This window comes from Elaeis guineensis, chromosome 1, assembly GCF_000442705.2.
Source record: "Elaeis guineensis isolate ETL-2024a chromosome 1, EG11, whole genome shotgun sequence".
Classification (NCBI taxonomy): Eukaryota; Viridiplantae; Streptophyta; class Magnoliopsida; order Arecales; family Arecaceae; genus Elaeis; species Elaeis guineensis.
This window is the reverse complement of record NC_025993.2, coordinates 98,698,913-98,771,001: the sequence shown is the minus strand read 5'-3', so window position 1 is coordinate 98,771,001 and position 72,089 is coordinate 98,698,913. Positions and strand designations below refer to the sequence as shown.

The following is a 72,089-nucleotide window of genomic DNA, read 5'->3' as shown; positions in this document are numbered from 1 at the left end:
TTTGAGGAGCTTGAGAAGCTCGGGCTTATTATGCAGAGGGAGTTAAAGATAGATTTAATCCTCCAATCCCTGACTAGTTTGTTGGGATAATTTATTGTAAACTATCATATGAACAAATTGGAATGTAACTTACCTGAGTTGGTCAATATACTGGTCACTACTGAGGATACCTTGAAAAGTTTAAGGGGCTCTATTCTTACTGTTGAGCAGGCACCTTTCCAGAAAAAATCTCAAGAGAAGAAAAAGAATAAGCCTGCAAAGAAGCAGAACAAGGAGAGCAAACTTAAGAAGGAAATTTCAAAGAAAGCTATGGAGAAGAGAAAGTATTTCCACTGCAACTCTGACGGCCATTGAAGGAGAAACTGTCCGTCTTACCTGAAGAGCCTAAAGATAAAAAAGAGTGAACAATCTTCTGAAGGTACACTCATAATAGAATCTAACCTAATAGTTTCTTTTACTTCTAGTTAGATATTGGATCATGGCTCTAGTGCTCATATATGTACTTCAATACAGGGTCTAATAGGAAGTAAGAGGTTAAGACAAGGTGACATGATTCTTTGGGTTGATAATGGAGCAAAAGTTACTGTAAAAGCTATTGAAACCTATCCTCTTCAATTACCATCAGGCTTTAGGTTAAATTTAAAAGACTGTTATTTTATTCCTGTAGCTAGTCGAAATTTGATTTCGATTTCTATACTAGCACAGGATGGATTTATTTTTTTATTTAATAAAGATTATTATTTTATTTATTTATAAAATAAATTGATTACATTTGATCTTTTGATTGATAGTTTTTATCACTTGCATGTTGATGCTAATGTGAACTTAAATGAGCAAGTAGTGAGTGCCATAGACCAAAAAAGACTCAAAGATGAGTTTAACCATAAGTACTTGTGGCACCATAGGTTTGACCATATTAGAGAGGATAGGATAAATAGACTGAAAAAGGATGGGATCCTAGACTTGGTAAAATCTAAGTTAATTCTGGCCTGTGAATTATGCCTTCGAAGAAAAATGGCTAGGTTATCCTTTATGGGACAAGAGAAAAGGGCCAGTGAGTTTTTAACTTCGATATACACTAACGTGTGTGGCCCATTTGATGTGCAGGTCAGAGATGTTTATAGCTACTTTATTATTTTTACTAATAATTTATCATAGTACATATATGTATTTCTCATGAAATATAAGTCTGAAGCTTTTGAAAGATTTAGAGAATTTAGGCATGAGGTAGAGAAGCAAATAGGTAAACCCATCAAAGTCCTTCAATCTAATCGAGGAGAAAAATATCTAAGTGCTGAATTTTTAAAATTTCTTAAGGAGAATGGCATAGTCTCTCAATGGACTCCTCCTGACACACTTCAACTCAACGGGATATCCGAAAGGAGACATAGGATCCTATTAGATATGGTTCAATCTATGATGAGCTTCACTGATTTATCCGTATTTCTTTGGAAACACGCCTTACTTACTGTGATGCATACTTTAAATAGAGTTTCTTCAAAATTCATTCCTACCACATCATATGAGAAATGACACGGTAAGAGGTCAAGTTCGAGTTACCTTAAGACTTGGAGATATCCAGCCTTTGTCAAGAGACAGAAAGCTGATAAGTTGGAGGATAGATCTATTGTAGCTTGATTTATAGGATATCCCAAAAAATCTATGAGGTACTACTTTTACTTTTCATATGATCATAATGTGATTGTGAGTCATAATGTTATGTTCCTAGAAAAATAGTTTATCCAGAATGGTGGTAGTGGGAGGTTAGTTGAGCTCGATGAGAATGTCTCTAAAGATCAACGAGCTATAGATCCTTAAGAATCCATCCATAATGAGCCACTAATTAATGTTCCACCTCCATCTCGTAGATCAGGTAGAATCTTCCATCCTCCTGAAAAATATATGGATATGCTGAAAGAGAATGTAGAGGAAATATTTCTTATAAAAGATGGGGATCATGGTGATGATGCTAGTACTTTTGACGAGATAATATCTGACATCGATTCTGAGAAATAATTATGTGCAATAAAGTCAGAAATTGACTCAACGCACTCAATTCAGGTATGGACTTTAGTGGATCCACCTGAAGGAATAGTTTTCATTGGATGTAAATGGATCTATAAAAGAAAAATAGATATCGATAATAAGATAGAAACCTATAAGACAAGACTGGTGGTGAAAGATTATAGTCAGCGCGAAAGTATTGACTATCATGATAACTTTTCACCTGTAGCCATGCTGAAATCCATCCGCACATTGCTTGCTATTGTAGCTTACTATAATTATGAAATATGACAGATGGATGTGAACACTACTTTTCTGAATGAATATTTTGAGGAAGATATACACACTACAAGGAAAGAGATTTTTAACGATGGATAGAATTTTCATCGCCAATAACAATGTCAATGATGGTAAAAAATTTTCATCAATAATAAAAAATATTTATGATGAATAAGATTTTTCATCGCTAATAAAAATAATTAGCGATGAAAATATTGCTTGCATCGTAATAAACAGAATATTTGTGATGAAAATTTTTATCGTAAATAAAAAATATTTTTTAAATAAAAAATATAGAGATATTGTCGATGAAATTATTTTCATCAAAAATACTAAAATTTTTTTTGATGAAATCAAGTTTTGCATCGTCAATAACATTATTTACGATAAATTTTTTTCATCACTAATAAGTCAAGAAAAATTAAAAATTAGATATTTTCAATTATTTGTGACGTAAATTTTAGTCGCAAATAATTTAACTATTTATGATCAATAAAGATTTTTTGTCAAAAATTAAATATATTAATGATGGATAATTTTATCGTTAATAGTTTAAAAAGTTAGATAAATTAAAAATTTAAAACAGAATAATTAGTTACGACGAAAATATAACGTCATAGATAACAAAATATTTACGATGGAAAGTAAAATTTTTATCAAAAAATATAGGACATTTATGATGAAATATTTCATCACTAATAATTAAAAAATTAAAAAATATAAAATTTTAAAAAGTAAGTTATTTGTGATGCTAATAAGCTTTTTTTTGCGATAAATTTTTAGACAAAAATAATTTTTAAACAAAAAACTAGTCATTTTCTCAATGATGAAAATATTTTTATCGCTAATATAAATATTAGTGATGAAAAAATATTTTTCATCATAAATATTCAAATTTTAAAAATTTAAAAATAAAAAATAATTTGTGACAGAATATTTTTATCATAAATAATGAACTATTTACGATGATAAATCATATTATCATCACAAACCTTCGATTATTAACGATGAATTATTTTCTTCACTACTATTTAAAAAAAATAATTTTAAATTTAAAAAATTAAACTATTAGCGATGCAATAAGGTTTTTCTATCATTAGAATGAGTTTTAACGATGGAATATTTCGTTGCTAATGGTTAAAAAATTTTAAAAATTTAAAAAAACTTTCATATTGAAGGATATATATTATAATAAATATGACTACATTAATAAAAATTTATAAGATAGTTTTAAAAAATAATATATGCAAAATAAAATTACGTAGAATATCAAGATATGTGTATATAAAAGGCACGTGAAAAGTCATGACCTATGAAAATTATGTTGTCGCAAATGTTGGGACATGAGAGGGTCGAAGTGGATGGGGTTGATGAAGGCATGCTCGAGGAGATTGCTTTTATTTCTATTCCTACTTTTTATCATGATATTTTTTTTTTATGATTTTTATCATTCTAATATGCCTTTCTCGAGTCTCTAATTGTTTACATTCAAAAGTTATGTTTTCAACCTTTACTTTTGATCCAGAACTAAGATAGATAAATATCAATTTGGTTAGTGCAAGATATAAAATATTGTTCTATTTATATTATATAAAATAACATATAATTTTGTATATATAAATCAATATATAATATTGGTATAGAGTAAAATGAGTATGTCGATTAAAATCTTTTCTTCTCTTTGTTTTATTAGTCCATTTTGTGTTTTGAGGTTGCCCTCTCCAAAATACCCCTAGACCCCCAAAAGCAAAGGTAAAATTTGATCCCATTTCAGTTGATCCAAAAACCAAAGACTTTATCAACTTAATATGTGTGTGTGTACACACACACACACACATATATATATAGACACACATATACATACATACATACATACATACATACATACATACATACATACATACATATATATATATATATGTATGTATATATGTATGTATATATGTGTATATATATACATATATCACATATATCATTGCATTCTTCAAATTAAAAAAATTCTTTTTTGAATGATTATTAGCGACGGAATAAAATTTTCATCGCTAATTATATAAATAGCGATGAAACAACTTATTTTCATAGTAAATAATATTTTTTCGGGGTGTGAATTTTTTCAGCAAAAAAATTTTTTATAGCGGGAATTATTAGCGGCGGAAAAATTTTTCCATCGCTAATAACTTTATTAGAGACAAAAATAAATTTTTTATCGTAAATATTTTTTTGTTCAATTTATTTGTGATGAAAATTAATTATTGACGATGAAAAATTACATCGCTAATACCCCGCATCCCTTCACGTCCCATCAGAAACCCATTTTTCTTCCTCTTCCCCCCTACGGCATTCGGCCTCCCGCATTCTTCTCCCTACCTCCCGCGTTCTTCTCCCAGCCTCCCTGCCTCCGCATCCCCTCCGGCTTCCTCCGTCGTTCGGAGCTCTTTCGCCACCGCCGCCGTTGCCGTTGAGGTGAGTCGTGTTGAGCTTTTTTTTTTTGGTTGTGTTCGGGCCGGGGATGGGGATGGGGATGGGGAACGGCGCAGGGCCAGCATGCCGCGGCCGGCATGCCCGGGACGGCCACCTGGGCTGGGACGGCGGTTCGCGGCCGCATGGGGCCTGCGGGATGTGGCCACATGGCGGTCTGCATGCCGCGGCCGGCGTGCCGTTGACAGTCGCCTGGGCCGAGATGGTAGGCCTGCGTGGCGGGACCAGCATGCCGGGCACAGTGCCGGCATGTCGTGGATGGCCGCCTGGGCCGGGATGGCGGCCCTCGGCCGCATGGGGCCTGCGGGCTGCGGCCACACGGTGGTGGCGTTCTGCGGCTGGCGTGTCGGGGACGGCCACCTGGGCCGGGACGGCGGGCCTGCGTGCTTGCGTGCTGGGGCCTGCATGCTGGGATCGATGTGCCAGGCACGATGCCGGCGTGTCGTGGTCGGCATGCCGCGGCCGATGTGCGTGTCGAGGCCTAGGGCTGGGGCGGGGCGGGTCGGGTTGGATCGGGTCGGGTCGGGCTGGGGCTGGTCGGGTGGAGTTGGGTCGAGTCGGGTCGGGCTGGGCAGAGTCGGGCCGGGATGGGGCGAGTCGGGTGGAGCTAGGGCGGGTCGGGTCCGGTCCGTCTCGAGTCGGGGATGGTAGGGTCCGAGCTGGGTCGATTCTGGGTCGGGCCGGGTTGAGTCAGCCTGGGGCGAGTCGGGTGGTGCCGGGTCGGATCGGGTCGGAGCGGATCGAGTGGAGCCGGGGCAGGTCGGATCGGGTCCGATTCATGCCAGGTCGGGTCGGATCGGGTCCGGGGAGTGCTGGGCTGGGCTAGGGCACCCAAATTATTATAATTATTATATATTATTACAATTATTACATATTATTATAATTATTACATATTATTTTTTAGTGTTTCTACTAAAATTAGTTAATTATTTGACTAATTATTTTTTCACTAACACAATGCACATTGTTGTTACTTGTTATAATTAAATTATTTTATGTGTCATTTTGTATGCTACTGAAATTATAAATAAATAGATATTTTTATTTTTTAAAAAAATTATTAAAATTTTTGATCAAAAAATTTTAATATGAAGTTATTCTTTTTTGATAAATTAGAAATCCATCTTCGAATACACGTTCAAAGATGGTACTTAAATTACATTGAGCCGTAGATTCCCGTTCAAGTTTTGATTTTCATCGAGATCGAAACTTAGATGTCCCGTATTCAAACTTTTTAAAAAAATAATAATATTATTATTATTAATAGTTGATATTTTATTTCATTATATGGTATTCAGTAGTTATCTGTTCATTGTTCTCCGGGTATGTGGTGGATAGGGTGAGTGGGCACCGTATCCACATCATATACTTGGAGAACCATGAGAAGATACTGTCAAAATTTTCACAAAAATGAGATGAAATATTCACTAATAACAATAATAAGATTATTACTTTTATGAAAGGGATATGGCCATACCTGTTAGTAATAATTTGAAAAGGATAGGATCATGCATTTTTACTTCATAAAGAGATAGGGCCACATATTTTTTGTGTTAATGTTCAGTCTGCATATCCTTTTTAATATGTGTTATTTTGTATGAAGTGATCCGGATCTGGATCCGAGTCGGGATTTTGTCTGAAATTCGGAATGTGATTCAGTCCAAAATTCAGTTCGGGATCCTGAATACCATGAAACTTTTTTTGATTGTTAATGTTTTTATTTTTATTGTTAGATGAATATCAACAAAAGTTGGATGAATGCTAGAAGAATTTTTTTGTCTGAATATCGAAAAAGAGTTCAAGATTTCATTGACTTTGCATGACAAAAGGCTAACAGTGCTAGTCGGATAAAGTGTCCATGTAAGAGATGTGTCAATATGGTATATCGTCACATAACACTTGTTGAGGAACATTTGCTACAATATGGTATGGATAAGAAGTATACTTGTTGGACATGGCATGGAGAAGGTGATCCGAATGAGGTGGTGCACGACGATAATGATACTGAAGATAATAGTGATGCTGATAGATCTGTCGAACATAGTGGTATAGAAGAATTGTTAGATGATTTATATCAAAGTACTTGTTCGAATGTATGGATGAATACTGCTGCATCTGAAAGTAATTCTGATCATGAACATAATATCCAGTTTGAGGTAAAAGAGACCTCTGAACAGTTTGCAAAGCTTGTAAGGGATGCACGAGAGCTACTTTATCCAAATTTTTCAAAGTTTTCTAAGTTAGAGTTTTTGATAAAATTGCTTCATATTAAAATCATGAACTGATGGAGTCAGAAGTTATTTGACCAAATTTTAACATTGATTAAAGCAGCTCTGTCCGATGGAGAGAGACTGCCGAAATCATATTTTGAAGCAAAAATATACATGCAAAAAATTAGACTTGGCTATACTCCTATACATGCCTGTAAAAATGACTGCATATTATTTTATAAGGATAACGAACAAACAACTGAATGTCTGAATTGCGATGAGCCTAAATATAAAACCTATAATAGGAAAGAAAAGAAGATACCTCAAAAGATTTTGAGATATTTTCCAATGATTTCAAGACTTCAAAGGTTGTATATGTCCACAAAGACAGCTAAAGAAATAAGATGGTATTATGAGCAGCGAGTTTCGAGGAGAACATACTTAGCCACCCAGCCGACTCTTCAGTATGAAAAGACTTCGATTCGAAGGATCCGTACTTTGCGAGTGATCTGTGCAATATCAGGCTTGGTCTAGCGACAGATGGATTTAATCCCTTTGGTAATATGAGTACCTCTTATAGCATGTGACCTGTGATGCTAGTTGTATACAATGTGTCATCATGAAAGTGCATGAAAAAATCATTTATTTTTATATCACTATTGATTTTGGATCCAAAAGCATCAGATAATAAAATTGATGTATATCTACGATCTTTGATTGATGATCTGAAGGAGTTATGGAAAAATGGGGTTCAGACATATGATTCTGTGAGTCGAAGTAATTTTAAGTTGCATGCTTCAATTTTATGGACTATAAATAATTTTTTGATATATGAAAATTTATTTGGATGGAGCACCAAAGGATATCTGACGTGTCCAATATGGAATAGAGATGCATCCTCCTTACATTTAAAGCACAGACGAAAAATATGTTTCATGGATCATCGATAGTTTCTTCCTGCTAATCATTCTTGGAGGATCCATTATAATCAATTCTTTGATGGTAAGTTCGATCGACGTCTGCTACTCAAGGAGTTAAGTGGACTAAAAATTTTAGAATAACTTAAAATCATTGAAAATATCTGATTTGAAAAAATATCGGGTACTCGTAAGTGGAAGCGTACTGAAGCTGAGCTGAATTGGATGAAGCGAAGCATCTTTTTTGAACTACCGTATTGGAAGCAGCTACTACTTCGTCATAATTTAGATGTAATGCACATTGAAAAGAATATTTATGATAATATCATCGGTACTGTATTGAATATTTCAGAAAAAATAAAAGATGATATAAAAGCTCGTCTTGATCTGCAAGAAATAAAAATTCAGTCGGAGTTGCATTTAGTTCATCGAGGTGAGATTTTTTATGCCACCCATATGTTATTCGCTGTTTAGAGAGGAAAAGAAGAATTTCTGTGGATGGTTCAAAACTGTAAAATTTTCTGATGCATACACTTCAAATGTATCGTGGTGTGTTGGAAACAATGATGGTAATATCTCTGATATGAAAAATCATGACTCCCATATGATGATGCAATGTTTGCTTTCTGTGGTCATGCGTGGCTATTTGGGTGGTGATGTTCAAACTACATTGATTGAGCTGAGAGTGTTCTTTCGAGACTATGTTGTCGAAAATTAAAGATTAACTTATTTAAGAGTTCAGAAAAAGATATCGTACTCATTCTTTGTAAGTTAGAAAAAATTTTTCTACCATCATTTTTTGATGTTATGGTGCATCTGGCTGTACATCTTCCAAAGGAAGCTCTTTTGATCGGACCGGTACATTATCGATGGATGTATCCTATTGAACGATAAAGAAGTTATACGTATTTTATCATATCAATTATAAGATGTAAATATATTCATAAAATTTAAATTTATTTTTATTTGCAGATTCTTGTGCACTTTAAAAAAATATATGTGCAATAAAGTAAGGCCTGAAGGATCTATAGCGGAAGCATATGTAGCTACCGAGTCTGTCACATTCTGCTTGATATATCTTGATGATATCGAAACAAGATTCAATCATGCAGATCGTAATGCAGATTGTGAATGGGGTGACAATGAGCCAATATTATCTATATTTAAATAAATGGTTCGACCTATTGGTGCAAGAAAATTTGAATTTATGGACGTGAATGAGCTATCCAAGGCATATTTTTATGTTCTAAATAATTATGAAAAAATTAAAAATTTTATTAAGTAAGTATTATCTTACGATACCATTTAATGATCAAAAAATTTTTTCATGTCGGTGTAAAATTAAAAATTGTAACTTCTTGCAGTGAGCACAAGAGTATACTATGTAGAAAGAATAATACGGATGCCGATGATCGACATAGGAGAGAATTTACAAAATAATTTGGTGATCTTGTAAGTTGCATTAATGATACGTTATTTATTTACTTATAAATAATATTATTTCAATTAATATAATTTTTTATCTTATGATGCAGATGAAACATAAGTATTTCAATAAAGAAGTGGGTGCAACAGATGAGTTACATGATTTAGTATGTGGTCCCGATCGAAGGATTAATCATTACACATCCTTTATTATTAGAGGAATGAGATTTCATACAAGAGAGTTTGAGATGCAACGATGGATCCAGAATAGTGAAATTGTTACAACAGGATATGAAAGAGAAGAAAAGATTGATTATTATGGTGTACTGGTAGATATTATAGAACTGAAGTATGGATCCAGTAATTCTATATTTTTATTTCAGTGTGAATAGTGGGATATTAGTAATAAAAAGATCAAAAATCATGTCGATTCACTATTTATCAGTGTAAATCTTTAAAGAATATGGTACCAAAATGAGCCGTACATATTAGCAACTTAAGCGAAACAAGTAATATATTTGAAGGACCTAAAGTATCGAGGTAATTGGCATGTCGTACAAAAAATAACACCTAGAGGCATATATGACATACCAACTCAATTAGAGATGAATGAAATTTTGGATTTACATGAAGAGGAAGCTTTTCAGCAAGAAAAACAAACATCAACCAAGTTTTTGGTTGATGAAGAACTTGTAACGGCACCTTTGAATAGGGCAGATCTCCCATCCAACGAAGTTGAAGCTGATTTTGTATCTAATCTGGATGAGTCGGAGGACAACGATCAGTTCATAAATGACGATGAAATAGAAGATGATACATATATCGATTATTGTGATTCGAATGAGGATCTATACATCGAGGAAGATACAAATATTGATGAATAGATCTTTATTCTTCATTCAATTTTATGTTGAAATAATGGTATGCGATATAATTATATTCATTAGAATGTTATTTGATTATTATTATTATTATATAATATTATATTTATTTACATCTCAATTCTTGCAGATATGGCATCAGGAGATAGACGATGACGGTTGTGTTCACAATTACCTGCAGACAGCTCGGAGGTTGAGGCATCTTTACCGATCTCCATGGCCTCACCGGCTCCAATGTCAGAGGGTCCTGCACTGGTAGGTCCCAGTGAGGCGGGTCCCAGTGAGGTTGGTCCCAATGGTATTAATCATTACACTTTATATATAATCAAATTTAATTCTTTTATTTGGATCATACTAATGATTTATTTATTGTTGTTTCAGATCAATCTACATCGGTGGTCAGGCGAGGGAGAGGTCCATAGAAGAACCTCGCTTTAGAGTGTTGGAAACGTGAGCACCCAGAACAGCATCTCCAGATAGAGATACTGGCCGGCTACACCAGATCCATTAGGGGATGGTGTGAGCCATGGCAGACCGAGCTAGGCATCATATGTCATAGCTATGCCCCAGTGACGCTCTTCGATTGACGTCATGTTGTCCCGGCTCAGAGACAAATTTTCTACACCCACTTACAGGTAAAATAAATTGTATTACGAATATTTAATTTGCATAGTATTCTTCTAATATTTGTTATTGGTAGGGTGTATTTGACATCATCGATTTTAAGGATGATCGTGTGAGGCGAGCGATCGATACCCATCTATCCTTGCACTTCAAGGATTATCGCGGTCACATACATTAGCATTGGTATCGGGTGGTGCAGGCTGATGGGCAGGAAGCAGCACGGCTGCAGTACTACGACAGCATCGCTATCGACGATTAGACTACCATATGCCAGCATTACGAGGATCCGGCATATCAGGTTACACATCTAAACTTTTTTTTAGATTTTAATGACTTAATCATTTATTTTTAAATTATATTTATTATTTACTAATTTTACTGCTAATTTTACAGAGACGATGTGCCTAGAATGTGGCGAACCGGGCGAGACAGACCGTGCCGCATTGTGGGGGTTTGAGATCATTTGCTCGCCACATAGAACACATGGTATGTATTTTTTAAATTTCTAATTATGATATATTTTTCTAATTATTTATTTTTTTTAAATAATTTTTAAATTACAGAGAGATGCCAAGAGTGACGAGCTTCCTGATAGGATCGATATCTACCAGCGGACCCACCAGCGACAGTCGGGGGAGTGGACGACGGGGAGCCAAGAGCTCTTTATAAGTTTTTTTAATTAATTTTTTATTCATAATTTTATCTTTATTAAAAAATTAAAATAACTCTAATTTTTATTTTCAGGATCATATGACCGACATAAGATCCCAGTCTACCCCTGAGGGCTCGACCGCACCCACAGATGATGAGATCTGTGATCAGGTACTCGGTACGAGATCCTGTTATATTAGGGGTCTAGGATATGGGATCACTGCTCTTTCATCTTCACAATCATCTAGGACTGAGATCCATTCTACGTGCCAGACTCGGTTGATGGAGGTGCAGAGGCAGACTGTCGAGGATCGATAGCAGGCTGTCGAGGATCAACAGCAGGCTGAGCAGCGAGCTCAGGAGCTGACTGAACGTATCGATCAGTATCAGTAGTTTCAGATCTAGATGATGGATCGGGTAGCGCAGATAGAGCAAACGGTCCAGATGTTGAGGCAGTGGTAGACCGATCCGAGCTCCATCGTCGGTCTGAGCTCCATCGAGCATTCCCCATCCCCACCTCATTCTCCATATGCCGATATGTGATGGCTCTTTGATGTATTTTTTTTTAATTTTTATAATTTTAATTTGATATAATAAAATAATAAAATTTATTTATCATTTTATTGTGTAAATTTCTTATTCAAATTTCTTAATTTACAAAAAATATTATACATATAACTTAAAAAAATATATTCAAAATTTAAAAAAAATAATTAGTGATGGAATTATTACCAACAAAATTTTCATCACAAAAAATTTATAAAAATAATTTAATTTTTAAAAAAATATATAATTAACAGTGATGAAAAATTTTCATCCCAAATACTTATTAGCAACGTAAAGTTTCATCGAAAAAATATTTATTTATGATGTAAATATTAGTTGCTAAAGTTTTTTAATTATTATTTTTTTATTAAATAAAATTTTTTACGATAGAAAATTTTTATCTCTAAAAGTGAATAATAGCGACAAACATATTTTTGTCGCTATTAATTATTATTAGTGACTGTTATCTTCATTGTAAATTATTTTTTATGAATAATTTTTTTTATTTTTTATTTTTTATGACTAAAATATTTTGTCACAAATTAAGATTATTTGTGATGAAAATAGACTTTTTGTTGTAAAATATTATCAATGACGGTATTTTTTGCGATAAAATTTTAGTGATAAAATTTTCATTGCTAATTATTATTAGCGACGAATTTGGCTTATTAGCGATAAAAATTTTTCACAGCTAATAACTTATTTTCTTATAGTGATACATGGAGTAGCCTCTGGATTTCACATCTGATGATAGTGATCACCGAGTCTACAAGCTATAATGGTCCATCCATAAACTAAAGCAGGCTTCTCGGAGTTGGAATCTTTATTTCGATGATGGAGTAGCCTTTGGATTTCATATCTGATGATAGTGATCACCGAGTCTACAAGCTATAATGGTCCATCCATAAACTAAAGCAGACTTCTCGGAGTTGGAATCTTTATTTCGATGATGCGATCAAATCTTTTGGTTTCATCAAAAATGAAGAGAAACATTGTGTTTATAAAAAGATCAATAAGAGTGTGCTTATCTTCCTCGTACTGTACATGGATGATATCTTCCTCATTTAAAATAATATTTTCATATTGACCTCAGTCAAAGCTTGGTTGTCTAATAAATTTTCCATGAAAAAATTAGGGAAAGTATCTTATATCCTTGGGATAAAAGTCTATAAAGATAGATCTAAAATGATGCTAATTGTCCTATCACAAAAGCTGTATATAAAGAAAGTGCTGAAGTAGTTCAACATGAAAAACTCTAAAAAAGATTTATTATCTCTTAGGTATAGTATTCAGCTCTCCAAGATGATGTGTCCGACTACTTCTGAGGAGATCGAGCACATGAGCAGGATCCCTTATGCTTTAACGATAGGGAGCCTCATGTACACCATGACATATATTCGATTTGATATTGCCTTTGCTGTAAGTGTTACAAGCAGGTATCAGTCAAATTCAGACGAGGAGCATTGGATAGCTGTAAAGAACATCCTTAAGTACTTACGAAGGACTAAAGATTTGTTCTTTATCTTTGGAGGAGCACCTAAATTATGGATTAAGGGTTATATAGATTTGGATTTTATGTCGGATCTCGATGATAAAAGTTTACATCGAGGTATGTGTTCGTTTGCAATGATGGTGCAGTCAGTTGGAAATGTTCTAAGTAGAGTATCATCACAGATTCAACCATAGAGACTGAGTATGTCACCGCTTCGAATGCTGCAAAAAAAGGCTTTTGGTTTAAAAAATTTATCGCGAAACTTGATGCAATAACATCTAATGCTATATCACTATACTACGATAATAATAGAGCCATAGCATTTGCTAAGAAGCCCCAATCTCATCAGAAATCAAAGCATATTGAATGGCGATTCCATATCATATGCGACTATCTCGAGAAGAAATATGTCAAGGTGCGAAGAGTAGACTCCGTGGATAACATGGCAGATCTGCCGACAAAGTAGTTGAGCCAGCCCAAAATAAAAGTCCATCTTAAGAAAATGAAGCTTAGATTGATGGTCAATTGGTTTTAGTCCAAGCGGAGATTGTTAGACGTATGTCCTAAAAGTCAATTATTGACTGATACATTATTCATTCTATGACATAATTTTATACTTTAAACTATTGATTTAATCAATAAAGGATAAATTTTTTTTTCATTCAAGAGTTATGTATCCTTGAATCATCTTTGAAATTGATGTTACGATACATATTCTCAAGTGTTGAAAATTAGAACCATATATGATCGATTCCTAAATTACTTCCAATCATAGTGTAGTCATACGGATGGTGATCGATCTAGATAGACCAGCACACATTTTGCTTCCTTCAGGATAGATGAATCTCTAGTCTATAATGTAGAGACACTAAGCGGCAAGTACGGATAGTTGTTAGAGAACAACTAGTACTAAGCGTGACCATATGAGAGATCACATGGATTTCTATCTAATTATCAATGATCATCTCGATGCTGTAGTTGTGTGACTAGTCCTTTAACCTGCGGTGTCACAGTAAGACTGTTATAGTTTAACTACACATAAGCATTGACTCAATCATAAGTTTTTGTAATAGATGTTGGCTTCAGTTTATTGAGCTGTGCGAGAAGAGTATGCATCTAGATGGGATCTATCGATCTTGATAGAGAGGAGTAGTCCTATGAGATTTAAAAAGTTGAGTCTACAAGTTTATGACCATAGCAGTGTGATTAACAGAAAAAAATTTTTATTTGGAACCACTATTGGCTTGAACTGATCAGATCTATTATATGACTGATGATGAGATTTGATGATTTATCCAAGACTTGCCATCTAGTCGAGACTCACGATAGAGAGATTATATCATACATTAACTACATCTAGAGGTTCTATTTTGATTAGGCTGAGTTGCCACTACATATTGCTAAATATCACTGGTGGATTGTGAGAGCTCAATAGGACCATTTTGGATCAATGATCAATATCGAGTTAGAGTGAAATTATTCCGACCCGTTGAAAAGGATTTCAATAATAACTATGATAGAGATCATGGTATGTCTCATTACTAGACAGAATTGAATCTTTGAGATCATACATAAAAGGAGAAGACTTTGATTAGTTATAATTAGACTTACAAAGCACCAATTTATATGGATTTAGAGAAATTCTATTGGGTTCATGTTAACCTTGCTAGTACCTGGGTAAACCCAATTTTCTCTTGTAGTTGGTTTGTTTATATGATAAGCATTGATCAATTCTTATACTTGATTTGAATCTAATTGAATTTGATTCAATGACTTCTAATGATTGGATGCTTAATTTATGATTTAGATTAAATCAAAAAAGAGTTTTTTGATTTTATTCATCTTGATTTGATCAAGAATTCTTGAAGTAAATTTATGAAATCATGTAGGCTAATTTGTGAGTGTTTAATTGGGTCCCATATGATGAGATGCCTAGCACTGAGTGTGAGCATGGGTGAATTATGAGTGGCATCCCATTTATTTGGTCCAAATATATTATGGCTAAGACTTCTAATATGATTAGGAAGAGAGATCCTAATTTGATTAGGACACCCTTATGATGTCTATTTGAAGGACCATAGCCTTACTTTTCTTATTATCTCATGATCTCCCATCTTTGCCGTCACCTTTTACTATGCCCACACCCCTTCTCTTTTCTCTCTCTAGCCCATGTCCTCTCTCTCTAGGTGTCCCCTTTTTGGATCTTAGAAAGAAGTGGGCGGCATCTTTTCTTTGGTGTCAAGGGTTGGCGCCAAGATTAATTGGTTCCTTTTCCTTTCTCTCAAATTTGTTGAGAGTTAGTTACAATCACTTCTTATTTGTTGTTCTTCTTGATTAGTTAAGGGATCAAGAAAGGTTCTTAACTTTTTCAAGAATTAAGAAAAAAATATCAAAAGGGTTCACAAATTGATCCCTATCTAGGCTTAGTTCAAGTCTATTCAAGCTTTCGATTCAACCAAGCAGGATCCAAAAGAAAATAATTGAGATCGGCCCTATGGATATCCATAAAGGCAAGATACTTGTGCTACTGATTCAGAGCCAGATCAATCTTAGATCTAGAGATTAAATTGGATTCAACCCCAGTTATAGATTTGAGATAAAAGAAGAAGCGATTCAGGTATGTAAATTGATTACAGACTTTTCTTATTCATCCTAAAATCAGTTTATGTTAATTTTAGCATATGAATTAGATACATAGGTGCTTTCATATGATGAATACATGCTTAGATTAAAAGTATTTTAATCTAATTTTTTACTATATTTTAGATTTAAAAAAATTTTGAAATCTACATGCACAAGCATCTGTAGAAAATCCAACAGTGGTATCAGAGCCATATGTTTATATGTATAAAAGTAGCATAAAAATTTTAAAAATTATTTTTAAAATTTTGATTTTAGTTCATACACGCAATGTATATATTTATGTTTAAATCTAAAAAATATTTTGGTTCTAATTTTTATTCATATATGCGATATATGAAAGCATGCGTGAGTTAGAAATTAAATTTCTGCGATCTGAATTTTTCGTATATGTGATATATGATGATGTGTTTAGATCTGAAATTAATTTTTAAAAAATCTAAAATTTTATATATATATGATATATGATTGCATGTATATTCTAAAAATATTTTAAAAATCAAAAATTTACTTTTATGCAATAAATTTAAATCTAAAAATTATTTTTATGATATGAAATTAGTGTATGTATGAATCGTTGGGCATGGATAGTTTTGCATTAGGTCATGTAATTGGATTACATCTTAAGTTATGATTAAATCATATTGAGTCAAAATTGATGTAGCTATTGATTAAATCAAGTATTGATTTGGGTTAGATCAATTGAGTTTATGATTCTATAAGTGTTATAGATTTAGTCGATTGAACCCCATATGTAGAATCGAGTCAACCTAAGGGCCTAATTTGGCTTCATAATTCAAACTCGATTCACCTAAGTTGACTAATTGAAATCAATAAGCCATTTGGTGTCTAAAGCAAGTTTCGATCAGTGGTTTTTAATTGAGAGTCTACTCACCTAGACAATTAAGCTTACGGTGAGTTAATGATATACTCTCCCACCGATCTCACTTACTCGACCAATTAGATGATTGGATTTATTAGTTTTTGAGGTATTTTGGTTTAGCCCATGCCAGTTAGATCAGTCATGTGATGACTGATTAGATGAGATCTGACCTAAACCTCCCCAATCAATATTAAGCTTTATGGTCTTCCACTGTTGTAGAAGTACGACGTGGTACTAGCGTTGACTATTTTCAGCTGGTTACAGTGGTTCAGTTATATCGAGAACACACAACCAATTTACTAGCAAAGAGTTGCTCCAGGATGAAAATAGGGTTGGGCCCAATATGTGTTATCTGAAGGACTCAATGATGATTTTACATCTGCTCATGAACGATAGGTCCGGCTTAATTAAGAAGTGGGGCAATATGTGTTATCTGAGCTCTCATGACTTAGAGACCAAATTGCTGCAATATGCTTAGAGAAGCATCTGGATAAAGAGTTGCCTATGCTTCAGTATGCATGTCATTAATAATTGTTAGGTGAGGTGCACAGCATCGGTGAGACCGCAGCATCTACTAGAAATCTTGCATTAGTCCGTCAGAATTTCACTTTCCACCCTAAGAGTGTCGGAATCTAAAAAAAATAGTGGGAGTCTATTTACATCTAAAAGTTCTTAGATCAAATATAAATTTAAGTACAAATATCAAACTAAAATTTTTACTCTCATAGATAAACAATGTCGGCCTCTAACCCACTAATCTGGATCTTTGAAACCAACCATTTGACTTGTACAAATTTTAAAGACTGACTCAGAAATATCAGAATAGTCTTGACATCCGAGAAGATTAGATATATACTCGATCAAGATGTCCTAGCTTTACCAGCCCGTCCTACGACAGAGCAAAGAGCTGCTCTGGATAAGTAGATGGATGATGACCTTAGGGTGAAGTGCTATGTGCTGGCTATCATGTCAAACAAATTGCAAAGCCAGCATGAGCACATGCCCACTGTCCATACCATGATTACTCACCTACAAGAGTTGTATGGTGAGCAGAGCTAGACCGCGCACTTTGAGTTGTCCAAGCGACTATTCAATATGAAGATGCATGATAGGCAGTCTATTCATGATCATTGTATGACAATGATCAAGGACTTTGAGGAGCTTGAGAAGCTCGGACTTACTATACAGAGGGAGTTAAAGATAGATTTGATCCTCCAATCCCTGATTAGTTCATTTGGACAGTTTATTGTAAATTACCATATGAACAAATTGGACTGCAACTTATCCGAGTTGGTCAATATGCTGGTCACTGCTGAGGGTACTTTGAAAAATTTAAGGGACTATATTCTTATTATTTAGCGGGCACCTTCCAAGAAAAAGTCTCAAAAAAAGAAAAAGAATAAACCTGCAAAGAAGCAGAAGAAGAAGAGCAAACCTAAGAAGGACATTTCGAAGAAAGCTGTGGAAAAGAAAAAGTATTTTCACTGTAACTCCGATGGCCATTGGAGGAGAAACTGTCCATCTTATCTGGAGAGCCTAAAGATGAAAAAGGATGAACAACCTTCTGAAGGTGTGCTCATAATAGAATCTAACCTAATAGTTTTTTTTACTTCTGGTTGGGTATTGGATTCTGGTTCTAGTGCTCATATATGTACTTCAATGTAGGATCTAATAGGAAGTAGAAGGTTGAGGTAAGATGACATGATCCTTTAGATCGGTAATAGAGCAAAAGTTACTGCAGTAGCCATTGAAATCTATTCTTTTTAATTACTGTCAAGCTTTAGATTAGATTTAAAAGATTATTATTTTGTTTCTATAGCTAGTCAAAATTTGATTTCGATTTCTGTACTAACACAGGATGATTTATTTTTTAATTTAATAAAAATTATTATTTTATTTATTTATAAAATAAATTGGTTGCATCCAGTCTTTTGATTGATAGTCTTTATCATTTGCGTATTAATGCTAATGTGAACCTAAATGATTAAATAGTGAGAGCCATAGGCCAAAAGAGATCTAGAGATGAGTTTAACCATAAGTACTTATGGCACCATAGGCTTGGTTATATTAGAGAAGACAGAATAAACAGACTGAAAAAGAATGAGATCCTAGACTTGATAAAATTTGAATCAATTTCGATCTGTAAATCATGCTTTCGAAGAAAAATCGCTAGGTTACCCTCTGTAGGATAAGAAAAAAGGACCACTGAGTTACTAGTCCTAGTACATACTGATATGTGTGGCTCATTTGATGTGTAGGTCAGTGGTAGTTATAGCTACTTCATTATCTTTACTAATGATCTGTCATGGTATGAATATGTATTTTTCATGAAATGCAAGTCTGAAGTCTTTGAAAGATTTAGAAAATTCAGGCATGAGGTAGAGAAGCAAACAGATAAACCCATCAAAGTCATTCGATCTAATCAAGGAGGAAAAATACCTAAGTGCTGAATTTTTAAAATATCTTGAGAAAAATGGTATAGTCTTTCAATGAACTTCTCCTGGCATATTTTAACTCAACAGAGTATCCGAAAAGAGAAATAGAATCCTATTAGATATGATCCGATCCATGATGAGCTTCACTGATTTATCCATATTTCTTTAGGGATATGCTTACTTACCACGATGTATATTTTAAATAAGATTTCTTTAAAATATGTTCCTACCACACTATATGAGATATAGCACGGTAAGAAGTCGAGTCTGAGTTATCTTAAGACTTAGAGGTATCCAGCCTATGTCAAGAGACAGAAAGCTAATAAGTTGGAGGATAGATCTATTGTAATTCAATTTATAGGGTATCCCAAGAAATCTATGGGATACTACTTTTACTTTTTACATGATCACAATGTGATTGTGAGTCGCAATGTCACGTTTCTAGAAAAATAATTTATCCAAGATGGTGGTAGTGGTAGATTAGTTGAGCTCGATGAGAATATCTCTAAAGAACAATGAGCTATAGATCCTCAGGAACCCATCCATAATGAGCCAGTAATTAATGTTCTACCTTCACCTCAAAGATCAAGTAGAATCTCCTATCCTCCTGAAAGATACATAGGTATGCTGAAAGATGAAGTAGAGGAAGTGTTCCTTGTGAGAGATGGGGGTCATGGTGATGATCTTAGTACTTTTGATGAGGTGATGCTTGATATTAATTCTGAGAAGTGGTTAGATGCAATGAAGTCAGAAATTGACTCAATACATTTGAATCAAGTATGGACCTTAGTGGATTCACCTAAGAAAATTATTTTCATTGGGTGTAATGGATCTACAAAAGAAAAATAAATATCGATGGTAAGGTAGAGACCTATAAAGCAAGACTAGTGACAAAGAATTATAGTCAGCACGAACACATTGACTATCATGATAATTTTTCACCTATAGCCACACTGAAATTCATCCACACATTGCTTGCTGTTGCAGCTTACTATGATTAAGAAATCTGACAGATGGATATGAAAACTACTTTTTTGAATGGATATCTTGAGGAACATATCTGTATAGAGCAGCTTCTGAATTTCATGTTCGATGATAGTGATCATCGAGTCTGCAAGCTGTAAAAATTCATCTATGGACTAAAGCAGACTTCTCAAAGTTGAAATTTTTATTTCGATGATGTGATCAAATCATTTGGTTTCATCAAAAATGAAGAAAAACTTTGTATTTATAAAAGGGTCAGTAGGAGCATACTTATCTTTTTCATACTGTACGTGGATGATATCCTCCTCATTGAAAATGATATTTCTATGTTGATCTCAGTCAAAGCTTGGTTGTCTAAGAAATTTTTCATGAAAGATTTAGGGAAAGCATCCTATATCCTTGAGATCAAGGTCTATAGAGATAGATCTAGAAGGATGCTTGGCCTGTCACAAAAGCTGTACATAGAGAAAATACTGAAGCGATTCAGTATAAAAAATTTCAAAAGAGATTTGTTATCTCTTAGGTATGGTATTCAACTCTCCAAGATGATGTGTCCGATCACTTCTGAGGAGATCGAGTGTATGAGTAGGATCCTTTATGCTTTGATGATAGAGAGCTTTATGTATGTCATGCTATATACTCGACTTGATATTATCTTTATTGTGAGTGTCACGAGCAGGTATCAATCGAATCCAGATAAAGAGCACTGGATAGCTGTGAAGAACATTCTTAAGTACTTACGAAGGACTAAAGATTTATTCTTGATCTTTGGAGGAGCACCTGAATTACAGATTGAGGATTATATAGATTTGGACTTCATATCGGATTTTGATGATAGAAGATCTACATCGAGATATGTGGTCGTTTGTAATGGTGATACAGTCAGCTGAAAGTATTCCAAGCAGAACATCATCGCAGATTCGACCATAAAGACTGAGTATGTCGTCGCTTTGGATACTATAAAAGAAGGCTTCTGATTCAAAAAGTTTATCGTGGAACTTGATGCAATAATATTTGATGCTATACCACTGTACTGCGACAATATGGAGCCATAGCATTTGCTAAGAAGCTCTGATCTCATCAAAAATCAAAGCATATTAAATAGCGATTCCATATCATATATGACTATCTCGAGAAGAAATATGTTGAGGTATGAAGAGTAGACTCTGCGAATAATGTGGCAAACCCACTGATAAAGCAGTTGAGCCGGTCCAAAATGGAAGCCTATCTTAAGAAGATGGGGTTTAGATTAATAGCCAATTGGCTTTAGTTCAAGTGGAAGATTCTTAAATGTATATCTTAGAAGTCAATTGTTGGCTGACATATTATTCATTTTATGACATAATTTTATATTTTAAACTATTGATTTAATCAGTAGAGGGCAAATTTTTTTTTCATTTAAGAGTTATGTATCCTTGAATCATCTTTAGAATTGATGTTACGATATATATTCTCAAATATTGAGAATTAGAGCCATGTATGATCGATTCCTAAATTACTCCCACTCATAGGATAGTCATGGGGACGATGATCGATCCAGATAGACCGACGCACGTTTCACTTCCTTCGGGATAGATGATTCTCTAATTTACGGCGTAGAGACACTGAGCGGCAAGTATGGATAGTTATTAGAGAATAACTAATGCTGAGCGTGATCATATGAGAGATCATATAGATTTCTATCCAATCGTCAGTGATCATTTCGATACTGTAGTCATGTGACTAGTCCTTTGACCTGCGGTGTCACAGTTGCTCACAGTAAGACTACCGTAGTTTGACAATACATAAGCTTTAACTCAATCATAAGTTTTTGTAGTGGATGTTGGCTTCAGTTGGTTGAGTTGTACGAGCAAGGTATACATCTAGATGGAATCTATCGATCTTGATAGAGAGGAGTAGTCCTATGAAATTTGAGAAGTTGAGTCCACAAGTCTATGACCATAGCAGTGTGATTAATAAAAAAAAATTTATTTAAAATTATTATTAGATTTGAACTGATTGAATCTATCATATGACTGATGATGAGGTTTGATAATTTATCCATGACCTGCTATCTAGTCATGACTCATGATAGAGAGACTATATCATACATTAACTATACCTAGAGGTTCTATTTCGATTCTGCTGGGTTACCACTATATATTGTTAGATATCATTGATGGATTATGAGAGCTCAATACGATTATTTTGGATCAATGATCTTATCGAGTTGGAGTGGATTGTTCCAATCCACTGAAAAGAATTTCAGTGATACCTATGATAAAGATCATGGTATGTCTCACTATCAGATATAATTGAACCTATAGTCACACATAAAGGGAGAAAGTCTTGATTAGTTATAATTGGGCTTATAAAGCATCAATTTATATGGATTTAAAAAAATCTTATTGGATTCATGTTAACCTTGTTAGTACCTAGGTGAACCCAATTTTTTTTTATAGTTGGTTTGCTTATATGATAAGTATTGGCTAATTTCTATACTTGATTTGAACCTAATTGAATTTGATTCAATGGTCTTTAATAGTTGGATGCTTAATTTATGGCTCAGATTAAATCAAGAAAGAGTTTCTTGATTTTACTCATTTTGATTTGATCAAGAATCTTTGAAGTGAATTTATGAAACCATATAGGCTACTTTGTGAGCATTTAATTGGATCCCATATGATGGGATGCCTAGCATTAGGTATGAGCATGGGTGAATTATGGGTGGTGCTCCATTTATTTGGTCTAAGTATATTATGGCTAGAACTTCTAATATGATTAGGAGGAGGGATCTTAATTTGATTAGGATACCCTTATGATGTCTATTTAAAGGATCCTAGCCTTACTTCTCTTATTATCTCATGATCTTCCATCTTTGGTGCCATCTATTACTGTGCCCATGCCCCCTCTACTCTCTCTCTTTAGCCCACATCCTCTCTCGCTAGGCATCTCCTTTTTGGATCTTAGAGAGAAGTGGGCAGCATCTTTTCTTTGGTATCAAGGGTTGGTGCCAAGATTGATTGGTTTCTTTTCCTTTTTCTTAAGTTTGTTGAGAGTTAGTTATAACCACTTCTTATTTTTTGTTCTTCTTAATTAGTTAAGAGATTAAGAAAGGTTCTTGGCTTCTTCAAGAATCAAAAAAAAAAAATCAAAAGGGTTCACAAGTTGATCCCTATTTAAGCTTGGTTTAAGCTCATTTAGTCTTTCGGTTCAAGCCAGTAGGATCCAAGAAAAAATAATTGAGCTCAGTTCTGTGAATACCCGTAGAGACAGGATGTTTGTACTGTTGATTCAGAGCCTGATCAACCTTAGATTCAGGGATTGAATTTGATTTAACCCCAGTTACAGGTTTGAGACAAAAGAGAAAGCGATTCAGGTATGTGAATTGATCACAAGCTTTTCTCATTCATTCTAAAATTAGTTTATGTTAATTTCAGCATATGAACTAGATCCATAGGTGCTTTCATATGATGAATATATATTTAGGTTAAAAGTATTTTAATCTGATTTTTTTGCTATATTTTGGATTTAAAAAAATTTTGAAATCTACATGTACTAGCTCCTATAGAAAATCTAACAGGAACACCTAGGGGGTAGGCAAGCCCTCCTTTAGTTTGACATTTAGAAGATTTATGCAAGAGCACAGTCTAGATTTATATATGTTTTTGCAAATCCATTTGTTGGGTAACAATGTCACTTGTGCTTGGCGTTGCTTTCTGGTGTTCTAAGGGTTCTATGCCATTAAGTCCCAAGGACTTATCGGGGGGCATCATTATGGTTTGGGGGAATGGAGTAGCCAATGTTGATCTGTTTCATAAATGTAACTAACAAGTTATCATTGTAATCTTTGAAGTCGATGGTGGTGTTTATGCTAGTATAGGTTTCAGGGAGAGGCAAGTGCTTTGGAGTGGAGTGATGAGATTGGTTGAGCAAGATGTCCCCTCTCTAGTTATTGGGGACTTCAACTATATCGATGAAGCCTATGAGAAGAGGGGGTAGGCCCTTTACTAACAACATTAAGACTAGGGAGTTTCAGGAGATGATCAGGAGGAATAGACTAATACTTGGCTTTTTTGGTCCCATGTTTACTTGATGTAATTATCGATAGGATGGGGCTAGGGTGTGGAAGTGGATCAACAAAGCATTTGCCACTACTAGTTGGATCTAGTTGTTCCCAAGTCATCAGGTATATTATCTCCGGATGATTGCATCGGACCACTGCCTAGTGCTGATTTCCACTACTTCAATCTTCTCCTATCGAAGCCCTTTCTAATTTGAAAAGTTCTATCTCTTTTAAGCTCAATCCTAGGATATTGTGTGGGTGGTATGGAGGTTACAAGTATGAGGTGATGCCATGTATCGAGTGATCAGAAGATTGGAGCTAACCAGATGAAGACTCTAGCAGTGGAATCGGATCGAGATCATCAACAATTTTAGGAGACTGGATGAGTTCAAGGCCTTGATTTTAGAGCTATAGTTGAAAGAGGATCAAGAGGGTGAATTTTCAGAAGGTGACCTAGCTACTCCCCAAGAGAAGCTCTCCTTACATCACTCACTACTAATGTAGCTAAAGGTCTTGTGGAGGCAGAAATCTAGGGTTCATTAGATTAGGGAAGGGGATACAAACACTAGCTTCTTTTGTTAGACTACGATATCAGGAGGCACAGAACACAAATATGATCATTGAGGGGCAATAGTGGGCAATGGGTGGACAATGAGGATGAGGTCAGGCAAGAGATTCTCAGCTTCTTTATGTTACAATGGATGGCCAAATTAGGAGGTGATGGGGCTTTTGTGTGCCCCCCACTTGCTAGGTTTCTTCATAGGAGAATGCCTCCTTGGTCAAGGCAGTGTCAAAGGAAGATGTTCATAGGGCAATGTAGTTCATGGTGGAGGAAAAAGTGCTTGGATCGAATGGCTTCCCTCTCCTGTTTTCTGAAGTTACTGCATCATCATCAAGCTTAAAGTGGTGGAGGCCATTCGACAGTTCTTTGAAATTAGGGAATGCCCAATGTATGGAAAAGGATCTTCATCACTCTACTCTTGAAAAGACAAGATGTTTCGAAGTCGAGCCATTACAGGCAAACTAGCTTGTGTACTATCTTGTATAAGGTGTGTATCAAGATTATAGTAGATAGGATATAGCTGATTCTTTATTGACTTATTAGCTCAGAGCAGGGATCTTTTATGGGCAGCTGTAGTGTCTCGAATAATATTCTTATTGCTCAAGAGTTTCCACATGACTTGCATAGTGCTCTAGCCCACCACTATCTACGGCCATCAAGTTCGACATAGAGAGGACATATGACCACATGAGCTAGCAATTCCTCTATCTTGCTTTGGAGAGCTGTGGATTCTATAATTAGTGGGTCAACTAGATTATGGGTTGCATTTGGTGCCCAGCTTTTGCCATCCTCATCAATGGCATGCCGACAGATTTCTTTCATTGCACTATTAGTCTTCACCAATGTTGCCTCTTATCTCCTATGTTTATCATTTGTGCTGATACCCTGTCCCATGCCCTACAAGCTATGACCCTGGAGCAGACCTTAGCTCTTTATGTGCTAGCTCTAAGGGTCCAGCTGATATCGTATTTGTTCTTTACAAATGATTATCTTTTGGTGGGCTAGGCATCGGTTTGAAATTCTATAGGACTCATAAGGATCCTTGAGGAATGCTATTGTGCTTCAAGCCAGAAGGTGAATCTTCTCAACTCTACTATTTACTTCAACCCAAAGATGAAGCCCATGATGAAGCATGCGATTAGGGACACTTGGGCGTTATGGAGTAGGATGGGGTTTGGCACTACTTGGCATTCCGATCATGGAAGGAGACTATAGAGGTCGGAGTGCTCGGAGGTGGAGCTATTTATCTAAGAGAGGCTCGAGGACTGGTGGGCTAGATCTCTATCTATGATGGATAGAGTTACTAGACTTGGTAATTACACTTGACCCAGATAGATTTCAACCCAATCTAGCCCTAATAGGTCAGATTGGTCAATGTGTTGATTGGATTTTGACCCCACCTGATCCGAACCTAATAAATTTATATCTCGGGTCGGATCGGATTTGGATAGTGACCACCCCGACCCATTACCCGATCCGAACCCAACCCAATCTTTTATATATATATATATATATATTGTTCAAATATGGGTTAGTTGTATGAAATGTGGGCTTTATAGCCTTTAGACTTGATTAAGATCTCAAAAACTGAAGAGTGGTAATGGGCTATTATTCAATGCTTCTATTTTTATCTAGAAAATCTCAATTAAGTGGGATGGATATCCGATCGGATAATCGATATCCAATCAGATCGGATATGGGTAAAGAAAGTGTTGACTCGCCGGATCACAGATCATCAATATAGAAGCTGGGGAGTCCTTGCGTGTATATATGGTTGACCAAAAATAGTGTTGGTTCATCTTAAAGAAAGCTTTGAGCCAAGCCATAGAAATTGTTCACCAGTCTCTATCACCCAAGGCCTCGATGGATTCAAACACTTGGGGCTTCTTCCTTGCTCATATAGTGATCGTCGAATTTTCATCTCCCAGGAGCCCTCATCTCCAAGTTGTCTCAAGGTTAGTTTTGATGGTAGCACTACACAACAACAGCAATAGAGCAGGTTTCATAATTCATGGACTTGATTCGAGGTTGGTGGCTATTGGTGGTAGCTATTTGATTGATATTACCATCCTAGGAGTTGAGCTAAGGGCAGTCGAGGCTTGCATTTCATACACAAGGATGACCTTAAGGGTGGATCACCTTGTCATTGAGGGGGTTTTCGACTATAGTGTTGGGGTGGCATCAGGGGTGATCAAGAGTTGCTTCTATGCATCCGCTCTTTCACAACATTTGGATATTGGTAACCGGATGTGCTTTTTTAGATATCAAGCATATTTATTTTTATATGTACAGTGCAGTGGACTGAATTATTATTTATTTTATTGATCACTCAGAGGTGCCATGCATAGAGATTGTAAAGGTTGATGGTATTTTAAGATATTTTGTTTTCTAACTTCTTTGACTGTATTCACACTAGATTTGTATGGATACTTTGTCTTGTCCAAAAAGAAAAGAAATAAAATATTTAGTTAGCCACGAATAGCCATCTTGAATTCAACTTTTGCAAAATATTTTTAATCTTACTAAATGACATGGTAATGTTTTATTAAATAGTCCAAAATTTTTATGCAGTAAAAAAATTCTAACCAATAATTTTTCACTACTGCATGTTGTAGTACCAGGCTTGAGCCCTGAGCATCCTGCCTAAAATTAGAAAGTGGCAGCCGGTGCGACGTGGCTACTGCATATTTTGGTAGCAGCTACATGGTAGAGATGCTCCTTGGAAATAAATCAAGAGTAGCAGATACGCCATCCCATGATACTTGCCGGGTTATCCTTGAAAATATAATCATTCCTTCCATAGGTAACTTATGCTTGCACCCCTGTACACCTTCTCTGTTGAATGACTAGCCAAATAAAAGCAAAGGAAAGAAAATAACCAAAAAAAAAAAAAAGCAAATAAAAAACAGGATCACCTTCCTTTATCTGATCCCATTGTTGGATCGTACAATAGAATTTGAAGTGTATTGGAACTGTATATGATATGATCCAAGGATCGATATCATGAAAGAGGAATATATAATTTTTTTTTATTGAAATTCTTCTATACTATTCGACCGTTTTTCATTTTTTTTTTTAAAGCAAAAAGATTCATTATCACTGACATTAACCTACAACATTAGCAGAAACCGGAAATCCCACGGCACATAGGTACATATCTCATACACGTGTCAATTCTCGTTCAGTACCGTTAGAATTCCACGAAATATTGCTGACCCACAAGTAAGTCCTCGTTTTGTCGTAACAATCTTTAGATCATGTTCCACAGTTTCTGATCTGCGCACGGGCTCCCGGCATTCTCTCCGGACGCCTCTCAGCTAAATCTCCCGTCTTGGATCCAACCGTCATCGCAGTCAGCGCAGATCCCCTTGTAATTCTTTTCCCCTTCCCCTGACGTCCCAATCCTCGCATATCCTCGCCCTTTTTTTTATTCCTCTCTCTCGACGTTCGGAGGCGAACAAGGAAGACGACGGCGATGGATCTATGGGAGAGGGCTCGGGTTTTCGCGGAGGAGGCGGCGAAGCGGTCGCAGGAGATCTCCAAGGAGGCGGCGAAGCGGTCGCAGGAGCTGACCCAGGGGGCCGCCAAGTTCTCCCAGGAGTTCGTCTCCGAGACCGCCAAGAAGTCCAAGGAGCTCGCCGCCGAGGCCACCAAGAAGGCTGACCTCATCCGCTCCGAGGCCCTCCGCGCCGCCGACCAGATCAAGACCCTCGCCGTCGACCTCCCCACGCTCCCCATCTCCCCCCTTGCGCCGGGCGGATCCGCAGCGCCGGATCCGGCTTTGGATCTCGAGCGCTTCGGCATCACTGACGAGCTCAGGGACTTCGTCAAGGGGATCTCCCTCGACACCTTCCGCGATTTCCCCATGCAAGGTCTGTTAAAAGAAAACCAACATCTCAATGCGATGCTATTAACTTTTCTAAAATTATACAAAATGTGCGAGTCTTTCTTTAGATATAGGGCATTTTTCTTCTTACTTGAAATTCTCGGTCACAGGGATGCTGAATAAACTAGAAAGGGGGGATTTTTAATCTTTTTTTTTTTTGATAAAGCTGAAGTTTTTTACTTTTTTAGAATGTAATGGATCTATGAGATTTATTAATTTATGTGATAAATTTTGTATGATTTCTGGAGCATCTGGGGTTGTTTCGCAGTAGTGGTCTTATAAGGTCTATCGGTTCTGAATTTTGTAAAAAGCAAGCTGCTTGGGGAGTTCCTTCTGTTTGTTATTTTTCAGTTATAACTTTTGGGATTGGCTTCTAATATTAACAGTCTGTTTTGCTCTTCCCTTCTTTCTTTTGATTTTAAAATTTATAAATTATTCAATCTTTTAATATGCTTTGTTTATAGACGAATCGGAAATGTCAGATGTTCCAACAGTGTCAAATGTCAGGCAGGATCTTAATCAGTGGCAAGCGAGACATGCTATGCTTGTTCTCTCAACAGTTAAGGTATTTTGTTTTTTATCACTCTTTATTTAATTTTACAAGTTCATAGTTCAATATGATCTCTTTTCATTTGGTTTTATCTCATCTTGCTTTTGGGCTCAATTGATGCTTTTCAGGTTTGTGATTTGACGTGAATGGATATCTGATTTTCCCCCCTAATTAGATATAACAGTCTCCTTCCATACTTTTAGCTGAAACATAAAAAAAATCCTGTATTGCAAAAGATATAATCAGCCTATACAAATTATATGAGGTGGATATATCTGTGTCAAAAAAAAAAAAAAAACTGTAATGGGAGTTCCAGCTGCATCGATCCACTGGGTGGAAACTGATGCTGGCATTTTCAGGTTCCAGTTTGGTGAGATTATATATATGACCGGAGTATCTAATATCTTACTATTGATTAACTTGTCTGATATCGTGATGAGCATGAAGCAATTTCAGAGTTATGTAATGATGAATGTCATCACCACTTTTCATTCTACTACAGCCCTAACAGCTACCCTCTACTCATATTTAAATCTGTTTTTGTTAAGTATTTCTCATTTTGAAGATATTGAGACATTTTTGAATCATTATGAAACCCACGCTCTAAATTAAGATGTAATGGAATATACTGATTATACCTATTGGAAAGTCTTTTGAGAATTAAGGAGTTTAAATTTGCAGTTAGGTAGACTTAAGAGCTGATTTCTGTACAAATTAATGTCAAATACTTTGCTGATTGAGAGAATGCTGTTGCGGCACCTTTTTCCCAAAGGCAAGATCGTATATGTTGCTGATATCTTTCAGAGAATTTGATACATCACATCATGCCATGGGATAGTTGTTCTCAAGAGAAATGGAATTTGTGCATTTGTAATGGAATTGATGATTCAAGCTCTTTGAGTGTTGGAAGATGAAAGTAGGAGAAGAATTAATGGTCTGCTACTGTCAGGTTGGATAAAAGCCTTGTCAGTTACCTGGATTGGAAGAGAGTATGAGAGTGGATTAGGATTGTCAGAATGGTGAAATGTAGCTCATTAAAAATAAAAATTATGCTACATATGTGGTTAGAAATTCTAATATTGTAAATTTACTAATAAGTGCATTTTAGTAAAATGCATGAGTGGAGATTCAATAATAAATAAGTTAATCTAAGTGCACCTTTTATTTTAATAATATTGATTTTAATAATAGAGATAATGATACTTATTCAAGGTGTCTTGGATGTATTAGGAATCAGTTCTTCTGAATGAGAGTGAGATCTGGAGTGGATTAATCAAGTTGAAGATTCTAGCTTATGCTGATTTGTCAAGCTAGTAGAACTAGGGCCCGCAGTTTCGAAATTATTTTTGATGAGTGGCATGTGCCTATCACACATGAGATCAACTTGCATACTTTTATCTACTTGTATACTTCTTTCCTTCCCTTTTCTCTTTTTTTGGGTAGAAAGGGTTGTCGGTTTGCAAGCATCGCTGAACAGTATCTCTACTTAGGTGCTGACCTTAAGATTAAGCATTTGTGATATGCTTTTCATTCCTCTTGTTTCATTTATTTCTCACATTACATGAATTAAACAGATAAACTGCTTCTGTATTTCAGGAAATATCCAAGCTTAGATATGAGCTATGCCCACGCCACATGAAAGAGAGAAAATTCTGGCGAATATATTTTATACTTGTAAACAATTATGTGGCTCCGTAAGTATCTTCCCTTTCTGGTTTCTTCCATCAGATTTTTTTTAAAAAAAAAAATTTTATTTTTTTGAACATGTTTGATCAACATTTCATGTTTAATGTTTTGCCTGCTTCACCTCTATTTATTTGAACCTGACTCTCTTTCATATCAGAACCATACTCGCAACCATGTATTACATCATATACAATTCTTGCGCTAGTTTGATTCATGTATGTGCGTACATGCGCGTGCATGCACGTGTGACTGCATATATTTGATCTGCATTTACCTTATACTGCTATCACCAACTAAATAGCTAGTTTTGCTAATTGAAGAAGAATGTAGTTCTCACATGTATATATGTTAAGATGTAGAATCAATACTCTACATTATATCAGATCTGAGGGAGGGGATTGCAGTGTTAGAAAAGATGTAGGACATTACTAAATTTCCCTATATGATGTAGGAGGAAAAAATTGGAACCTTTGATAGTGGGAATGCTATTGGGCAATCTAGATGAAGAGAATGATGTTCTTAAGGAAACTGTCTAAATAACATGAGAAATGTAGATGAATTTTGTAGTGAAACCTCAAATGTAAACCAAGGGTGCTCTATAGCTTGAAGTAAATATTGAAGAATGTAAGGTTCTGATGGAACAGCTCATGCTTTGCCAAATGAATATTATGTGGGATGACTTTCACTCCATCTTGTTTGACAATCTCTCATATTATGTTTTTCATCTTTTGCATTCTCATCTATTTATTCTGAAAGCTTGCTGAACAAGTTAGTATCTTGTGGGTTAGGTATTCTTCAAGATAAATTATATTATATTTGATACTTTTAAATCTATAATGTTCTGAATGCTATTTTCCATTTAGTTTTAGAATTTACCTGTTCATAACACACGCATGCAGCTATTACTAAGTTTCTGCTATGCATGTTGCCAGTATTTTGTTCTCTCCTGTTCTGGTGTATGATGTGAACACCTTAAAAATAGCAAACTTTTAACATTTTGGTGAATCAACATTTCTTTCACCATTATCTTATTCTCAAACTAAGTTTGCTAAGCAGACTGGCTCCAAAACTTTTATCCGCTGTAAACATGGTCGTTGATTCTAGTTAGCAAATGCCTTTGGTTGGACAGTTCTTTGACCTTTCATGCAGTAACTTGTATGAATACTGTCTGAACTATTTAGTTGTCAATGTATAACTTGGCGCTGTGCAGTTGAACTCTGTAATGGCTTCATTATTTCCTCTTTACAAAATTGAACGTGCAAAATGTTAACTTGATACATTAGGTGTATTTGACATCAAGCCAGAGCTTGGAAGCTTTAAAGAATGCATGCTAATTCATTTGTTAAGAAGAATTGCTTTTTATGACATGGCCATGCTATGCTTTTCTTCTTAAAAAATAAATATGCAGTTACCTTATTTTAGTTCTATGTGGATCCAATTAGTTATGAAAAAAAATATATGGAGGAGTTAAAAATGAAGGCAGAACAGAAGCAGAAAGATAGCCTTAAGGAAAATACAACTGCTGCACCAGCAACCGAAGCAGAAGCAAAAGAATCGAAGTTGCCAAGTAAAACTTCCACCTCATTAAATAAAGAGCATGATTTGGATGTGTTTCTTCTGGGAGACCTTGGAAGTGATGATGATGGTCCAGGTAGGCAATTTACATTTTCATATTTGTTGTCACACATTTATTAAAAGGATAACAAATTTACCAAAAAGTGTATATGCTAGCACTTTAGTTTCCCTGTCACCAGGTATTCATGAAATATCTTCATTAGAAACTGCTGGAGGAAATCATTATCTAATATAATTAGTAGCTAACATTTTCTGACATATACCTGTGATATGCTATATTTTTCAGATGATGGTGATGGTGGTTTTGATGATGAGTTTGATAAGATTGGAGGCAACTCGGTAAGATAACTCATGCATTTGCAGCTTTTGGAATTTCCATTTTAACTCTTTTTTTTCTTTCTTCCATCATGCATGTACGTCACATTGCAATAAATGGTTTAGGAGATTCTTACTGGGGATGCAGCTAGGTTGTTCTTTCAGAGAAAATGAACAATATTAGTTTTTTTTTTTTTTTGGGTACAAAAACTATTAAGCAAACAATACATGTCTGCCTAACCTTTTATGAATAAATGCAATAATATGTTAAATCTGGATATGTGTGATGCAACTTACATGTGTATCCTGTCTCTAATTGATGGTTGATAATTATTTATGGGATGCTTATTCTTTCAAACTACTCTAGGTTGGTATACTATTGCTTCTGCTTCATAACCACAATAATGGGGAAGCAGGATAGCATCGAAATTTCAGAGATCTGCTGCATATACTGGTCTTTCCTATCTAACACTACACACCATTTCAATTCGCAAAGATTCTACTCCCATTCGTTTCTTCCATCTTCCCATAAAATTACACCTAAAAAATGATCCTTGCCCCAATTGTCTATCATGATTTTTGTTGAGTTTGACAAAGCATTTTTACATCTAGGCTTTGGTGATATGCTCTTCAGTGTTTTAAAAGGCAGCTGTGGCAGCAGGTGGTCAAGAAACCGCATAGTTTGTTCTACATATGGTGCTTATACAATTAGTATTTTTAATTATTTAGAAATAAATAAAATATATGAAAGTAGCCCAGGAGCCACGTTTGGCTTCCCATGTCCCATCTCCTATCCCTTAATCCACTGACATGTCCTGCTTTTCTTCAAGAAATTTTTTTACTTCAACGTTCATTATCGAAGTCATCCAAGCCATCCTTTTTGTGCAAACATCCTCTGATTTCCTCCACCCTTCTCCTAACACACCTAGCTCCAGTCATTCACGTCCTCCTTAATCTAGCTAGGCTTAGAAATATTAGCTTGATATGGTTCACACTTATGTTTTAATTGAATCTGTTATCTTGATGTTTTTCCTTTTTCTTCGTTAATTTTCGATCGAGTGCAGCTTCTCAAATAGGAAGGCTTCTTCAAGAAAGGATATGCCCCATTTTGTATCCAGGTCTTGGGTTGGAAATCTTGGGAAGGCTGCTGTTTTGAATACCTAAGGGCCCTTCCCTCCCCTCCATGCAAACACGCACACAAAAATGAAAAAAAAAAAGAAGAAAAAGTAACCCTTTTTCTATGGTTTGTTTTTGCCTTTTACTCCTATTGGATATCTGAAAGTCTTTTAAAGTCAAGATATTTTATTGATTTGGGTATTTTTCAATTTGAGATTCTTATTTCTGATAAGATTTTTTGACTTTTGCTATTTTGGTGGTCTGGATTTTGTTGTTGTTTTTTCCCCCGGGCCTTGTGGGTCTAGAAAAGAGGGAGAGGAAAGGGGGCAGGAGATGAAAAGAAAAGATAAAGAGAGCAGTTAAAAGAATTATGGTGTTGTTAGTAGGGATGGAAAGGTGGAGGGATTGCACATGGTGGAGATGGGGACATAGAGAAGATGGGGATGGCTGGAGAGGTGTCATAGGGAGATCAGACATTTTACTTAATCAACCGGAGAAACCTGGTATCCTTTTTGCTCCTTCATTCCTATGCCTTTTGGCGACCAATTGGACAGCATGGGAACATAGATTGTGAAGTTTAGCTGTGGCTGCTAGCTTCCCTCAAAATATATTAGATACAATAATGAAACCAATTTTTATAAATATTAGCAATATTAATAATAACATATTAATATGCATGTATCCAGCCTGTCTGAAATTCACATCCAACCTTACCATCAGCCTGAAACCTGCCCCACTCATATGTGCTTGCATAAGTTGGGTTGCACATGTGTGTCGTACAATGCCAAGAGTGCATATATTAATAAGCAAGTTGTATGTAGCTATATATTAATAAGCAAGTTGTATGTTGCATCGAGACAATGCTAACCTTGCTGCATACACACCACGTAGTAATTAGAGGGCATATGCTAACTGTGCACAGGAAATGTTATGCATTCCATGCATTCCATCTGCATATGCTGCTGCAGGCATTGATTGCATTTTAAAGTACTGATGCTTTTTGTAACCTGGTTGCTTCATCTAATTTCTGTTATACTGCATTGAAGCACGTGCAAAATCATTTTGTTAATGAACCATTTGAACCAAAAGTTTAATGAATGGCTTACAGGGTAAATCAAGCTTAACACTCCCTCCCCTCCATGTGCCATGTGTCAGCTGGATCACACATGTGGAGGGATGAAGAAATTATACAATTATTGAAATGTGTTAAGATGACCACCAGGTTAATTATATCAAGAATTGAAACTGAAGGGGATTTGAGCTTGTGGCATCGGGCAACTTGGGTGATGACACCATGTTACTGATCATTTGAACATAAAAGCTTATGCTTATATGGAATGGGTCAATAATGCGTGTCAGGGTTAACACATTTATGCCATGTTGTGATCTGCTGTAGTTACTGTTGTTGTCGTCCTTGAATTCCTCCTTTTGAGAGGTGGTCTAGGGGACTCCATTACATACAATAAATATGAACATAATTTTCTGTTTGTCATTTATACTCTGCAATTTTTCAATACTTTCCTATCTTCAGAGCATGAGTTATTGTATTACCACACACGCTTGTTCTGTCTTTGGTTTCCTTGAAGCATTTAGTAAATTATCACCTTTTGTTTCAAAATTACAAATTGAAAGATGCACTGCAAAAAATTGTGTTTGACAGGGCTTAGATAGTGATGATGATGAGAGGAAATCCAAAGCGGGCAAGTAAGGCAACCAATGCAGAGATTTGAACATAGTGGATGGGAAGGAAACCTCGGCTAGAATGGCTTCGGTTAAGAATTATTGCCTGGTGACAGTTAGCAGTGCATCACTGTGTGAGAAGCCTGCAGTCCTGCGTATATCTTATTCGATATGTTTACTATTTCTTGTGGAATTCAAATTTATGCCTGTAGAGTGTGTATGAGACACCTATATCTTTTCCTCTATGGGCAGTTAATCATCATCTGGCAGATGGGCACGATACATTATATCATGAATTGATGATAGGTGAATATTTTGTTTTTTGAAGCGGTTTTGTATTGTTGATCAATGAATAAATGAGAATTCTTTCACTTAGGGATGGCCTTTTGTAGTAAAACGTCTCATGGTCTTCTAGTATTTACATGATGTATGATGACAATTTTCTGGCTTTCGGCCTAACAGCCGAAAATTGAACCGGGTGAAGCGAATCCGACACCCTCCTTGTTGCGCTTGGGGATGTTTGTAATACGCTGGGGGTCTTGTATTGGTATCTGCATTGCATCTTCTCAATGCTCTTGGGTAGAGTGTGCCAAAAAATGACTAAATTGCAAACTTGAACCAAACTAGCTACTCCGTTCAAGAAACGGACCAGCCTGCAAACTTGACCCAAATCGGCTACTCTAGTTTAGTTTGCACAGAAACTTAAATACGGTGGGCAACGGTGCTACTATATTTATAATTCGAATTGTTGGATGTGGCTTATTTTCTGTAAACTGTTTCTACAAAAAATCATTTGATTTAAAGACCTTTAATTTATGCATTTAAGAGTCAAAAAATTTCATAGATTAAATCATATAAAATTATATTTATTTTTTAATTACTTACATTGGTCAAAAAATTTCAAATTATATGATTTTTAATATCTAAATAGTTTAGTGATAATAAATTATATTTAACTATTTAGATTTTTGGTTTCGAATATTTTTGTTTTGACTAAATTTGAGTAGAGATTATGCATGCATGCTTATGTCACCGTCTCTTCTCCTCACCGCCATAGCCATCGGTCTCTTGATCTCATTGGATTGCCACAACTATTCTTCTCTAATTGGACCTTATCTTGTTGATCTCATTGGATTGCCACAACTATTCTTCTCTAATTGGACCTTATCTTGTTAATTGGACCTTATCTTGTTGCATTGGACCGCCAATCCACAGATGCCAAGGAGCGGTTGTCTCTGGCAGAAAGATGTCCATCTCGTCGATGAAGCTTTTTTTTTTTTTTTTCCCCCGGCCTCGCACGCACCCCTATTTCTTTTTTATTTCTTTTTTTGATTGTGCGTGCTCTCTAGGGAGCGTCATTACGTCCTCCACATACATAAGCAGGATAGGATGCAGAGAGAACCCATACAAAAGGTTAGATTGAGTCCCTGAAAACAAAACGAGCACCCTGATTTCCTACATCGCTACACGCTTAGGCCATCGTTGAGGGATGGAAGCCAGAGAACACTTTGTGACGCGAATTGGAGGGTCGGCCGAGCGAGCCAACCCTATCGGTTCCCACAAATTATGTCGGCCATATGTCTTGATAGCCATACAGCACCCACCAACGAAGGGTGGGCGTGGCATACATAGCCAACCGACCCTTTTAATCTTAAACCCTTCGTCTTCCCTTCTGTCTTATACCCGACTCATCTCCTTCTCCACTCTCCTCGTTTCGATGTGGGACTATTTTCCCATCCTTTTCATTCTACCCTCTCGCTTTCTTCTCTACCTTTACGCTACCCTTTCTCTATTCCTCTTTTCCCGCTGCTGCTGGCTACTGAGCGCGCCATGTTGAGGAGAAGAGGACTCTTTTCCTCTTCCCCTCTCCCCATAGTTTCTTCTCTCTTCTTCTCCTTCTCCTCCTCCTCCTCCTCCTCCTGTTGCTATTCTTCGTGCAAGCGGACGCTACCTTCTCTCCCTTCTCTGAGACCGCCCGTCCCCAAGAAGATCCCCTTTGCCGCCTCCGCCCACGGGAGGAACTGGGAGGATCCGTACCGTTGGATGTCCAACACCGACGACCCGGATCTCCTCGACCATCTGAACCGGGAGAATGCCTACGCCGAGGCCGTCATGGCTGACACCCGCGATCTCCAGCGGCGGCTGGTCGCCGAGATGAAGGCCCGGATGCCGCCCACTCTCTCCACCCCCCCGGAGCGATGGGGTCCTTGGTCTGCTCCAAAACTACGCTAAACCCTTCCCTCTTTTTTGTCCCGTTACCTTATTCACAGCATTTCCTCATGAGTTCCCTATTTTTTTCTTAAAAGGTTGGACTTTTAGGTCTCGTCGATTAAAGTAGTTCTAGTTAATCTATTTTTGACTCTTAAAAATTGAAACTTTAGGCATTGTACTGCAACTCTTTGATTTTTATATCGGTTTTAAAATAAAAACAAAGATAAGAGTTCCTTCAAAAATGATTTAAATTAAGTCGCATCAATTGAGTAATTCTAGTTACCCTTGTTTGAACCCATAAACATCATTTATGTTTTTCCAGACCGTCTTCTAGTGGTTGAGTGCCTTATAACATTGTGAATGATCAGAGGTTCAAAATTTCCACCGATATGTTCATGTTAAAGTCTGAAAAAGGTTAACTTGTAGTCCTCGAAATATTGCATGATGTCCAAGACTGCGTCGGCAATTGTGTATCTTACCTCAGAACTCACTACTGTTTCATACTTCTGATTTACTTCGAACCAAAATGAAATCAAATGCTCTTTTCTTTTAGTTTCATGCTAGTTAAACCATGTAGTGGAAGCATAAAATGCTTTCTTCGGATTTAGTTTGTCTGTGTGCCTACGTCCAATTTTTTCCTAAATATTGATTGTATTTCTTTTGGATTATGTTAACTGGACTTTAATTTCTTGAAACAGGTTATATTATCAATACATCCCTGAGGGGAAGGAATATCCTGTTCTGTATCGGAGGCTTAGTCATTCTGATGGTTTCGCAAAAGCATTCCTCAATTACATGAGAGGCTTCGGGAAGGAGGAAATGCTGCTTGATTGGAATGAAGTTGCAGAAAAATATGGCATGTCTTCATGATGTTACTTTTTTGATTGTTTGTTTGTGGGCCTTGGTTTTGTGATCAACTGATGATATATTGCCTTCATGATATCATACTCACTCATTGAATGCAATTTTATACTTGATTTTGGACTGAAGCCTTCGTGGAAACTACTTTATATATCTTTTTAGCTAGAGTATTACTTACTTTATGTTCTGGTTGTGTATCAACTATAGTCACCTTTTGCTTTAGCCCTGCTACTGCCCTACTGTTCAGTTATTGAGTTCCTCAAAGGGGATTCTGGAGGATCCCTGCAACAGCGTCACTCTTGTTTTTTGACTTCTTGCTTAATCTTTATAAGAATTTTGACAGTTGTTTTTATCTTATGCATCAATTAGCAACATAATCACCATGTTTTGTGTATGCTAGTTCAATAACTTCTCCCTCTTTTTGTGTGTTTAGCTTCTCCTTTTGGTCTCTGGTTCAATTATTTTCCTTTCTTCCTGGTTGCATGGAAACTACTACCTTCTGCTCCTCTATCTTCTTTATATGACCTCGGTAGAATTAGCTTATTAATAAGTTGAAACACATGCAGGTTATGTTCATATAGGGACTTGTCGAATTTCTCCAGATCACAAGTTCCTTGCTTATACACTGGACACTTCTGGTAGTGAATTGTTTGTACTTCACATTAAAGATCTTAGAACTGGACATATCATTGCAAGTCCCAGAGTAGAGGGGATTGTTAGCTTGGCATGGGCTAAGGATTGCAGTTGTTTGTTGTATACTGTTTGCGATGAAACTCAGAGGCCTAACAGGCAATTCTCTTCCCTTGTTTTTGGATTGTTTTAATTGGAAATGAATCTAAGAAAAACTGTGATTTTACATTTATTTTGTTTTACTGTTCTGGTCTGGCTTTGGTTAGCAGGGTTTTTTGCACAAAATTGCGGTCAGATGAAGCAGATGATCTGCTATTTACTGAAAACGATGCAAGTTGCTGTGTGGACATTGCAAGCACAAAAGATGGCAAGTTTATCACAATCAATTCTAACTCAAGGACGTCATCTGAGGAAGGTCACATTTCTAATATCTCTTTTCTGTGAAGTAAAATTAATTATAAAGGTCCAAGAAGTTTCTTGTGACCATGCATCCTTATGGGTTCGATTTTTATCTCGTTACAGGTTTATGTGATTGATGCAACGAATGTAAAAGATGGCCTTTGGCCAGTTAGGAAACGTGTTCCTGGTGTGCAATATTTTTTGGAACACCACTATGGTTTTTTCTATATTCTTACTAATGCTCCTCGAGGAGACATGGTATCAACTGTTGGAAGCTATTATTTAGCTAGATGCAGAGCTGAGAAATCTCTGCTGGCAGGATGGCAGGTTGTATTCTTCAATACACATAGAATATCATTGTGATGTTTGGTACGAGTTATGGTAAACTACAAAACGTGTTTGGTCATGATGATGCATGCTGCAATGACCAATGGCATTCTATTTTGCACAAAGTGGTATATGCATGCTTAGTAAAGTGATAATGCATTGATAAACTTATACATCAAGAATATTTTGTATGGATTGCCACATTAATGTTGCTATGCATACGAAGCTACTACTAGTCAACTCTTATTGTTATTCTAGTATCTTCCCAGTTGATCAATAAAAAATCCTTCATATTTTGTTATGCAAATAATGTGATCGTTTCACTTTACAGGTTTTGACTAAACAGTGATTTAATCAAGAGGGAGTAGATTTCATATGGAAGTTCAATCATCTTTGGTCATTTTGCTGAACAACTTGCTAGCAAAGGGGAAGTTTTAATGGTAACAGGGAGTAAATCATGATCGAATGAAAAATAGGAGAAAAAGATACTATATTTTTTCCAAATAATTTGGGAAAGTTGTAATAGGAATGTGCTTTCTTTAGACCATTGACTTTAGCTAGCTATTGGGCTAAACCCACTCATTAACATTAGATGCATCAATTTGGACTTTAGTAACTAAAATGATGGCATTATCTACTTGAGACTTGAAGACTCCTAGAACCAAGGTTTTAAATACTGCGGGATGGGGCCTTCTACGTTTTTACGTTGGAATAGGATACCTTGTGTACCTAACCTTGAAACAGTGGATGCCCTATCTCGTCCGGGTCCATTTCTTTACTTGTCCAATTCTAACACTCAAGATGGGCCTTGCCCTGACATGGGATGGTGGGTCTCCCCACCATCCCATAGATGCTTAAACCCTGCTTAGAACATTCTTTTTTTCTTTTTTCATAGAGATGGACTTCTATGTAATCAAGTGGATATCAAGATCATTGAATTTTGACCTTAAAGTCATATAATTAAAAAGTAAAATGAAATGATGGTATTCATTTAACAAATGACTAACTATATAAGAAACACCTATTAGTTATTGAAAAATTTAGGGGTTTTGCCATGGTGCTCCAAGGGTATTTTTGTCCTTTCATTATTAACCTATTGTTGGTCGTTCGACTCAATGTGGACATGTCTATCGACAATTGGTTCTAGCTAGTTTGGTGCAGTAGATATCTCAAACATCAAGGCCATTTTTGTATTGAATCGGATGGCAGGTCAGTAATTATGTGAAACCACATGGGCTATTTTTGAATGTTGGTTTCCCCCTTAGCCTCGATGCTCGATGCCGGTGGATGGTGGTGGCTGCGAGGGTGAGGACACTTTAACCTTAGCGGAAGAGACCAGGGGAAGGATGCTCGGAGGAGGGCCGGAGAGGAGGTCGAGGGGATGGAAAGAGAGGTGGGGGATGCCAAGGTTAAAGTGCCGTCACTCTCCAAAGGGCTGTAGGTGCATGGTGGGCGACGTTGTGGAGGGAGGGGAGGGAGTGGCGGTGTCATTGAGATATGAGGAAGAGGGTAGTGGCATTGAGATCCACCCTCAGCCTCTTCTTTCCCATCACCTCCTCCTCTGCCACTATCCTAGACCGTCCAAGGCGGTGGTGTTAAGATATGGGGAGGAGGAAGAGGGTAGTGGCATCCATTCCCTACAGCTGTCTCATCGTGCTGCTGGAGGACTCTCTATAGAGCCTGCAACAAATGGAGGCAATGGTGCTAGCAAGTCCGAAGCTGTTGGAGGAGAAGGTAGCAGCACCGTGGCTCTCCCCAACGACTCGCTCGTTGTGATCTTTAAGGTCGGTACCCCCCTTGCTTTGACCTCTAGCTTGTGCCCCACCACCCATCTGCGGCATTGCACCCTCCTACAAAGCGGCAGTGAAAGGCCAATCTACCATTCCCTCCTCCCCTCCATCTCTGGTGCTGCCACTACCTCTGCCCCCTCTTCCCCCCACCCTTCCCCCCCTTCTCTTTGGCACCACTGCCACCTCTCCTCCTCCCCTCCCTCTCCACCCCCACTGCTACCTCTATTTCTCCCCTCCCCTCTGCCACAACCTCCCACTGTTAGAAAGCAACAATATATTTTTCTTTTGAAAAATAAAAAAGGCTGGCTGGTAATAAAATATTATTTTTTCAGAAAAATGATAAAAAAGTGGGAAGTTGGTAACTTGCTCCTAACCTCTTAGGAACAAAATACCCTAATTTATTAAACGGTCTAGATACCTTATAACTTTTTATAAAATATTATAAAAGAGTACCATAGCAAAACCCAAAATTTTAATACTATTGCATGCTCTTTATTTTCATTGTTTAGTGACTCTGAAGGTTTTACTGCAAGATTTTAGAATTTAATTTTCATGATATCATTCATTTACTCGATTAATATTCTTACCTTTTGCTTGTTTCAAATATCTAAGAAACATGTGATGATTAAACTAGCTTGTTTTTATCCTTGATATTGGATTTTCTTTCTATCTCAAAACACAGAGGCACCTGCCTGTTCCACCACTATTGTGTGCAGTACAGTTCAACCTAGAAATTTTTCTGTTATCAATACAACTGTAATAGCTGTGTTTGTGTGTGTAACACGAGCTTTTAAACTAGCTAAATCTCTACTTAATTATTACATTTTGGCGTTTTGGTCCTTTATGATAGATGATACTTTCAGTTTGTATCTCAAACATCAGCTATGCTATGTTTTTGAAGGGCTTAAATGTCCATGTCCAATCTGATGACTTTCAAAATCTACCTTTTTCTCTTTCCAGGCTATTGTTCTACCAGGTGAGGGCATCACCTTTCAAGACATGGACATCTTCCATGGACATTTAGTGCTTTTTCTTCACCAGAAGGGGATTCCTGTATTTTGTTCCGTAAATCTGCCAGTTGATGTCAATATCAAGGTACTGTTGCTTATCAAATTTCTATAAATTTATGGGTTGTGTTATGGAAGGTTGTTGAAGTGAACTGTTCAAGGTTTCAAATATGGCAGTGGACCTCATATCAGTTTTTTGCCGGAATGGTACAGTACCAGGTACAGACACATGGCACAGGACTGCATCTTGTACTGACGCACTGTGTACCAGGGCTGTAAACATGTCGGAATGGTACGGTACCATTCAAACTGTCCAATTCAGTTGGTATTTGAAAAGTTGGACTCTTTAGTTGTTTTCCCTAACTATTATGTAGTTATTAGTTGTTTTCCTTAATTATTCTGTTGTTATGCTAACCAGTGTAATTTAGTGAAACTTGTGATATGCATGCATGTATGTGTCAGAATTCAGATACTGTCTGGCATTGTATACACTTTGAGGGTGTTTGGTTGGGGAGAGTGGGGGTTTGGAATCGGAATCGGAATGAGTGACTCCTATTCCAACTGTTTGGTTGGGAGGAGTCCCATTCTGATTCCGATTCCGGGGTGGAATGGGAATGGCTCAATCTATATAGAACTCAATCCCTACTCTCCTCTATGGATTTAATTTTCCATTCCAATTCCGATTCCGGTCACGATCCAAACGCTTAGGGGGATTTGGCCATTCCGATTCCGATTCCGATTCCAAGCCATTCCGATTCTCATTCCCATTCTAATTCCAGTTGCGAACCAAACACCCCCTTTAATGCTTTAAGCATCCTCCTCTTGAGAACTAAGATTTTTTTTTCTTTTAATTCTTTTCCCTTTCATGCCAGTCATTTTCTTCATTTTGAAGTTGAGCCAACCATATTGAGTGTACATTAAGGCTAGTTTGAGTAGATGTAAGCGAAGGCCATGAAATATAGAATAGGGTCACCAAGAAGCCTTATCCCAATCTTTTTGCTTTTATTATCCTAGGACTGATTATTCTTCGTGGCCTTTCAATAATAGCTGTTCATGTTATATGCTTACCTTTTGATATATTTGTTTTGCAGCAAGCAATAAAGATCGAGGATCTCAATCCATGGTTTTTCCCAGTACCCTCAAGCCTATGCAGTATTGTTCCTGGTTCAAACCATGATTTCATGTCATCTACTTACCGTGTTGTGATATCTTCACCAGTGGTACAGCTTTCACTTGCTTATATTGATAACACTTTGCTTACAAGTTTGAAATATTATTGTTTGATATTATAGCTTAAACTCATGTTTTTCATAAATCATAATGAAAGTGAACCGGTGCCATAAAGTTGTTGGAGAATCTCAAAGTAACATGATGGTATTGGGAAAAATGTATCTATAGAGTGAATGTGCCACCGATATGGAACAAAAATTCAAAGGCTCAGAGCCCGCTGCTTGGTATGCAGCAATGGCTGGAAATGCCCAAATAAAAAACCAGTAATCTCAGGGAGATATGTTAGGCTGTCTGAGGTGGGTTGTTGGAGCTTCCTTTTTCCAGGTCCTCACAATTTCTGGACCTCTCTTTTCTTCTCCTAGCTAGACCTTCTTTCTTAATTGTTATACGGAGTTAAAGAGGGGAATGATGAAGCAAGAAGAAGCGTGAAATATTAAGAGGTGATACAGTGCTTCAGTCCTCTGTTGATTGCTGATATCATGCAGGGAATTTTGTTGGAGCCAGCTTGGATGCCAAAGAAATATTGATATATATTTCTTAAAGAGGCTTAATCTTTCCAGAAATTATATATAATCTTATCCAATTCTGTACTTAAACCCAACTGCTTATTGACAAAATCTAGCAATACCAAAACTACCAAACTGCAAATTGAATCTCATGTCCGAACTTCTTCTTAATCACTTCGAGGCCCAATAAACTTTATTCAGTTAGAGACTAGATCTGTCTCTCCTCAAGCTACAATAGAAATATTGTCCATTCTAGCGAAACAGACTCCTATTACCACAAATTATGGCTGGGGTTGCTACTGGGACTACTTAAAATTCTGGATTTGTTAGGTGCAAGCAGTTATTATAGCCTCATTATGATTTCTTTTTCACTGAGTTCAGTAATTATTGAATTTTCATGTTGCAGTATTGCTGCTTCTTTTCCTTTATTATTATTATTTTTTTTGGCATTAAGGGAACCAAACAAGTAGTGTGCTTTTGAAATTTTATTTTGCATGCTGTTATTGCTCAGGCTTTACTTGTTGAAGCAACTTTTGCTTTTGACTACCATGACTTCGTCTTCTATACTTCTTTGCATGAATTTCAAATTCTGTACCTTTATTAAGGCTGGAGGTCAAGCTTCAGAGAGGTGTTGATCTTTTATTCTCCTCTGAAAAATGCAGATGCCCGATGTAATGGTTGACTACAATATGGAAAAGCAGACATTCAGAATCATACATCGGGACGAAGTAGTGGGCTTTACTAACAATACTCAGGCAAATTCTTCGTCTGAGAATTTGCTTTCAAATCTTTTGAGCATTCAGTCTCACAGCAACCAGCATTTGCAAAATGTAGAAGATTCACATAAGTGGAATGATCTTTCTGAGTCATTTTGCTGTGAAAGGGGGGAAGTCATTTCATATGATGGTGTTCTGGTTCCCCTAACCATTTTGTATTCTCGGCAAGCAAAAAATACTGGTCAATCACCTGGGCTCTTGCATGGATACGGTGCTTATGGAGAAGTTTTAGATAAAAGCTGGTGCTCTGATCACATAAGCTTGCTCTCTCGAGGTTGGGTTCTTGCTTATGCTGATGTCAGGTAAGACTGTTTCAGTGCCTCTAGTTGTTATCAGTTTGCCTGTTGTCTCATAAATTGCTTGCACATAATTTTTGACAATGCATTCATTGAAGCTATACTAATTTGTTTTGGTAATTCACTTGATCTTTATTTTCACTGGCCATGCTGCAACCCAAGTTTGACGTTGCTTGGCCAACATATGCTACATTATGCAACAGGATATAATGCTGCACTGATGTGAGTGCCACTTTGATGGTTGCTATGGGGTCTATTACGTTCTACAGTTATGAACAACAAGGTTTTGCCCAACTAATCACATAAAGAATATGATATTTCATTACTGTATAATCTGATATGCACATTGAGGATATACATCGACGCTTGATTTTATTCACATGGATTAACAAATTCGTGGGGCAGTTGGTTTTTACTGATATGCCATGACTGGTGGAAGCTTGCATCATTAGTGCTTTCTTTCATCTTAGTTATAGAAGCTTGCATGACTATATCTTTTGCCGTTTATGGATTAGTTTATGTAAGAGAGAGAACATATAATGCAAAATGCTTTGTTTTCAATTGGATTTTCACAGTGAATATAGCTACTATGGGTAAGTTCGCATCAAACTGAAGACTTAAATGCTTCATGTCAATCTAGATGTTTGTCTAAACTCTTTCAGGGTTTAGGGCAGTGATATTTGAAAAAAAAAAAAAAAAAAAAAAAAAAAAAATATATATATATATATATATATATATATATATATATATATAAAGCTAAAAAAAAGATTGTCACTATTTATCCTCGGATTGAAACGTGATCTACATGTCAGAGATTCTAGGCTGGTTAAAACATATTCCCTCGGTCACTATTTATCCTCAGATTGAAACGTGATCTACATGTCAGAGATTCTAGGCTGGTTAAAACATATTCCCTCTTCTCCCTGGGAGAGAATTTCCAAAGTTAGATATTTAAAGCCACTATTTGGTGAATCTAGAATTGAAGCAAAATTGATCATTTTTTATTTTCTAATCCAATGACTACACGATTTGTTGGATACAAGGACATACATAGAATCTGCAAGTTCTAACATTTGGTTTTAGACCAAGTTTCAACTCAACATCTTAAACTAGTTGTCCTTTGTTCCATTCAGACAGACCAAAATAATTAACTTGAAAGATGATTCTTCACATATATTGGGTTGGGAAATGTTGGTTCAATAAAGATGTATTGGATTGCTTTTAAGTTCTTTATATGAAATAAATATGGATAACTATGTAATTATAAATTGAGATGAACTACATGATAATCTCTATGAGCTTGCTGGTTTCTTCAACCTTAGATGAAGTTCCTCGGCTTCTAGGTGGCGACGGCTCTTCTGATTACCCTTTTTGTTGGGAAATGGATTCTGTGATAAATGTGTTGCTAATTGTTTCATCAAAAAAAGAATTGCAAGTTGTGTACAGAGCACATGGAATGGTTTCCAGGATGAAGGATGGTATGCCACCTGTTTTAACCTCATGTGCCCTCAGAAAATGTTGACAGTGCATGCGGGCAGGCATGCGGGTGTGTGCACGCACGCACATATGCATGCATGTGGGTCTGCATCTGCATGCGTGCGCGCGCGCTCACGTGTGTGTGTGGGTGTGCATGTGGCTGTATGCTTGGGGGTGCGGGTGGGCCAGCCGGCATGCATGCATGCGTGCGCATACGAGGGTGGGTATGGGTGCGTGTGCATGGGTGTGTGTGTGGTGCGTGTTTGCATGCGTGTCTGTCTGTCTGTCTGCGCGTGCATGCGTGCGTGTGTGCGCGTTTGGGTGGGTGGGTGTGGGTGAGGGTATGGGTGGAGGTGGGGGTGCAGGTGCATGTGTGGGTGTGGGTGTGCATGTGTGATCGGGTGCACGCATGTGTGTGTGCATGTGGTATGCGCATGTGTGCGGTATGTATGCATGTTCATGCATGTGGGTGGCTTACGGGTGGGTGTGGTTGCATGTATGCATGCATGTGTGTGTGTGTGTGTGTGTGTGTCTCTCTCTCTCTCTCTCTCTCTCTCTCTCTATATATATATATATATATATGCTTCTGTCATATTTCTGCCATTCTTGAACATCAGGTGTTTGACAACCTCTTTGACTACTGCTAAAATATTCGGTATTCTATCTGCCATTCGTTCACTGAACTTCTTCGGCCTTGCTAGTTGCCTGTGTTCTCATTCTTCTATAGTCATTAGCTGCTATAAATAGACAGCAAAATCTCAGTTTTTGGCCTGCTAAATACTGTGTATGTTGAGATGTGCAGAAAAGATGTACGACCATTAGCATGCTTGGTCTTGATAAAATTGTGGTACAAAAATATGTAAACTCCATTTGATTCCAAGTGCTATCATTGCTAATACAATGTAAATGATCATTTTTTCAAAGGGGTGGAGGAGGCGATGCGTCATGGCATCAGGCTGGCACCAGATCATGCAAGCTAAACTCAATTAAGGATTTTGCTGCATGTGGCATGTATCTTGTCAAGGAGGGTTTTGTTCATAAAAATCGGCTTGGTGCTATTGGCTGCAGTGCAGGAGGCCTTCTGGTTGGTGCAGCTATCAATATGTACCCTGACTTGTTTTGTGCTGCCATTTTGAAGGTAATTGTTGTTTTAGTCCACAATCATACTCATTTATTAAAGAGAAAGTGAGCTCATGCATTTCCTTAGACTCTTTCTATGATTGCCCACATCTTTCTGTGATATTCTTGCAGTGATAGTGGAGAGTAGACATCAGATATGTGCATAAAACAAGAGGACAAACAACAGAAATTATTTATATGAAGGCAGCAGTCATAGTGTTTGATTTGTTTTTGTAGAGAAGGTGGTGGAAGATATGGTGGTCCTTTGCAATACGATTTAAGTGTTGCATCTTCTGACCGTCCTATTTCTTTGTTTAGCCAGAAGAAAGAGTAATTAAAACAGTGGCATTCTTTATTCTTTTTTTAAAGAATATGTACATTGAAAACATGACCATTGGTAAAGAAAATTAGATTTCATTTGGAGCAGTTTTCTTGCAAAAGTGAAGGTAAAAGAAAAAGGTTATGCAGAATGATAGAATTTGAAAATTCATGAAAGATTTTCAATTCTTATCTCCTGGATTTTCATAATTCTTGTGGTACCCTCAAAAGTTCATTTTAATAAAAAATACCTTTTTTCAGAAGAAGGCACAGTCACTCTAGGGATTTAATTTTTATTCAATCATTCATTTTTCTGAAAGATATTTCCAAAATGTTTCTATCCTTTCGGATAGAAATCATTATTTACATGGAAAATACATAGGTAGCTTGTGATTAGTATGCTTGTATTAATCTTTTTGGTTATGACTGGATGCAGGTTCCATTTCTTGATATCTGCAACACAATGTTGGATCGCAGTTTACCTCTCACCATTTTGGATTATGATGAGTTTGGTGACCCTAGAAACCAAGATGACTATGAGATGATTCGCAGTTATTCTCCATATGATAACATATCTCCACATGTTTGTTATCCTTCAGTGCTAGTTACAGCATCAATTCATGACTCAAGGTTTGTAAAAGTTTTTATCTACTTGGATCTTAAGGTATTATTCCTTTTTTTAACTGAGGACTGTTGATTCAGTCAAAAGATTAATTGCCTGCTTTAACCAACTTTTTATTTAACTTTTTACCCTGGTTTTAGAAAGAGATGAAAATAATAATACAGTATCAATTTTCTTCACTGTTCCCTTGTAAGTTCTTTTATAAAATGTTGCAATTTTGAACCAACGCCTATCTATGCTAGTGCTCTGTCTAAAACAATGTCACATAACAATGCGGTCTGGCATACCCGGTCTCTCCTGGGAAATAAATATAAATGAGAAAGAAAAGAATATGGGTGAGAGATGCGAGCAGGTCACCCAGCACATGATAAATTGATAATGTAACCTGGCATACTTTTTCTCTCAAGGCTAATTGACAAAAAAGGAGAAAGGCAAGAAGATGAGGAAGAGAAAGGGTAGGGGTGGTCACATGGTTTAATCTATGTGGTGTCTCTTGGGTAGTGGCTTAGGTGATCACTTGTGGGGTAAAAACACAGTTCTTTAAATGAAGATCCCTAATTACATATGGACTCTCTTTGGGCTTTATACACTTTTTATATATGCAGTTGCAGTGCATATATCGCCCATATGCCCAACTTCGAATAGATAGAATCATGCCAGGAATGTTTAAGAGGCTTCATTATGATGTCTTATTTGATTTTCTACGACTGCATGTGGTGTAAGTTGCTGCCCATCCTTGTTTACATTCGAAAAACATAATAAATTACCCATTTCTCAGTTTCTCACCTCTTCATTTATTTCCTTATCTTTTGCTGCAGTCAGTATTTATTGATGGGAGTTCTCACTTTTCAGATTGCTTTTTCTATCAACAATTTTTCAGTAAAACCATTATCATTCTCCTGATTTGTCTTTGATTTTATATCAGTTCAAGCTCGTAATGTGATGCTTCTGGTTGCCTTATCTTCAGGGTAGGAGTCTGGGAAGCCGCTAAATGGGTCGCAAAAGTGAGAGATAACACATGCCCCACTTGTTCACGTTCCGTCATTCTGAAGTCGAACATGAGTGGTGGACATTTTGCTGAGGGTGGCCGTTTCATACATTGTGATGATGCAGCTTTTGAGTATGCATTTCTAATTAAAGCAATGGGACTGCTTCAAGATGAGAAGCAAGCCTGACTCCTTAAGATAAGACTTTGTTATTCCTCATCATTGGAAAGATGGTGTTTGGGCTACTGAAACTGAAAATGCTTGCTCAATCTTTATCTGCAAGTAATTGCTTCCCTTTCTGTGAAATGTAGATGCTTGTCCGATTGCTTGAGACAGAAAGTATACCACATTTGTATGTTTTAAAGGCAACATTGGTGCATGCGACTCACTCGACTGCTTTGGGGGCAGGGGTTTTAGGCACAACGACTTTACCATTACTTTTAGATGTGCTGTGCTACATTTCCATGCATAACCGATTCTCTCATGTTTCCTGTACTAAATTAAGAGTCTTTAAATGTTGTTCATCATATTTAAGTACATTATGACCACTAGGTGACAGCTTGAAATCTTTTCTATGACCTTACTCCATTTTATGGGTCTTCGAATTAATACTTCCATGTATATCATGTTATTGTGGTTGTTTTTTCTGATTAATCCCAAGGACTCAGTTGGACAGCAATGATCTTGATGATCTATCTGATAATATCGGTTGTGTAGTTCCTTTTCCAGTAAGACTCTGAGCACTAAGAGCTGGCTTCTGTCTTATTGCCCATTAAAATGTGTAGTTCCGGTTCCTTTCCATGTTGAAATTGTGCAGGATCAGCAGCATCTGCACTTGAATACCGTGGTAATGAACCAATCGTTGGTAAAGCATTCTCCTGATGCAACTTTTAGCCACTATCTGGTAACTTTGACCTGATTCCGTGTCAAATGAATGATAAATTATCTTTCTTTTTATATCTTGCTTTAGAAAAAGGTAAACATGAGCGAATAATTAGAAGTTGGAATTTATTTATAGAATTCACATCAATAGGAGAAGAACATATGGTAAAGAATTGAATTCCAAGCTATTCCGGTTGGTGAGATCATAGTTGTGCATAAATACTTTGTTTCAGTCATGTGATGATAAGCAATAATGGGAGACTGTCATAATCATCCATCAAATATTACTTACTGGGTTTGTCACATGCATTGCGTCACTGAATCAATTACACAAGTTCTGCAATGTTTAATAGATCATTCTCAGCATGATAATAATCTTCTGAATTGGTTTTGGTATCCTAGCTCAGACAGCTTTAGGTGGGTTAAAATGGAGCCTTACAGAAACCTAGTTGATAGATGGGCAGACCTACCTTATTTTTAGTTTTGGTAGCCTCCCATACTGATATCAAGTTTTCCTCCACTCGATCTAGGGATTTTCCACTCACTATTAATGAATAGCATGGGTCTCAGTTAGGAAGATGGGCCACGGAAGCCCTCTCTAGGGATCTGGAAACCATTAAATACTTGTGGAACCAAGTGCATTCAGTGGTAAGGTACCAGATTTGCTGGAGCCCAGACAGCTGTGCATGTTAATTTCCTCAAATTAAATCTCCTCATCAGTGCTGACAATCACAAGAAACAAGAACTGAGGCCAAGCCATGCCTTCTTTCCACCCCCCCCTTTCCAGACCTTGCTGTACTAAGCATGCTTGTTCTTGTTTTTCTTCTCTTCTGGAAGTTGATTGGTTGCAATAAAAGCTGGGAGTTGGACTGGTTCCATCAGTTCTAGGAACCACCCACCAGCTTTCTGTAAGCAATACAAATGTTAGACTTGCTGAGAATTTAATCTTTTGGTTCAGAAAGAAAGTATGATTGTCATCGAGCCTGTCCCGCCGATGCCTGCGGTCGGCTTCTTATATTATGAGAAAAAGATGCTGCTGCTACCATCTGTTGGTGATCTGAAAACTGATGCATACATAAATTATAAAACACAATTCTGAGGTTGTTGGGACACTTCTTTTGGATTATTAGCTTAGTTTATCACTCCGTATTGTGTTCTTAGTTTAAAAACTGGGTTCCACCATCTGTTTGAGGTTCTGAATCATTGGATGAGGGACCAGCAAAAGCCTACAGGAAGTAGTTGATTTCTTGGTTCCTTCTCAGTGGAGCCCCCAATTGATTGGGACTTGGTGGTGCTTCTTGTGCTACTCCCTTGTAAACTGATCACTAGGAAGTTTTTTTAAGCACTGGTCAGCTTTCTTGCATTCAACTCTAATTATACTTTTACACACAGATTATCATATGGCTCATGACAAGGATTGCAAATTGTTTACTGTATCTTGTAGCTGAGAAACTTCGATCATCAGGCGGACATCCAATGACTTGACTAGTGCTCACAAGAAGTGGTAGGCGAGAATGGTGGAGCCCATTGGTCCAAATTTATTAATCAAACAAAAATAGTGTGTTAATGTGAAGACAGATGTGGGGTGTTTTTCTAAAATCAGAAGATGGTTGTGGGGTATTAGATTGCATCAAGTGAATTGAATTCCTGAATTAAATGATTCTGAGTGGTTGGTCTTTGGATCTAGAATTTTTCTTTGGCAGATACATCAAGGAATGGGGTGCCAACCAGCAAACTGAAGAAGTCCTGGTGAGGATCGTACCAAGTGAACTTGTTATCTAATTTTATGGTGATATATCATTTGAGATTTAATTCTGTACATGTTATAAGTAATTCCTGTTGCATGTATATTTTAAATTATTATGTGTTGCTTGACAGGGAACTGAAATAGTTAACTCAAGATTGTACCTTAAGGCTAAAACAAATTTGGGTCAGCAGCAACTCAAGATTGTACCTTAAGGCTAAGACAAGTTTGGGTCAGCAGCCAGTGACTTGGATTTGTGCCCTTAAGATATGGGGAAGAGAAGTTTGGGGCCTATTTATCCAGATATATCGGTCAGACAACTAATGAGTTAATGTGTGCATATTTGATTGTGTAAAGTGAAAGAAAGACTTCATGGATTTTTTGTGAACAACTTGATATTGTTCTAGTAGGTTTGGGAATAGCCTGATTGTTATTCTCTTCTCAAAAAATAAAAAGGTAAAAATAAAAATAAAAGGGGGAAGTTGACTCATCAGTGGATTGACTTAGGCCTAGATACTTCTCTAAATGCTTCCTAGGTTCTGAATCTCAAATCTCCATTTGACAGAGGAGCAATAATTAGTATCAAGTTGTCATTACTCAAGCTTACCCCATCAGTTGTGTAATCACCATGTGATGTAATGAACTAAAAGGGGCAGCCAGCTAGTTCTCTTTGGTGGGGCTACTAATTGATCAAAATGTGGGTCGTGATGTTTCCTTTATATGGTAGTATAAAATTATAAATGATTATTTAAAAATATAATTATTTATTGATATAAAATTTATTATTTTTTTTAGTTAAAGCAGATATATAATAATAATTTTACCAAGCAGATCGGTCCTAAGAAAGGATAAAATTTTAGCTAATCAAAATTAAAATGAGACTTTGCTTTCATTCAGTAAAAAAGGATAGAAAAAAAAAATGACTACCAACTATTTTAATATTCCATATTATAGAATTAGTATGCTTAAATTTTTCATTGAATATTTTGAATAGAAAAGAAGAATTATGGTTTAAGAATTATGTCATTCGGATCTCAACTATTCAAATAAACCTTCTCTCTAAACAAATAAATGAGTTATATTATAACTATATTTATAAATATGTATGTTTAATATCTGATTTTTTTTTTAATTTTTAAGAATATTAATATGTGATATTATTTCGTATACATACATATATATGTACATTACATATATAAATATGCTTTTGGTTCCATTTCTTTTCCCAAAAACCAATAAATTCATGAAAAGAAAATTTGAATATTAATTTAATAATATTAATATTAAGTAATTATATTTGATTAAGTAGTATTAATATTAAAAATTAATAATGAGAGTATTCATATTCATAATCAAAAATGACAATTCTATTATAGAATGGGTATAGAAGTTCTCCTTATCGTTGCTTCAATAACAATTATTTTTGATAGATATTGTATTTTATCTATGAAAATACTGGTCTCCTAGAAAAATTGGAAGTCATTAGAGCTATAATTGTCCATATATATAAGGAAGTCAAAAATGACAATGGTATGATAATACAATATGATAACAATATTTGTCATTGATCAAGAACAAAATCCAAAAGAAACTCAAGGTTTAGGTGTAATTATTAAAGAACCGAGGCAGTTAAATTTTATTAAAATAATTTCATTAGCTCTTCGGTATTATAAATTCTAGTAGATAACACTATGATCCAATTGGCTATTTGAAATAGACCAAATTAATAGATTGCGTCACGTGACCTTATTGCTAACAGGGCAAACAAAGAAGGAAGATGGAAAAGGTCAAAAAGACAAAAAGAAAGAAAGAATAGCTTGGATTTATCTTAGTAGGGCTTAATTAATTTTTAGATTAATCTTGAGCAATTGCTAGTTCTAAGCATGTTCAATTCATATGCTTTTGTTAGAAATAATTCTTATGATATGCACATTTCAAATTATCATATGATCCATGGAAAGGATCACAAGTTTAGTAACTTCGTTGCATCTTTTGTCTGAGACAACTTGAAGTTGACAACTAATGACTTAAAATTGGTGCCAAAAAGAGAAGATGAGAGTCTTCTAGGTCGAGACCCTACGTCCTGGTTCATCAATCAAACAAACTAATGGTACGAAGACAGTAGTGTGTTAAGAGATTTTGTAATTGAATGACATACTTGATCAAGTGTTGCGAGTCGCTTCATACTACTCAATTAGGTCTGGGCTTTGCTTTGATTGCTGTTCATTTTCATAAATATGCCTCATGTGACCAAGAGCTATTACTTGGTTCACTATTACTATGAAGTTGGCATGGCTCGCTCAAACTTGTTTGCTACCGTAATCACCTTAATCCCATAATTATTAATGGTGTAATCCGACACATTTGAATTTTTAAAGCTGTAAACTTAATTGGGGGCTGACGCAGCGCCCCACAGATCAACTTCATGAACGAAGGTTCTTCGTTTGCGTGTTGGATAGGGAAGAATCGGGATAGGATAATATCCTTCAAATCTGATCGCCTGATATTCATATTTATATTTATAAAAAAAATATGAATACGAATAGATAATTATCCGATGTATATCAGGATATGCAATATATATTTATTATTCTATTTAATTTTATATAATATTTATAATTTTTTATATAAAATTATTATATTAATTTAATTATTAATTTAATTTATTATATATTTAATAATATCTTTAATTATTTAATCATGAAGTTTAACTATAATATATATATATATATATATATATATATATATATATATATATATATATATATATATATATATATATATATATATTTATATTTATATTTATATTTATATATTTATATCCATAATGTTAGTATCCGAGTCATATCTAAATCTATTTAAAACAGAAATGGATATGAATTTTTACATATGACTAACATTTATAGTCATATTCATCAAATAACATAAATATAAATATAAATATACCAATATCCCATCTCATTTCAATCTTAGTATTAGATGGTGGATTTTAAAGCATTTGCAATTGGTCGTGTAACATAATATATCAGTATTCTTTCTTTTTCTCATCTGAAAAAAAGATTAAATTATAATAAAGTAGTAAAATTGGTATTAAAAACATGCACTTGCATGGAGACTCAAAAAGAAATAATAAATCGAGTCATAGGTGAGATCTTGAGGCCTATCCATCACTGGCCGAGTAAACTTAAGCCACGAGGAGAAAATGGAGTACGTCCAGTTGGTGATGGATGTAACAAGGGAAGGAATGGTTGTTGCCTCCCATAAGCAAATGACAGCAGAGTATATAATTTACGGCACATACATCCAAATTTTTTTTTTATCAAACAACAATAATGTGATGATATAAAGGCAGTTGTGGGGTACCTTTCTCAAGAAAGAGTAGGATTGTGGGGTATTAGACTAAATGAAGTGAACGAGATACCTAACGACATGTTTGCTATTTAGCTGCTTGTATTTGACTTGCTTGCCATCAAATTTGGACTTGGATTGTACCTTTTACCTGAAAGAATGATGCTCCTTCTTTTCCGATGTCAATTGCGCGATATCCGCTTCAAGATCTGTGTAGATGGATGAATTAAGGATAAAGATTAGAATGCTTTGAAGTTTATGTAAAGCACAACCCAACATTTGACACCACGAAAAAGAATCTATCATTCTTTTATGCGAAAGATATAATCCGAACCCGTCAAACTTGATGCAGTGCAGATTTTTCACTTTCTTCTCCGAGAAATGTGGTGAGAATGTCATCATTCGAACTATAACCCGAAATTATCTACAGCAAGTTCAAGTTCAATTCCACTACTTGTAATCCACTGCTATCTAAATAATTCCATATCGACACTATGCATGGAATAAAATAATAGATTCGTTGTCGGAGTTAAGCATATGCTCGAGCAGTGGGTGATTTAAAAGGGATTATTAAAATCAAATCATGGGCAAGAATTTGGTTGGTGCCCACCCACCAAGGGCTGAGTCAAAACCAAGAAGAAGGAACGTAGATACGTCAAAAGCTGGTAACTGATGGAGCATGGCTTTGGTCGGAGAGCTGGGGTGGTGACGGAGGGATGGCGTCAAAGGAAAAGAAGAGAGGAAAGAGAACCGTCGTCCACATCTATCTGTGTCCATTGGAGCCTAACGCATTACCGCATGTGAGCTCCTTTCGTCCGACGTTAGCGGACCACCTTCCACCTCTCTCTATCTCCCTCCGCTGCCTCATAGAACCCAATGGACCCAAGAACACCTGGATGGGTCCACCATACTCGAACATCATATGGACCTCCTGATGATGAGCCATTGTTCCTTCCTCAATGCCCATGCTTGTCTACTTATTTCCTTTATTGTGTAGGGCATGAAGCAGGCTTTAAAGCATCAGGGATAGTGGATCACCATCTTATGTCTTTATAAAACCACTAAAATAATAGTAGATTTGGAGATGGTGGTTGATTGGAGGGAGTTGGGATCTGGAATCGAAATGGAAATGTGTTACTCTTATTCCAACTGTTTGATTAGAAAAACTCCGATTACGATTTCAAGATGGAATGAAAATAATACAATCTATCTAAAACTCAATCTTTACTGTCCTTCTCTAAAGATTCAAATTTTTATTTCAATTCTGATTAGGAACTGAATATTTTGAAGAATTTGACCATTTCGATTCTGATTTTGATTCCAAATCATTTCGATTTCTATTCTAATTCCGATCTCGATTGTAAATCAAACATCCTCAGAGTGTTCTTCTTTATTTCTTCATTAAAATTCAAAATTTTATTGACCACTCTTAGACGTTAGATTTTTATAGTCTGATTGCTTGGTTGATGGTAAACAGGAGAATAAAAAAAGATTGTCCTTGTAGAAATAATTACTTCATTAAATTTTTTTATTTTATTGGTCTAAATTTTTAAATTAATTTTATAAGATAGATAATTTTATCTTGAAATATTCAAGGGTCCATAGAACCAAGTCACATCCGGTGGGTTTCACCAATTTAGGGAGCCATTAATGTTGACTTGCTGCTCGACATTGAACTTTTGATTATCCAAATACTTTCTTGACAATTTGACAAGAATATCCATTATTATAAGAGTAGATCTATGATAAGTTATAACCCTTTATTTGGGCTAGAATTTTTAAAATAGCTCTAAGCTAAGATTTATTTTGTTAAATTTTCTGTAATAGCTCAAAAAAAAAAAACCATAAATAAAAGAAAATCTTGCTAACAATCTCGTTTCCTATCGTTTAACTTTGGCTTGATTTTTTTCTTCAAAATCTATTTCACATCAATTGCTTTGTGTCCGTATGTAATATTTGTGAGTTCTCATATTTTATTTTTTTGATTGTTCTAAGTCTTCTAGAGATAATCAGGTATTACCAGAATAATTATTTGCTTTCCTTTCCTTATTTGTCTCTATATTCGAGTGCCAAGCGGAGCCAGAGTTTTCCAAAACGAGTCTGACGTTGCCTCATCCGAACAATTCCAATTTCCAATCTGGACCATTCCATTAGTGGTCCCTGCACTCACATTGATCATACGAATCATTAGATGATCGGACGGATCCCGGCGTTGGGAACATCGAGATCAAGCTCCATCCTGGAATCCCTTGGTTGGTCGTGCGTCCAATTTTCAGATCCTGCTAAGACCCAGTCACCACCGTTGGATCAGCGTGGGGCCCCACATGATGGCCATGGCTGATTGGCCGTCCGATAAAGGCCAGTAATGGAGCAAAGTCACATTCAACTTTCCATTTTGTTACTTGCCGTATCTTGATTCCTTCCATCTACCCCCCTTGTCTTATCAGAAAGATGCTATGACATTATCGCCTTAATTTTCATAAACTTGAAGGGTTTTTTTTTTTTTTTTTTCATGAAGATTGCATTAAAGTTCATCTAATTAATGCTTTTGAAACTAATTTTGCACAAGATACATATTTAGAAGTTTTTTCATCATTTTACATTCAAACCTGTACCCATGATACACACATTTAAAACATCAATATACCGTTTGCATTTTGGTTCATTACATCAATTTTGGAGGTGTATTGTGGTGAGCCTGTCACTGAGACGAGCATACGATACAAGGAATATATACTAACTCAGATGCATGCAAATTATTCCATAATTTTTCAGCAAATATAAATATAATAATATTTGAAGTTGGTTTTTGAAAAAAAAAAATAATTTATTATATCAATATTTTTCAAATTTATTGGAACAGAAAAATGAATTTTGACATATAAAAATAGAAAATAGATAACCAAAAAAAAAAGCTGCGAGTCCGCGACGATACGGGACGGAGAAAAGTCGACCGTTCTGACGGGTACGCCGTCAACTAACGACGCGACCGACAGCGCCGGGCGCCCTCAAAAGGCTCCGACGGAGCGGAAAACAGTCGTCACGAAAACCGCCGCCGGCCTCCCACCATCGGAATTAAATTCCCCACCACGCGATCCCAGCCGTCGATCTCAAAGACCGGGGCCCGTAATTCCGTGTACCCAATAATTCGTGGAGGAGCATTGTCTGTATCCCGAGATCTCCCCACGTGTCCTCCTCGGCGTGTGGACCGGACAGTGGACCCCGCGGGGGGAACGGGTTTGGGTGCCCCTTTGGCACAAATTAATTGGTTGGACCGCAGGTACCAACCGAGGGTTAGGATTTGACTGCGGTTATCGTATCGAAGGGATACGGATAGACGCGTCGCCTGGTATATACGCCACCGACGACCGAGGCGACAGCCGCTCTCTTCCATTTCATTTAAAAAAAAAAAAAAGGAAAAAAAGAAAAGAAAAGAAAAGAAAAGAAAAAAAAAGAGGCAGCTACGCTCTTAAATGGAAGGGGATGGAGCGGCCCCTCGCCCACGGTTTCGTTTTCTCGATGCGCCCCGTGCCCTGCTGATCTCGCCGGCGATTCAAGCCGGATTCTTGGGCGAAATCATAAAATCCGGCCTTTAGATCTCGATATCACGGAGGGAGAGGTGGTATCGGCCCGTTCGCGGGCGAAAACCAACGGCTTGTAGCCGTTTGTGGAAGGAGATCAGGTGGGGGACCTGGATTGATACGTGATCGGGGCGGAATTGATGAATGGAAGCCTAAAGAGGTAAAAAGTCGAGACTTTTTTGCAATTTTTGCCGAATTAGCTGTGGGAGTCGGTGTCTGAGCGAGAAATTTGCGAGTTTTGATACGAAAAGTTCGTGTTTTCTGGAAGGAAATCTGGAGTTTTTAGGGGGTTTCTTTTCCGGCTCCGGCATTATTAAGGTTTTTAATTCACCCTGGGGTTCTGCATTGGGTGGAGTCGACGAGATTATTGGTTTCCTTTGTTGATGTGGGCGTAAAAAAATAATTCTCGTTTCGACTCGTGGGACGTTGATGGTTCTCGTGGGAGGGGATTGGTGTTAGATTCTTATTTATGGGGGGCAAAGCTCAGTGGTTTCCGAGGATGTGCCGGTTGGAGAAGTCGATGGGATCTCAGTACGCCGGGGAGCGGCAGGTGGGTCTGAAGGCCGGCGGCGACGATGTCGGGGTGAAGGTGGAGAAGCTCAAGGGCTCGATGGTGTCTAGGTCTCGGGTGAAGCTCTGGATGATCCGGGCGACGACCACCGTGCTTCTGTGGACGTGCGTGGTCCAGCTCACGGCACTGGGGGAGATGTGGGGGCCGAGGGTGCTCAAGGGCTGGCCTTCTTGCTTCACCCCCTCCGATTCGCCTGCTCCAGTGAAACCCTCTTCGGTGGTTGAAAAAATCCCTCCTCCGCCCAAAAGTGAGTTCTTCGTTCATCAGAAAATCCCCACATTTTCTCCATTTCTTGTTCTCATCTTTTGCTATTTGGAATTGGGATGTTATTTGTTGGTATAAATTTTTGATTTAAAGCTTGTGTGATATCCTTTATTTTCAGTATGTGCAGGTCAGCAGCGACTGTAGATTCCCACTCTTTTAGCATAATATATATTCTGAATTTGTTTGTTAGTGTCTTTAATGTTGTGCCTGGTTCTCTTTTACCAAGATAATATTTTTAGTGTTTGTTAGGAATTATTGGAGTTGTTGGTTATTATTTCCTTCTTTTCAGCCAGCTAGGATCTTGTTGATGACGATTCTTCGTTCTATCTTCTTTGCAATGGTTGCTTAGTTTGTGAAAAAACTTCAAAGAAGTTGTGCTCATACCTTGTGCTTTATCTGGTTGAGAATTTTATGACTTGTAATGATTGTTCCTCAATAGAAACTTCCAGTTTATTCCATCAATTTGTGCTTGGCTATGTGCCTCCTGCTTTTTCTTTGTCTTCTATCAGCGGGCAATTTTCCAAATTAAGAGGTTTCTCTGATTCACCTCTTACTGCTCCTGTCCAAGTTTTTGTGGTCTTACCCTTCTTTCTTGCCTACCAACCTGTCTTTATGCCCCTTAATCACTTGGGTTGCAAATAGCCGAACCATTTCATTCAGTTGCCCTTTCTTACAACATAGAGGCAACTCTTATCATTTATTTGATGCAATTTTCTTTCTCACTTGTAACCTCCTAGTTTTACGGCATATCCTTCACAATGCCCTGGGTCCTGCTTTGTGCATCATATGCTCGTGTGACCTCTTCACTGGCCAACACTCTAATACATATGGTTGAGCCTTTCTTGCAGTAGTCAGATAATTTTATGTTGTCATGGTGTTTTGTTGCATGATGGTTGATATCAGTTCTGCTTCAGCTGAAATCGTTGCTACATTCCTTTTGTTTTTTGTAGGGATATATAAGAACAATGGTTATTTAATGGTGTCATGCAATGGCGGGCTTAATCAGATGCGAGCAGCAGTAAGCAATCATTTTCCTTTACTGTTCTATTATTAGTGCCGTTGGATTATTTTTTGTGGCATTCCAGCTATACACTTTCTTGGATTCTCGACGTTATAGGTTCTGATATTGCAGCTCTTCCTCTCAGATTTGCGATATGGTCACCATTGCTAGATATTTGAATGTGACACTCATTGTACCAGAGTTGGATAAAACATCATTTTGGGCCGATCCTAGGTGAGTCTATCCTTTTCTTTGATGAAAAAAATAGCTTATATTATTTTTGATAGTTTAATTTTGAGAAGCTGATACAATTATTCCTATGTAAACTATCTTAACCTTCTTTCCAGACTCTATTTCTTCCATTTTTACTTGCTAAATTTGTAAACTTTGTTGATGTGGCAGTGAGTTTCAAGACATATTTGATGTGGATCATTTTATTACATCTTTGAGAGATGAGGTTCGGATATTGAAAGAACTACCCCCTAGGTTAAAAAGAAGGGCAGAGCATAGAATGGTATATTCTATGCCACCTGTTAGTTGGTCCGATATTTCTTATTACCAAAATCAGGTAAGTTTTCCTTATTCCTTTACGATTGAGATAATGTCGTTATTGGCAAGTTCAAAGCTGAGGCTAATGGTTATGCTTGTCTTGGATGCAGATTCTTCCTTTGATACAGAAGCACAAGATAGTGCATTTAAATAAAACTGATGCCCGGCTTGCTAATAATGGCTTGCCTTTAGAGATTCAGAAATTGCGTTGTCGAGTAAATTATGCTGCTCTGCGATTTACCCCTCAGATTGAAGAGCTAGGTAGACGAGTGATTAGAATCTTGCAACAGAATGGTCCATTTCTGGTCCTCCATTTACGATATGAAATGGACATGTTGGCTTTCTCAGGCTGTACTCAGGGTTGTACTGAAGAAGAGGCAGAGGAGTTGACAAGAATGAGGTTTTTTTCTTTCTTTTCATCTTCATATTTGTTTTTTTTTTTTTTTTTACAAATTTCTATTTTTTTTAAAAATCTGAGTTTGATAGCTTCATGAATAATTTGCATGCTTTGATTTGCAGATATGCATATCCTTGGTGGAAAGAGAAAGTTATCAACTCTGACCTGAAAAGGAAAGATGGCCTGTGTCCTTTGACGCCAGAGGAGACTGCTCTGGTTTTGAGGGCATTAGATATTGATCGTAATGTTCGCATATACATTGCAGCAGGAGAAATGTATGGTGGACAGAGGAGGATGGCTGCCCTTACTGCAGCTTATCCAAATGTGGTCAGTATCTGCAATTTGTGGTTTACTTTTAATAGTTAATGCTTGCAATATCTGTTCTGTTTCTATGTATTTGTATTGACTTTACATTGGGAAATAGGTGCGAAAGGAGACACTATTGGAACCTTCCGATCTTAGGTTTTTCCAGAACCACTCATCACAAATGGCAGCATTAGATTACTTGGTTTCTTTAGAGAGTGACATTTTTGTTCCTACTTATGATGGTAACATGGCCAAGGTTGTCGAGGGTCATCGCAGGTATTACTTTCCATATCTTTAGTGATGAATGTCTGCATTACTAGAACTTAGTGGTGTAACTATAAGCTTCTGCATGGCTGGTGTTAGCTGATTCCTTGCAAGTCAATATTTTCTGGCTTATATCGATATTTGGTGATGAACGATCTATTAAATTGAATTTCCAGCCACAAGCTTCATGTTGCTTCAAGTTCTCTTCATTCTGTATTCCAAAGATGCTTTTGCTTAGCTGCTTCATGACACCTCTTCTGTTTGCCTGCTAGAAGCCGAGAGCATTATATCCTCCTATAATATTGCTTTTTTTTAAGGAAAAAAAACCTTGGATTGTTTTGTGCCTGCAGTTTTAAGCTGCTGATCAAATAACAGCTAATTATTTTAAATAAACCATGATGTAGCATGAATCTTTTCTTCTTGAAACCAGCAATGTATCTTACGAGGTTTCTCTTATGGCATCAGGTACTTGGGTTTCAGGAAGACAATCCAATTGGATCGAAAGCTCCTCGTTGAGCTGATAGACCAGTACAATAATGGTTCTTTGGGTTGGGATGAGTTCTCCTCGTTGGTTAAGGCTGCCCATGTTAATCGGATGGGAAAACCCACAAGGAGGGTGGTGATTCCCGATAGACCCAAGGAAGAGGACTACTTCTATGCCAATCCCCAAGAGTGCCTGCGTCGGCTTGATGAGCCATGGAGTTTGTGAAATTATTGTAGCCCTTCGCCATTCTTTCATAAATGCAGTAAATCTATATCCTTTCCTAAGAGGTCTCCACTGGACCCAACTGATCAAAGTGGAGAAGGTTTGCTTCAAGGAGAGGGTAGATAATTGGAGGAGGTCAGCTCATGCTGGAGGTGTTTTTCTGGTGCAACTGGTAAATACACATATTTATAATATGAGATAGCTTTATTTACATTGTTCAAAGAAAAAAATTGGATTCTTGTATAGAGGGTGATTGAGAGAGAGAGAGAGAGGGGGGGGGGTGGGGGTCGTCAACCCATTGCAGGGAAATACAAGCTGCATGTACAACACAGCAGATTGAAATAGAGAGATGTCAGTTGTTAATCTGGATACAAGGTTTTGTGGAAGGTCCGTTGCCTCAACATCTCAATCTCTCAACCTATTGTTTTGTGACTCCAATCAATGAAACATTTGCAATATCCTCGGGTTATATAGATTGACTCAACTCTTGTTTGATTACTGTTTGTAACATTTGGTGCCATCTTTCATATGCACTTATCTTTATTTCATTTCTGAACGTACACGAAACAGATCATACATTAAACATCTTGTCCTTCAAACGCACCAACAGGGACATCTTCGTAAACTCAAGCAGATAGTGTAATAAAGAGAAAGATCCTAATCTAGTGGATTGGGTGGTGCATGTAAATGAGGAATCTTTTATTGTGCTTATCTCTTTCTTCATCAAACTTTCGTAGAAAGTGTGGTACGAACCATGTTGAATGATTAGTTTATGCAATTGAGATATTGGGATCCTCAAATGGCCATTACTTCAACCCTGAACTCCATATGTTTAGCATCAAGAAAAGTATTATAATGACAGCGTGGCGTACTGAACTACTTTACGACCCCACCAAGTGATGTAATATGGTCACTTACCACTTCTAGTGTCATGATAGGAGGTTTATATATATATATATATATATATATATATATGTCCACTTGTTGGTCCCCAGTGGTGCCACGATGGTAATGACAAAATCGTGTCACGGGTTGAAATCTGAACTCAGGATGGCGTCTCCGTCGAAAATTTTGCGAGATTTTTGTGGTTGGTCGAGTCCACTAATATTATTATTTCTTTTTCGGAAGTCGTCCACTAATAATTCTATTTTTGTTGGAAGTCCCCTTCCGTTTCCACCAATTTGAGCGTGGGTTTGGGTCCGGGTCCCACTCACCAACCTCATCCCTGCCCGGTCCAATTATATTCGTCATCGTCGCTAAGGTCGCCATCGTCAATATATTTAGTATTCGGATTAGATTGGTGGGAGTGATATAAAAGAAATCCATCGATTGGACGGCTAGGATCTTTCCTTGTGGAACCTCGAGTTGATGCAGGGGTGGGCGATCGGATGAGCGTGACTGGCCGTGCCAGCGAATGGGAGATCGCCACGTGCCTCCCGTGAGCTGTTCGTGCAACGAGATGATCCGATCATTTGACTGCACGAATCTTGAAGTACCTTCATCGGATCTCCGTGCGTACTGTACAGCAACCGCGGCCGGCGGGAGTTTGCCGTGTTCCATGCTAGCTTTTTTTTTTTTTATCGATTAATGTGAAGAATCCGGAGAACGGGCGGAGAGACAGGCTTTTGTACGAACGGCACGTGGCAGGACAGATGGCGTTTGATGAGGCAGGGAGTACGCGTCGGGTGACGATGGGTAGGGACGGCTGTCCGCTGAGCTCTGCAGTGGAGCAGAGTCCGGACCTGCTATCATAATAAAGTACAAAGTTGGGCAGCTGGCTGGGGTCTTGGATGAATTCATCAACTTAGAAATTTTTGTATCTTTGTCAGTGGATATTAAAGGGATCGAATTTGGCCACTGATGACTAGGATTGTAGGTAGCTACAAATAATGCACTCTCTCTGTAATCAATTATACCTATAAAATCGTCTCATGGAAGTTTAAATGTCACATGCCATGGGTCATGACCGGCTGCTACTTAAAGGCGAGATAGGTAGAAGAAAATGAATGTGGAAACCAATAAATAGGGAGGTGATCATTAAAGGAATCTGGATAAGAATACTAGCTTACTTTAGCTAGCATCTTGGATGGACGTTAGTTTGGATATGGCGAGCTAGTAAGAGAGATGAGAGATGTTATAAAAGCAGGAAGAAAAAAGTATTGCAGGTCTGAGGTTTGGAGAGATTTTTAGGATCCATAATTGCAACGACTTTCTTCTGGTTTCATGATTTTTTGCGCGACTTTGATTTCCCACCAAGTTCTTCCTTGTGCTTCTTGCAATTCTACCTGCCGACAAAGCCAAATCAAATTTGCGACCAGACATTATTTTACTAAAATCTCAAAATAAATGATGTTGTATATTCGAATAGCTTTATTTTATGAATAGAGATTCGCTATGATTTATGCTTGACCTAGAACACATATTTGTAGATCATACCATCCATTATCTATATGGTGCATGCGATCATGTGGACCTCACATGATGTATATCCTAGGGATCATGGAAGGCCTTCATTTGCAAATAGATCCTCTCTACCTTTTGTGTGAAGAGGAGTGAACTCAAACTCTTAATTTGTCAAATGTCTAAATATGTAATATATAGGTTAAATGCTTTGGAAGTACATATTGAAATTGTTTAAAACATATTCCACTTGCTTGATTAGGTGACAAATCTTAATTTTCAAACTAAGCTTGCACACAATTGCAACAAATGGCATTTAAAAACAGATGACTTGGGCGCCGCAATTGGTTTTTTTTCAGAAAGGTGCCAATTGGTATAAGTTCGCTTGTTTTAGCATCCGGGACGTAGTTTTCAATCGAGTCTTCCATCAATTCTTGCTACGTAATCTCTTTTACTCTTTATTTCTACGTTAATCCAGATACACTCACAGTCCATAATGTTACAGAAAACTTGCATTTGAAAGTGCATAACGTGATCGCCAAATGGACATATCAAACATTAGTAATGCACGCTAATCTAACATATTTAATTAGAAGATGATGAAGTAGGAAATGCTCCTGTTTTATCGGCCACCGAACTCTGAAAATACCATTAGAAATAGCTTACTTAACAGAAGCGAACCTTGGCGTAAAGCAATATGACTTCAGATTTTCTGGCCACGAGCTGCCATTTTTCAGGTCCAAGCTTTTCTTTTAAAAAAAAAAAAAAAAAAAAAACTTAGGCATGTAGCCAGGCAAGATAAAAAAAAAGGATGCTCGATCTTAGAATTTTGGTTAAAGAAATAGATTCTCTAGTTGAACCTTTAGTATAAAGCTATAGAGTTCGTAACTGACGCATGATAAGCTCGCTTTACAGCAAAGAAACTATGACGCTTGCTTGTGCAAAGCGAAATGGCCTGCAAAAAGTGTGTAGTTCATAGTTGCCCAAGGAATCATACCTATACGAAGCCTTTTCTTTCTCTCTTTTTCTCAGTCTTATATGTTCATAATTGCTGCTTCTTCTGCTTGGTGGAAATATATAGCCTAGCAGATTGAAATTCCCGGAATCCTGCTTGCAAAGCAAAGCAACTTAGTTTAATGGAAACTAAGAAGCCATCAAAAACCAACATGGTGAGCATGTGCTCTTTTTCATGTTCTTTGGTCTTGGAAGCCAATGGGGTCTGACCTGGCTAGCAGCATGATGCATCTGCTTCTTAACCTTCCAAAGTTTTAAACATGATGCATGCATTTAGTTGCGTGATTTGGCTATCAGAGTTGAGCATCCAAAAAGTATCAAAACCTTATTGAGTGTTTGCCTTCAGCTTTGCTAAGATAGAGAAGAAGATTGCATGTGCTGCCATAAAGACATTAGTAGGAATGCCAAAGAGCCGAAGTACAAGCCTCATGTTTTTATGTTATCAAGGTGGGTCATTTGGTCGGGCCTATTCAAAATGTTAGCAATTTTATGTACTCAATGATACGGGATAGCAGTTTATCTTGGCTATATCCAAAATTACTTGAACCTCGACTAGATACCGACCTGGTCGATTCAGACCATACCGAGCCGACGTAATAGACTGAGATTTATGGTGGCAGTTACTCACTAAGAAATTTTCTGATCTACTCTATATTTTAAATATGCTTCAGATCGAATGGACAACAGCTCACCTCGATTAGATAAAACAAAAGTAGCGTAATTCCCTCTATCACTCCTAATCTTTCCTCCATAATTGGCCAGCTATCTCACCTATAAATATGAAAGAATAGGGGACATCTAGATAAGCTTTCAGGCTCCACTCTCTCACTCATTTTCACTATTCTCTAGTGACTAACTTAAGTGTCAAAGGGTCTCCATCTAAGACAACTCCAATAAGGGACTTGACTTGTAGGTTCTCTCCCATCCAATGCCGCATTAAACTCCAATCAGTATAGATTTGCTCACTTCAGTATCAAGTTGACTGCCGCCAGCAACAGATTAGTACTAGAAAAAATGATCAAATCTGCTCGGAAAGAAAGAGAAATTCATAGCCATGAGATCTTGGAGAGGATGATCAAATGCCTCACAATGGTTTAATGGGAAAGCATCTCATCTAATCAAGGTATAGCCCTAACTGCCCGAGGTACTGTTGCAGGTCGAAGCACCATCTCCATATATAGCCCGAGAATCCACCTCCTCAGTAGACTCAAGGGGTGGCCCCCCAATAACTCAATTTGCTCATGCAGCACGTGTAGACTCTAACCACAGCCATCCAAGCAATCCAGTAGACGATCGCAGCCCTACAATCGGCACTGTAATAAGTACCTTGACAACAATGGCAACCTCAACCACTCTCTAATAGTTTGGACCGAGCACAGTAGAGTCGGCATAGCCGACCAAGGAGCCCAAAGCAAGGTCATCGGAAGCACTTCTTAACTCCCCAATCAGAAAAGGACTCTATCTCAGGGTGATCACTATCTCGGCATTTTGAATATTATATTGCTCGAGATGTTGATATAGATTGGAAGCTCTGAAAAATGCAGCGGTACATTGAAGCACTATGAGGCCAAGCATCGGCGTAGGATGATGAGGTTAGCTTTAATGCCAACCCATCCTTCAGTAAGAGAATTATAGATGAGTTGATGCCAAGTAACTTCAAAATGCCACAGTTGGAGGTGTATGATGGGACAGCTGACCCAATGAATCACTTAAAAAGTTTCGGGACCCCCATACTTTTACATGGTGCTACTGATGGAATCCTCTGTTGAGACTGTCTGTCCACCTTATGGAAGGTAGTTTGATACTGGTACTCAAGCGTATAGCCAAGCTCCATCCACTCCTTTGAATAACTAGGTTAGTCATTCGTGGCCCACTTCACCAGTAGCTGACAATAACATTGCACGTCTTACCCCCTGGTGAACATCAAGCAAAAAAAAAAAGTCCCTCAAGGACTATGTGAGCAACTTTAATGTAGCTATACTTGAAGTATGCGACCTTGATCAATCGGTCTCTTTATTCGTCCTTAAGGGAGGACTTTTAAAGTTCTAATTCCTCATCTCTTTAGAGGAGTTTGCTGAAATATTAGCTCAGATAAAAAATTATGCCAATGCCAAGGAAGCCTATGAGCTACATGGAGGCACTCTAGAGGGAAGACCTATAGAGCAGAAGAAGAAAAACAAAGAAAAAAGGGACAAGCCAAGGTATGATGATCGATGAGGAAGAAGTTTGCGAAGGTTGCGAACTCCCCCATGGGCTCACCGATCCAGAACTCCACCTCATGGTTGGCGGTCATGCTTTCCATCAAAGTGGTTTACCACTTATATTCCACTGAATGCCCCACCCAATATAACTCAAAGAAGTATTTTCTATACCATCGAGACCATGGGAATGATACCGAGGAATGCATCTAGCTTTGAGATAAGATTGAGGAGCTCATTTGGCATGGACATGTTGATAAGTGTCTCAAAGATTGGTAGAAATAAAATGACACTCGACCCGAGCAGCCACAACTTGAAGAAAATTCAGACAACTGACTTGTTGCTAGAGTCATCAACACCATAACTGGATAATAGTTCGGCAGTCATGCCAAGGCTTACGAGCCGAGGATAGCAGAATAGTCAGCCAAGAAGCAAAATACCAAGGACATCATCACCTTCTCCAAAAAAGATGCATAGAGGATTTAATCTCCACATAATGATGTGGTCATTGTAACTCTGAATATAGACAATTATGATATATGTCACATCTTAATTGATAGTGAAAATTTTATCAATATCTTGTTTTATGATACTTTTTCTAAGATGAATGTTACCTCAAATCGGTTGGCAAAATTTGACTCTCCACTTGTTGGATTCTCAAGAGATGCGGTTCCTATTGAGGGGGTTGTTATACTTTCGGTTATAGCCGGCCGACCTCCATGACAGATGAAAGTATAGCTCGACTTCCTGGTTATAAGGATCCCATAAGTGTTCAATGTGATCCACAATCAACCTGACCTAAATGCCCTCTGAGCCGTAGTTTCAACCTACTACCTCCTGATTAGATTTTCGATGAAGCATGAAATTAGAGAGATCCAAGGAGACCAAGCGCATGCGCAACAATGTTATATGACAACTCTTCAAGAAGTTAGGTGACCCAAGGCACTCCCAGTCCAAGGATTGGACGTTAGCAACGAGCTAAGTGAGCAATGCAATGAGCCATGAAGGACCTCGTCTTAGGACCATTGGAGGAAGGAAGCACCAACAGAATTATTCAGATCAGCTCCTAATTGGATGAGGTAACTAAATATCGAATCATTTTCTTTCTATAAGAAAATGCTAGTGTCTTTGCATGGTCAGCCTCAGATATGTCTGGCATCAAACTTGAGTTTATGGTGCACCAGTCAAATATCGACCTCGGACATCGATTGATCAAATTGAAGAAGAGAAATGTCACCTTGAAGCACTAAAAAGCAATTGCCGATGACATTAATTGATAAGCTTGTCAAGGCTAGGTTTGTCCGAAAGGTCATCTACTCTGACTGACTAGCAAATATGATCCTCATTAAAAAGACGAACAAAAAATATTGAATCTACATCGACTTCACCGACCTCAACAAGATATATCCAAAGAATAGCTACTCATTATCTCAGATTGACCAATTGTTAGATGCCACATCCAGCCGCATGCTTTTCACCTTCATGGATGTCTTCTTCGATTATAATTAGATCCGAATGGTATCTATAGATAAGGAGAAAACTACTTTAAATATAAATCAAGGTCTTTTCTACTATAGGATTATGTCTTTTGGCTTAAAAAAAATGCAAGAACAACCTACCAAAAGCTAGTGAATCAGATCTTCAAAGATAAGATTGAGAGGAATATGAAAGTATGTGTGGATGATATGTTGGTGAAAAGCTAAAGCATGAGCTCTCACATTGATGACCTCATGAAAGCTTTCACCACTTTCTGCAAGTATCAGATAAAGTTGAGTCCAACCAAATATGCATTTGGGATCATGCCTAGTAAATTCTTTAGCTTCATGGTCTCTCAATGAGGAGTTGAGGTGAACCCTAAAAAGATCTGAGTTGTATGGGAGATGAGCCAACCAAAATCTATAAAAGAAGTCTAGCACCTCACAGGGAAGATAGCCGCTCTAAATCGATTGGTCTCCAAGTTGGTAAAATGATGTCTCCTTTTCTTTAAGACCTTAAAAGCTAGCAAAGGATTTTTCGAATGCTAAGCAGCTTTCGATGAACTAAAGAGTTACCTCGGCTAGCCACCACTCCTTAGCAAGTCTGAACCAAATGAAGAGCTCTGCTTATATCTACTTGTCTCCCCTATAACTCTTAGCTTGGTTTCGGTGCGTAAGGAGGGAAGGCTCCAAAGGCCGATATATAATATTAGCAAAGTCCTTCGCGAAGCCGTAAGATGGTACTCAAAGCTCGAAAAAGTGATCTATGCTCTTGTTATCTCTGCTAGGAAGCTACACCCATACTTCTGAGCTCACATTGTAGTACTTCTAATGGACCAACCTATAAAGATAAATACTTCACTAACCTAATGCCTTGGGTCAGTGTTGCCTAGAAAGATTAGCAACCCAAGAGAGAGGTGAATTAGATTTTTCAAAAACTTCTTGCAAATTTAAAATCTAAATAATTATATA

The 72,089-nt window shown here is 37.1% G+C and overlaps 3 protein-coding genes and 1 non-coding gene across 4 annotated transcripts; 3 read left to right on the top strand and 1 right to left on the bottom strand.

Annotated features, from left to right (window-relative positions):
* Positions 1-28,346: 28,346 nt before the first annotated feature.
* Positions 28,347-36,239, top strand: LOC105061064 (uncharacterized). Its single transcript, XM_010945005.4, has 6 exons — positions 28,347-28,928; positions 29,407-29,507; positions 31,089-31,186; positions 32,621-32,829; positions 33,040-33,092; positions 35,845-36,239. Exons 1-6 carry the CDS (start codon positions 28,532-28,534, stop codon positions 35,890-35,892), a joined length of 906 nt encoding a protein of 301 aa, XP_010943307.1. The 5' UTR covers positions 28,347-28,531; the 3' UTR covers positions 35,893-36,239.
* Positions 36,240-37,342: 1,103 nt separating this feature from the next.
* On the top strand, positions 37,343-51,039 carry LOC105061066 (uncharacterized). Its single transcript, XM_073257203.1, has 11 exons — positions 37,343-38,074; positions 38,774-38,931; positions 39,503-39,725; positions 39,836-39,978; positions 40,090-40,292; positions 43,043-43,177; positions 44,181-44,309; positions 45,488-45,903; positions 48,298-48,511; positions 49,247-49,440; positions 50,400-51,039. The coding sequence occupies exons 1-11, from the start codon at positions 37,695-37,697 to the stop codon at positions 50,605-50,607; spliced, it is 2,403 nt and encodes an 800-aa protein (XP_073113304.1). The 5' UTR covers positions 37,343-37,694; the 3' UTR covers positions 50,608-51,039.
* LOC114912739 (U11 spliceosomal RNA) lies at positions 37,386-37,512 on the bottom strand. Its single transcript, XR_003798562.1, has one exon. It is a non-coding gene; the product is annotated as a U11 spliceosomal RNA (small nuclear RNA).
* Positions 51,040-59,873: 8,834 nt separating the features above from the next.
* On the top strand, positions 59,874-64,525 carry LOC105061067 (rhamnogalacturonan I rhamnosyltransferase 1). The gene is made up of 8 exons (XM_010945011.4): positions 59,874-60,791; positions 61,759-61,826; positions 61,954-62,042; positions 62,211-62,376; positions 62,468-62,757; positions 62,877-63,081; positions 63,179-63,336; positions 63,790-64,525. Exons 1-8 carry the CDS (start codon positions 60,443-60,445, stop codon positions 64,031-64,033), a joined length of 1,569 nt encoding a protein of 522 aa, XP_010943313.1. The 5' UTR covers positions 59,874-60,442; the 3' UTR covers positions 64,034-64,525.
* The last annotated feature ends 7,564 nt before the right edge of the window (positions 64,526-72,089 follow it).

What these genes read in the sequence shown, in the direction of transcription:
- LOC105061064 (XM_010945005.4), top strand. Translation starts at nt 28,532, where the DNA reads ATGGATCTATGGGAGAGGGCTCGGGTTTTCGCGGAGGAGGCGGCGAAG. An exon ending in TTGTTCTCTCAACAGTTAAG is followed by an intron (nt 29,508 to 31,088) that starts GTATTTTGTTTT and finishes TCTGTATTTCAG; the next exon opens with GAAATATCCAAGCTTAGATA. An exon ending in GTAAACAATTATGTGGCTCC is followed by an intron (nt 31,187 to 32,620) that starts GTAAGTATCTTC and finishes GGATCCAATTAG; the next exon opens with TTATGAAAAAAAATATATGG.
- LOC105061067 (XM_010945011.4), top strand. Translation starts at nt 60,443, where the DNA reads ATGGGGGGCAAAGCTCAGTGGTTTCCGAGGATGTGCCGGTTGGAGAAG. An exon ending in TTAATCAGATGCGAGCAGCA is followed by an intron (nt 61,827 to 61,953) that starts GTAAGCAATCAT and finishes TCTTCCTCTCAG; the next exon opens with ATTTGCGATATGGTCACCAT. An exon ending in TCATTTTGGGCCGATCCTAG is followed by an intron (nt 62,043 to 62,210) that starts GTGAGTCTATCC and finishes TTGATGTGGCAG; the next exon opens with TGAGTTTCAAGACATATTTG.
- LOC105061066 (XM_073257203.1), top strand. Translation starts at nt 37,695, where the DNA reads ATGTTGAGGAGAAGAGGACTCTTTTCCTCTTCCCCTCTCCCCATAGTT. An exon ending in CTTGCTTATGCTGATGTCAG is followed by an intron (nt 45,904 to 48,297) that starts GTAAGACTGTTT and finishes ATTTTTTCAAAG; the next exon opens with GGGTGGAGGAGGCGATGCGT. An exon ending in TTTGTGCTGCCATTTTGAAG is followed by an intron (nt 48,512 to 49,246) that starts GTAATTGTTGTT and finishes GACTGGATGCAG; the next exon opens with GTTCCATTTCTTGATATCTG.